Below are 59,857 nucleotides of genomic sequence, written 5' to 3'. Positions count from 1 at the left end.
CCGGAAAGCAGAGCGAAGCAGCCAGTTTCAGCGTGAAGGGGAGCGGATCCGATCCGCAGGCGTTGTCCTTCCCGCCCTCAGTGAGCTGAGGCCCGGGAAGCCAGGGAGGGAGCCCCGGTCCGACGTGCACAAAGACACGTAGGCGGCTGGCCAGGCGCTGGGTGAGCCGCGACTGATGCACGCACCGGTATCGGGGGGGGGGGGGGCCGGCTGGCCGGCCGGCCCCAGCTGGCCCCGGCTGGGGATGCTGAGCTGCACGTAGGGCGGGCGCGGTCCGGAGCAGGCGGAGTGGAAGGGACCTGGGCGGGTCTCGCCTCTGCATCCTCACCCTGGCTCAGAGCACCCGCGGCAGCGGAGGAAGCGCCAGCAGCTGAGCCCAGCACGGTGCCTGGACCTGCCTCCTGCGTGGGGGCTGTTTGCAATCGCCTCGGAGCAGGTACTGGGGGGCCCGCCAGCGCCCCGCTCCCCTCAGACCCAGGTAAGATTCACCCCCAGGCAGGCTGACTTGCTGGCAAGAGCAGCCGAGAGCTGGTACCTTGGAAAGCTCTTAAAGGCACAGAAAGTGTGTCCCGAGTCAATCCAGCACTAGTGCATTGGGTGCTGCACAGCCTGGCTGGTCAGGCATCAGCCCCGCGAGGGTGTCAGTCATTAGCTCTGCATTTTCAGTGGGGTCGTTTTCATTAGCCGCCATGGGACGCGGGGAGAATGACCCTTATGCTGAACCTCTCACAGATGCCAGGAATTGAAACGGCCCCTCAGCAATTTCCTTGGCAGCATCGTTCACACGAATTCATCAGGATCCGGGGATGTTTTTCACACCGTTGGGGGAAAGCGAGGTAGGTGGTACATCATTCAGCACCCAAGGGTCATTGCCATTAAGAAGTGTCAAAAGGCGGATTAAACCCACAGAGACAAAGAAATGGAGAGTGAAGACAAACGCTTTGGGATTAGATAGCCAGTTTGATTTGCTGGGTGGGTTGAGATTTGTGTTCCGCAAAGCAATGAAAGTCAGAACGTAGATTGTGGACCTTAAATCTGAATTCCCCTGGGTTTGCTTCATGAAATTGGGATGTTACCATTCTTCCAGCGTGGGAAGGAGAGTTGCAGATTTCTTAGGTGGGACAGGGGTTAGGTATGAGTGGAAGAGTCATAATAGAAGAAGAGAGATGGAAAGAAAAATTATAGTTAGTTGTCCCTATAGACCATAATGTTACAGTAAATGGTAATTTTAAGTACCTGGACTTTCAAAAATGTAATTTTAAAAACACTATTGTTCTTGGATCAATTCAAGTCAGTTGTTTTCTGAAATAATCATGCTGTATGCAACATAATTTTTAAACCATAATTATTTGGTCATTTTGTTATTTTCCAAAACAGTAATTAATATGAAACATCAACTAATATCTTTCAAACATAATGTTATTTTAAAAAGCTGTTTTGAATTAATTACCAAGTGTTAAAAGGTATTTGATGCAATAATTTTTGGATACAAAAATAAACTTAAAAAATATTGTGTAAATAAAAACTTTGTAGTAGACTTTGATCCTTTAAATGAGTTATTTAAAAACTATGGAAATGGTGACCATTTAAGAAGATTAGTGATTATTTTAAAGACTCATTTACTGCACCTTTCATTGGTACAGGAAAAGGAGCAGTAGCAAAGTTGTATAAATAATGTACATTTCAGTGTCTGCCTGCTGAGAGCAACATGTGCTGTTTTTTCCCAAGAGCATCATAGATTTTAGAATCTAACATGAACGCAGGAATTGTCACTTGGGACAACTATATAATCAGGTGTCTTTTCTCCAACAGATTGCGTTAACTGTGAAACAGAAATAGAATATCACAATAATTGAGAAACCATCCTAAGTATAAAGAACAGGAGTACTTGTGGCACCTTAGAGACTAAAATTTATTTCAGCATGAGCTTTCGTGAGCTACAGCTCACTTCTTCTACTCTGAAACATCCTAAGTATGTTTTCTTACTCCTTTTTCCACCCCAATGGGCTTAATTATTTGAGGGAGGACAAATTAGCTAATGAATCCCAACCTATGTGATTGTTGGTCCCGATGCTTCCACAGTCAAAAACCTACGCTAATCAACCAGATTCCTCCTTTCATAACTATTAAATTAGGCAAGGCCCACTGAAGTCCCTAGAAGTTTTGCCATTGATGTCAATGGGAATGAGATGCAGCCCTTACTAATCGCTGACTGAGTGCTTGGTGCTGTTAAGACATGGAGTGGGATGAAGTGCTTGTCCCCCAGGAAGCTGACAGTCAAAGGGACAGATAGAGCCTTTGTTGGTGCTTGTCATTGGCAAAACTTTTGTCTTTCGTTGGGTGTGTATGTGTTTTTAACACCTCTGAACCATGAAAGTTGTCTCTCTCTTGCCAGTGTAGACAAAGCCTAGTTGTAAGCAGGATTTGGTTCTAGAGTAAGTAGTACATACTTTATAGATCTGTATATAAATGTTTGTATAGTCTGCGTTTGATTTAAGCATGCAGTGTGTGTCAGGATTTTGTGGAAAGAGGAGCTAGCTAGGGATATAGGACAAAACTCTAACAGTGATAGGTGACAGGAGGGCCTCATTCTGTGAAGGGAAGGTGCAAGTTACACTTAATGGTCTGCAGGAAACCTTTGAAGAGGAGGAAGCCAGCAGCTTCATTTCTCAGTATTCCAGACCCTTTGCTCTTTCTGGATGACATTTTAGATTCCAATACAGTGTCTTTTACTGTGATGTGAAGAGGAAAAACAACGCAATCTATTTGCAGAGTTATGACTCAGCTTTCACCATTTTTATTTCATAGCGTATAGGGCAAGGGTCAGCAACCTTTCAGAAGCAGTGTGCTGAGTCTTCATTTATTCACTCTAATTTAAGGTTTTGCGTGCTGGTAATACATTTTAACATTTTTAGAAGGTCTCTCTCTCTAAGTCTATAATATATAACTAAACTACTGTTGTATGTAAAGTAAACAAGGTTTTTAAAATGTTTAAGAAGCGTAATTTAAAATTAAAGAAAAATGCAGATCTTATCAGTTTAGTGCAGTAATTCTTAACCTGGAGCGCATACACACCCTGGGGGTGCAAGACGTGAAAAATTTTTAGAAGGTAAATCATCAGAAACACAAATTAAGCACAGGCACACAAGTACAACTACTTTGTTTTATCAAACCTATATATTTATTAACATTATACATGTTTTAACTATTACTGTAATATACAAAGTTTTAAAGTTTTTAAGTTAATTGTAGTGTAATTTTTTATAAGGGCTGCAGAGCACTGTGACCAGGCCAGGAGCAAAGCCCTGAGCTGGCTGCTGGTACCCCAGGTTGGCAGGAAGGCTGAGCAGGGCCAGAGGCCCAGACCCTGGCTGGCAGGGGGACGGGCGACCGGAACTCCAGACTGTCAGCAGGCTGAGTGGGGCTGGCGGACAGAACCCCAGACTGGCAGCAGGCTGAGCGGCTCATCCCGCTGCCGGTCTGGGGTTCCATCTGCTGGCTTCTGCCAGTCGGGGCCCTGGCCACCGGCCCCGCTCAGCCGCTGCTGCCTGGGGGTTCCGTTCAGTCAGGCCAGCAGCGTGCTGAGCGGGGCCGGTGGCCGAGACCCCAGCTGGCAAGGGACTGGCAGCCGGAACTCCAGACCGTCAGCGGGCTGTGTGGGGCTGGTGGCCAGGACCCTGGCTGGCAAGGGGCCAGCGGCCGGAACTCCAAACCATCAGCGGGCTGAGTGGGGCCGGTGGCCAGGACCCTGGCTGGCAAGGGGCCAGCAGCTAGAACTCCAGACCGTCAGCAGGTTGAGTGGCGCCGGTAGCCAGGACCCCGGCTCGTAGCAGTGTGCCAGTAAAAATCAGCTCACGTGCCGCCTTTGGTACGTATGCCACAGGTTGCGAACCCCTGGTATAGGGTTAATTCAGTGTTGCCAACAGTCCACTCATTTATTTCGATTAAAGAAAAGAGTGTTTTTTTTCATCTGAAGCTCTTTCAGATTTTTGCATCTCGTAAACAGTAATTGCTGAGTGCTGATTGCTGAGTAGTTTCTGACAAAAAATGGCTAGGTAACATTGATTTGCAAGGGCTGTTCTGTATGCCTGAGATCACTTATATAAAAAAAGTAATTTCTTGATATTCTTATTTTGGTTCAGGCCAACATTCAACACAAAAGTATTAAATAATATGCAATTTATTGATATTTCTGACATATAAATTAAGGGACTGAAAAACAGCAAGAGTTGCTCCCATTGCATTCAGTGTCAGCAAACGCCTTTTTATTTTGTTCTGAAAAACATAATGTAAATGTATTAAAATACCTATCCAATATGAAAACCTGTGAGTGGCTAAGAATTTTGATATGGTTTTGAAAAATAGTATTTTGTTGAATGATAGGTTTGTGGGAATTTTGTTAATAGAATTATTTTGTAGATTTGTAGCTTATACAAACTTCCAAATGTACAAACCTGTCATGAAGAACCATCTCACTAACCCAAAACCTTGTTCAGTCATACTCTAACAAAGAGCAAGACTTGGCCAATGCCAGTACTATATATGCCATCTACCTTCACTCTGCTTCCCGAACAATACCAGACCGTTGACATTTTATCTGACACATTTTCATCAGTGCTCTACTAAGTGGTATAGATATAACAAGACAATGAGAGTCCAGAGTTACTGGCAAGTCATTTGCTTGTATTGAGAGCAATAGAAATGGGCTTGGCATGATTCCTGTGGGAATTATGGGGCTTTTCAGTCTTTCTTCAAATTTTCCTAGCAAAGAGCTGTTACAAAGGAGTCTCTGACGTCAGATCTTTTTGTGTGTCAAGGCCTCTGAGCTAACAAGTTCATTATGCCTCTGATTTCAACTACAATATTTTGATTTTTTGCATATTTGTCTTGAAATTAACACATTTGTCATACAGATATGAATTCATAAAACATTTTGGTGTTGCTGAATCTGCATTTTTTGGTTGAACTCAAATTTTTGATTGAAAAATTTCACCCGACTCTGTACATAATATTGTTAGCCCCTGAAACAGTCATGCTTATATAGAATATAAGGGCTTTTATCATGTGCAGGTTGCAGCCATTATATGGTGACATAACACATCTGTGCAGCCCCCATGTTCCATTCATTAGTAGGTACTAGTAAGAGGAGTAAGACACTTAGTGGCAGACTTGCACATGTGGCATAGAATCATACAAATATAGGGTTGGAAGGGACCTTGAGAGTCGTCTAGTCCATCTGCCCGCACTGAAGCAAGACCAACTAAACCTAGCCCCATGCCAATAGATGTTTATCTTACCTGTTCTTGAAAACTTCCAGTGATGGGGATTCCACAACCTCACTTGGTAACCTATGCCATGAACTAGCTTTTTAGTTATAAACTTTTCCTAATATCCAACCTAAATCTCCCTTGCTGCATATTAAATTGATTGTTTCTTGTCCAATCTAGGGTGGACATGGCAAACAATTGTTCACCGTGCTCTTTGTAACAGCCCTTAACATATATGAAACCTATCAGGTCTCCCTCCCTCCGTCCCCAGGGCTTCTTTTCTCAAAACTAAACATGCCCAGTTTTTTGAACCTTTCCTCATCAGTCTGATTTTTAAATCTTTTAATCGTTTTTGTTGCTCTGCTCTTTACTCCCTTGTCCACATCATGCTAGTCCAGGGGTCAGCAACCTTTCAGCAGTGGTGTGCCGAGACTTCATTTATTCACTCTAATTTAAGGTTTCGCGTGCCGGCAATACATTTTCACGTTTTTAGAAGCTCTCTTTCTAAAAGTCTATAATATATAACTAAACTATTGTTATATGTAAAGTAAATAGGGTTTTAAAAATGTTTAAGCAGCTTCATTTAAAATTAAATTAAAATACAGAGCCCCCCCGACCGGCAGCCAGGGCCCAGGCAGCATGAGTACCACTGAAAATCAGCTCATGTCTCGCCTTCGGCACGCATGCCCTAGCTTGCCTACCACAGTATTAGTCTATAGGCGCTGGGTCATGTATTCAATGCCCCCATGACTCCTGGATTCCAGAGCACTATTTGTGAAGGAGAATGTTACAGTACTGTATGAATCAATGCAACAACCCTGCTGGCAAAGTTGCTATTTTAATAGCCTGCATGCTTGTATAATGTAGCTATAAGCAGTTAAGCATTAGTGTAAATATTAAAAAAATAGAAATATTCCTAGTATATAAATACATCGGAGGAATAAACCCCATGGAAGAAAAAGAACAATTTAAGCTGAAGGACAATGTGAGCACAAGCAAAAACAGGTTTAATCTGTCTGTGAATAAGTTTAAACTGGATATGAGGTTTCTAACCCTGAGGTGTGAGGTTCTGGAGCAGCCGCCTATTAGTAGTGGGGGCAACTATTTTTAGGATGGAGCTTGATAAATTTATGATCAGGGTTACGCTGCAATTACCTGTGCTAGTGGGGGCCTGGACTCGGTGACCCGGGTAGTCCCTCCTTGTCCTAATATGCCAGAAGTAAACATATACAAAGGAGGATTTCCCCAAAAGCACCGTAAATTCACCTTTAGACACCATCATTTCCAAACTAAGGACTGGTCTACAGAAAGTTGCATTTTATTTCACACCTTTTGTTATTTCAGCCCCCATCTGTGTGGGGACACTCATATTTTGGATTAACAGGGGCCAATTTTGCTTTCGTGAAATTCTAGGGCCTGCGTTAGGCAGGAAGTCAAATTAGACGATAATGGTCCCTTCTGGCCTTTCAAACAAACAAACAATAAAACCAACACTATGAATGCGTTGGTTGCTTTTAATTACTTGGGGTGGGGGAGTCACACTATGATTACCTAGACAGGCTATTACAGTTTCACATACTGCAGAAGATAGTAGTATCTCTGCACATCCCTAGCCTAAAGTACAGTACCCATGAGAGGGGAGACCAGGCAATTGTGTGAATGCAAAGAGTATCATTCATGCCATGCTGTCCCCTGGGGCTACTCCATGCATCTCAGCACAGGACATTTAAATTGCAAATTACCCACCTTTTTCAGTTTTCACAGGATAGCTGTTATCAGAGGCTTGAATTTGACAGTCCCAGAGCTGTGTTTATAATGAATTGCTTTACCTCTTGTTGCTGTGATGTATTAGATACGGTCAGTCTGAGAAATCATATTTGATATGGATCAGGCAAGGGGAAATTACAGAAGCAAATCATCATGTGCTAGTACTCCTTTAACAGCAAACGTCTTTATTCTGACCAAAGCGTATCCAGAGAAAAGGGAGTTAGAGGCAACTGGATTGAGACTGTTAACATGGCTGGGAACTTGATTAAAAAGACAAACACACACACAACCCCCACACTACAATTCTGGGGGTGAGGAGGATTCAGTAAATGGTGTGTAGTTGTCTAATTTGTGGCCTCCTTTCCCATTACCCTATTCACATCACAAAGTAGTATACACTTGCACAGAACTTATTGTCAAGATGCAGATACCAAGGTCATATGACAACAATCAGGTTGACACACAGACGACACAGAAGTCCAGAGGCATAACAGAAGGCCTCCAAAACAGCAGGTAGTGATATGAGGTTGGCCTGAGACACAGCTGTCAGAGAAGGGGTGTGAAATTTCAGCATTCTGAAGAACTGACAGAATTCTGAAATGCAATAATCTTTGCTGATGTATCTGCACTGATAACTCAAGTTTGTAGGTTTGAGTGGTAGCCGTGTTAGTCTGTATCAGTACAAAGATTGAGGCGTAATTGTGGCACCATAGAGACTAACATTTATTTGAGCATAAGCTTTCGTGGGCTAAAACCTACTTCATTGGATTCATGCAGTGGAAAATACAGTTGGAAGAAGTATACACACAGAGAACATGAAAAAATGGGTGTTGCCCTACCAACTATAACAAGAGTAATTAATTAAGGTGAGCTACTAGCAGCCGGAGGGGAAAGGAAAAAAAACTTCTGTAGTGATAATGAGGATGGCCCATTTCCAACAGTTGACAAGAAGGTGTGAGTAACAGTAGGGGAAAAATAGCATGGGGAAACAGACTGGGAGTGGATGGGTCATTAGCATGGGGAAACAGTTTTTACTTTGTATAATTTTTTTTTGTTTCCCCATGCTAATGAACCATCCACTTCCAGTCTGTTTCCTGATTATCACTGCAAAAGTTTTTTTTCTCCTGCTGCTAATAGCTCATCTTAATTAATTACTCTCATTACAGTTGGTAGGGCAACACCATTTTTTCATGTTCTGTGTGTATATATATATATATATATATATATATATATATATCTTCCGACTGTATTTTCCACTACATGCATCCAGTGAAGTGGGCTGTAGCCCACGGAAGCTTATGCTCAAATAAATTTGTTAGGCTCTAAGGTGCCACAAGTACTCCACGTTCAAGTTTATAGGACAGTGATCTCCACTTTGCCTGTGTACTGAGGTATGCAAAACTGAACACAGTATTTCCAGTTTCACCAGCACTGTAAAATACCTACCTTCTGTGACATAATGCCTCTAGTCTTGAATCATGTCATTTTGTTGATATTAAAATTCATCTAGCTTGTCTTTCAGAAGTATTGCTTTCATAGTCCATCCCTCTAAAAATGCCTTTTAGCTTATTTCCTTTCTTCTGCCACCACCACATATCCTATGTGTAGCCATTGCATGCATCTTTCCAAATTCCAAGCAAAAAAAATTGATTCAACCATATTTTATATATAAAGAGCAAAATAACGTCTTTAGTTTTTCAAATGCTAAAGATACTTTGGGTTATTTTACACAAGACTGGCGTTTAGTGAAATTTGTTTAGCCACTAACTAGGCCTGCAGTTGTATTATTTTCAAACTCTCTTCCATTTATGAGGCACAAGGAACTATTTTATCTTTCCAGTGAGTGGAACGGTTTACCATGCTGTATCCTGTTTCCACAGGGATCTGGTAAATCATCTCAAGAAAGAAGTCAGACTGAGAAGATCTTGAGCTGATGATTCTATTCTGGGGGAAAATCCCCAAAATAACTCAGTTGCAAGCTTTTACAATTTTGCTACAGTTGAAGGAAAAGTTGATTTGTAGTCTGCATTTCCCCAGAAAGATTAAATTCAATGAGTCTATGGCAGTACATACCAGTAACATCTACTTCAGCATTTCAACTGGTACATTATCTAAACTCTCCAAGGGCTTGTTGGTGTATGACAATGACATTTCAACACTACAACTAATACTCTTCCCAACTGTCTGCTTTCTAATGTCCTCCTGGGTTGCTAGGGCATCTCTCAGTAAGAGCAGGGACACTTCCCATCTCTAGTTAACTAATAGCCAAGGGTTGCATTGAGTCTACTTTCCCCTCTACCTCTAATTCTTGTAGTATGATTTTCTCCCTCAGATAAATCATCATCTTCCACAGATAAGGGCTGATTAGTAAGGTAGTGACTGGTCATCAAGGGAGGTACCTCTAAAATAAGCTCCACAGAGTGCTATGGCAAGATGAAGCAGAACGGTAGAAGACAGATTTAGAAAAAAAAAAGTTTCAGCTGGGAAAAGTCAAGTCTATTGGGAGAGTTGTTGAAAGACACACAGTGAATATTTTACTGGATCAACTTCTATTGGTGGAAGGGACAAAGATTTGTGGAGTTGTAGGCTTCGGCTTGAGACCCGAGAAGTGTCTTTGCGAATGCCTGATAGGTCTAGAAGTCTGATTCTCCAGTATCTCTAGCTGGCCTATGAATGGGAAGGGAGAACTTGGAGCTTCTTAAACAATTTTCTCACTGCTCCTCAAGATAGCAGCTGCCTTGTCAAGCCATGAAGAATTCAGCACATTCCTTTTGCTGCAACTGTCTCAGAGGCAGATGAAGGACTATGGGATGGCATGAAGAGGGACCAACAGGTCATCAGAACAGTGAGTGAATAGCAACTCTTCTTTCCCTTGGACTTATTGACAAACTGTACAGTTTTGGTCACATATTTAGAGGCTATCTTTATAAGTTTGGACTCAAAGTGTGCCCAGTGTTAAAGGTTACTTTAGAATTTTCATATTATACAAAGCATGTATGTGTCATATACTCTTTTGCAATTTAACTTTACAACCAAGATTATCAAGAACCAGTGCTTAGCTAGGCTCCTAATCAAGTTTATTTGAGCTGCTGAGTGTTCAGCATTTTTGAACATTTTGCCCAAATATGGATGTAAGAGGCCTTATGGACCAGAGATTTCAAGAACAGGAATCTAAAATCTTGGCCTAGTGTCTGTAAAAGTCTATAAACGAGACAAAATTCTAGTTCTGTAGCTAGGCACACAGTATTTTCTGTTTTTTTCCCCCAACACACGCAACCCAGAGGGTAGACTTTTGGCAGTATCCTGTCACTGACTTTGAAGCTCCTTACATTAAAGTAAATCTTTCTCAGAAGTAAATGCCAATACATTCCCAATTTAATTGTAAAAATATTGGCTTCTCAGTTTGAGAATTTTGCATCTTATCCAGCTAATAGTTTTAGAAATGGATGAATGTTTTTAGCCATCACTTTTAGTAAGTTAACGATTTGTAAAAGACAGGCACTCGAGCATTTTACCCTTCAAGATCCATTGACTTTCAATGAGAAGTCCCGTTTTTCAAAGTGACGCAGTTATATGGGAGCCAAGGCCCTTAAGTCATTTAGGTGTTTTTGAAAAATGTACAATACTTGTGTAAATGCTACAGAAAGCATGGATTCCAGGAAGAGGTTAAATTGTCTCAAGTATAAAAAGATTGTCTAGAGCAGAGGTGGGCAAACTACAGCCTGCAGGCCACATCTAGCCTGCAGGACCGTCCTGCCCAGCCCCCGACCTCCTGGCCCAGGAGGCTGACCCCCCAGCTCCTCCCCCGCTGTTCCTCCTCCTCCGCAGCCTCAGCTACCTCGGTCTGCTGCCTGCGCAATGCTCTGGGCGGCGGGGCTGTGAGCTCCTGGGGCAGTGCAGTTGCAGAGCCCGGTCTGACCCAGTCTGTGCTCCACGGTGGCAGCTGCAGGACCTGGCTCCAGCTGGGTGGCGTGGCTGTAGTGCCGCCAGCTACCAGTGCTCCAGGCAGCATGGTAAGGGCAGGGATTGTTGGATAGAGGGCAAGGGAGTTTGGGATGGTGGTTGGGGGCGTGGATAGGGGTTGAATGGGGCAGGGGTCCCAGAGGGCTGTCAGGAATGAGAGGAGGGGTTGGATGGGGCGGTGGAGGTCCGGGGGTGGTCAGGGAACAGGGGTTTGTGGATGGGGCAGGGGTCCAGGGAGCGAGCTAGGAGGTGGGGGCCGGGTCACGACCCCCTCCCCTAACCGGCCCTCCTTACAATTTAGGAAACTCGATGTGGCCCTCAGGCCAAAAAGTATGCCCGCCCCGGCTTAGAGCATGGATATTGTAAAAAGTTGCTGTGACATTGCCTTAAAGTTTAGACCGAAGCTACACTGTCACTCCACGTGTATGCGACAGGCTGGTTCTAGTGACACCACATTCTAATGCAGCAAAATGAAGAAACTGTTACCTTGACACCAAAACTAAAGCCGAGCAGATGGTACAATCACATTCAGAGTACAGCAAGTTTCATATCTTTAAATCAAGTGCCAGGTGCATTTTAAAGTTTAGACCGAAGCTACACTGTCACTCCACGTGTATGCGACAGGCTGGTTCTAGTGACACCACATTCTAATGCAGCAAAATGAAGAAACTGTTACCTTGACACCAAAACTAAAGCCGAGCAGATGGTACAATCACATTCAGAGTACAGCAAGTTTCATATCTTTAAATCAAGTGCCAGGTGCATTTTCCATCTCATCTATATGCCAAGAGTCCAAATTTAACTGATTTCTCTGACAAATTTTACGTGCTTTGTCTTTGATAGTTAGCCTGACAGCTGGTAGCTGGGCGGGTATGGAAAGATTTGCCATTGTTATCACAAAAACTATATTTTCCATCCCACTTTCATTCCACATTTAATAACTGATGGTATGCTTGATAAAAAAGGAAAATTAAATTACTTAAAAATCTATTGCCAATGACTGCACAAGTCTTTGTCCTGAAAATTTATTTAGTACTGAATAGGCTCAGATAAATGATTGACTTGATAGGTTTTGAGGTCCAAATCAGGAAATTCCTTTTTAACTTCTTAGAGAGGATTTTACTGAAATTAGTGAACACTGGTTAGCAGTAACCACATAAACATAAATGACAAAAATCAAGATGTCACTGTTCTCAATAGATGCCACACTTCCCAAGGGGGCCTGGTCCACATATAGTTTATTGATGTAATAAAACAATACAGTTAGTGTTAGATCCAACCACATAGAGAAAGAATGAGTGAATGAAATATTTGTACAGTACATATAGGAAATAAGATGTTTGTGAGACAACTACTTATTTCAAAATAAAAAGGTTTCTAAAATATATTGAGTTATTGAAATCTACATGAATACATGGATGTTAAGAACAATAAGGTGCATAAAACCAAAATATCAAATATCGAGCAACTCAACGATGTACTAGGCAACTTTGCTAACAATGCATGATGTCTTACGATTTGCTTGAAATATCATCTATACCACACAGGGCAAGCAAAAAAACATTTAGATTTAATCTCAAATACACATTAGCATGAAGTTCCACAACTACAGGGAGGGATTTTTTTGAGCTGGCGAAGTGACTACTTTAGGAACATCAAACCCTCTCTGTAAATTAAGAGAATGTGTCCAAATAAAAAGCTGTTGTCGTCCTTTCCAGATAAAAACCCTTCCCTTTTACTTAATACTCATTTCAGTCATAAGCATAATACAGCATTTAGGAACACAGTTTCTATTACAACATGACTAAAACAATGACAGCCTCAAGAATTAAACATGATTTCACAGGCAACAACAGAAAAAACAATCCTCAAAGATTCTTCTCCTTAAAAACTAGTTTTATAAATGTAGACTATATTGCATGAGGAATTGCTGGTATTTTTTTTTTTTAAGAAAATATATTGTGCGATTGTGGCTACAACGCACTGCTGAAAAGCATTGTTGTTTCGTATAAAAAAACATTAAAAAAAATTTGTTTTAAAATAACTGACAACATATGTATTCCAACTACTTAGGAAGAGCAGGCGGGAAAGACTGACTGTTTTACTGTGTGACATTTTATTGGTAGGAGTCTGCCAATGAAACTCTCAAGCCAAAAAAATAAAATAAAAAATAAATATGTTTTTAAAAACAGGTGCATTTCAAAGCTGCTATTGCAAGGATGTTTTAAATGTAATGGACTTTAAGTGTATGTACCAAAGAATTATGAAAATGCACTATAATCTGAGTTGTTACATAAAGAATATATGAAAAAAATCTGTCAAAGTAAGTAAAGTAGAAAGGGGATCGCAACGGAACTAACTGAATTAGTGCAGTATTGTAGCCAGGCTTCTAAAATCAGATATAGAAAATATAAATAGACTGCTTTAGGTGGTGATTCTCCAGTGTCCAAAAAAACCAGAACAAGTATTGTGAAAACTCAGTTAACTTGATCCAGAGCTCTGAGCAATTCTTCACCCTGTAGCAGGTTTCTGCTGCCTTGTATGGGAGCATTTACTTCGCAATCGTAACTGGTAAGTTGGGGTAGTCCAGTCTCATCCATTGACTGCCCTAGGAGCTTACTTGCTATATCTAGAAAGGAAGAGGATAAAGATAAGGGCACATTACTTACTGTATTTTTACATTTCCCAAATTAGTATATAGGGGGAGGCAAGTCCCATTAGCCAATACAGCTTTACATTATAATACTTCATTTCCCCCCTCCCTCCCTCCCACACACGAACACTAACCAGTTGATAACAAGATGATTGTCTTCTGTCCCACTCCATTCTGGCCATTAGATTTGCATCCTTTTACACGTTTCCAACACAGTGATGCATTCGCGCCGCAATCTTCTGACTGCTGGAATAAAGATTCCTAAAAAAACCAAACAAACAAACAAAAAAAACCCCCTTATTTCTGCAGATCACGTATGCAAAAATTTCAAGAGGAAAATCACTAGTTCTTGTCACTATAGTTACTAACATGCTGCTACTATTTAAAACTGAATTCATTCAGTATCTGAGAGAAAGTTTAAGAGCAAATTAGCGTAGACTGATGTTTACAAGTAAAAGGGAGTCTTGCTTTAAAAAAAAAAAAAAAAAAGGTACACACATAAAACCAAGGTTATCTCCTTCTTAACTAAAACCAACCACCATCCTCAACATTAGTGTGCACTATATGTATACATACACCCCGGCCACCTCTTACTGCTTTTGCTGGTCACTGCCATTGCCTGAGCAGGCCGCAAAGTTCACTGAAGTGAATGGAAACAAACATAGGAGAAGAGAGAACTACTATGGCATTACTACTGTTCCCAATCCCCACATGCACAAAAATGTACATGATTTTTATATCTAGTTATGTAAATTTTGCTCCCACACGCCAATTCTCTCGCCTCCCAGCTCAGCTGCTCCCTTTCTTTTGTTCTCATTGCCAATGTGTAGGGCCCTACCAATCTCACGGACATGAAAAACGTCACAGATCATGAAATAAGCCCTTCCCTGCGACATCTGATCCGTCCCAGCCAAAGGCTCCTAGCTGGGAGTCCTGGCTGGGCTGGGGAGGGACAGGATTTCTTCCTCACTTGCAGGGCCGCTCTCAGAGGAGATCAGACCTACCTCCGGGTACCTTTTGGGTTGGGGCCCCCACGGTTACAACACCGTGACATTTCAGATATAAACATCTGAAAAATGTGAAATTGACCAATTTTAAAACCCCCTCTTGCCATGAAATTGATCAAAATAGACCCTGAATTTGGTAGGGCCGTACAAATGTGGAATCCTGACTCGTCCAATCACAGCTGTGGCTCTAGAATCACTTGGGACAGCAGCAGACAAGAGATTCTGGGGTATAGGAGAGAGCAGAAGGCTGTGTGTGTCTTCCTAGGAAAGTTATTGCTTTCTGGAATAGGTAAGAAAACAGGTCTGCTAAACCAGGAAGCAAGACAAAGGAAAAGCCAACCATCTACAGGAATGCTTAGAAACTGGGCAACAGCTGGCAAGAGTGCTAATACTGGTGCCCGGATTTGGAAGTTCTGTCCTTTCTCTGATAGATGGCTGTTGAACACAGAGGGCTGAAGACGGTGGAATACTGTGAAAATCCTAGAGACTTAAATATTCAGGTATGTTGCTTTTCACTTTGAATCACTTCACTTTTTCGCTAAGAATTTTCTGCAGATGTGAAATCTATATAAACAAGGAAAACTGCTGTTTGTGTAAAAAGGTTCAAATGAATGATTCAGTAGTCAGAAGATTTAAATATTACATTTTCACAGGAAGGTTAACATAGCTAGTATATTTGTGTGTGCAACAGAGCAGTTCACATTACATTTCCCAACTTCCGATTCATTCGTTTTGCAGTCTTATGACACCAATGTCTTTCTTTTGAACTAGAATACATCTACACAGCAAAAGAATCTCAGAGCCTAGTGTACCCGGGGGGGGGGGGGGGGGGGAAGGGAAGCACAGGAGCAGGAGCTATAGTGCTAAAATAGCTATGTAGATGTTGGGGTTCAGGGGAGGGCTTCAGAGTTCAATCTCCAGCCTGTGAATGTCTACACAGCTATTTTTAGTGCTGTAGTGCAAGCCCCCTGAGCCCAAGTCTGTTGATCCAAGCTCCGAGGCTTGCTGCGTAGATGTACCCCAAATGTCCTTGTTTTAAAAAAATAATACACCGAACAAATAATAGATGGCAATATTCCAGTTTCTTTTCATACACAGAGCTATGGAACGCCACACTGACAGGAGCATAAAATTTTATCTGTAGTTCTATGAAACCAGGATCTATATTTCCATAATCCTAAAATATAAGATCGTATAAACCTAAACTTAGTGCCAGTTTTCTTTTAAAAATGTGCAAAACAAATGTCAAATGCTTCCAGCTCCACTTGGGGCAGGCTGTACAAGCTGGTTTAGAACTAGTTCTCAGTAAAACCTAGATCCGAGTGGTCAAATTTACTGACCCTCAATTGTCAGAAGTTGGAGAGTCATGTGCCTGCTGGGGTTTGGGGCTCCAGCCCTATGGGGAGGGGGGTTTTCAGAGTTCTGCCCTGTGAGAGGCATCTGTTCAGACTTTTGGCCCTGAAAAGCAGGGTGTGGGGGTGTCTCTCTCAGAGCTTTAGCCCCAAGGGAGGCACCTGCCCAGAGTCGGCCTCAGCCCTGCTCCTACTGAAGCCCTGGCACACATGCCCCACAGAGTTGAAGCCCCGAAACCCCCCTCTCTGCTGGAAACCAGAGGCGATGGGTGAGGGGGACACATGGAAATCTTTGATGCACCCTAAGATTTTTGCCAGGGTATTTTCAAATACATGGACAGAAAGACGTTGCCTTTAAGCAGAGACAAAATCAGTAATCGAAATTTTAGCTAAAAGGAGAAATTAAGAAAATGATGAACGTGAGAAAGGGGATGAGAGGCACTCTATAAATGGAAGCCTTAACAGAACCTTAATTTTAGCAGCTGGCTTACAGTGCAATACACGAAGCCAGCACAGATCATTTGCTATTTTATCAGTGGTGACATCTGTTGAAATGGCCTAAATGGGAAAAATATGGCAGCCATAGCAACAATATGCAAGACAAAGGCAGCAAGAATCATTAGAACATTGATGGAGAACAATGAATTCCTAAAAGGCTATCAGGAAAAAACAAACATGCATGCGAATGCAAAGAGTAAAGAGAATGAAAATACAATGTTAGAATGTTTTATTTAAAAAAAATAAAACAAGATTATTCTCCTTAGCGTCTCTTAAAGACAAGAGTTCCTTTAAATGACATAAAAATCTGCAGGAGCTTTACAGAAGAACTGGATGTACAACAAAGTTTTCTCCAGCCTTCCAGGAGACAAGTGGTCAGACAGTCAGTAGACAAAATGTAAGCAGTCATTCCAAAGCCAGGAGATGATGTAGGGATAATTCGCTATTTGGAAGAAAACACTCTAGAGCATGCTAGCCTACATCTACAAAGCAAAACAGAAAACAAAACCAATAAACCCTGGCAGCAAGTCTTATAGCCCACATCAACTGACTCAGGCTTGCAGGGCTTGTGCGGTGGGGCTAAAAACGAAAGCGCAGGCATTTGGGCTCAGGCTCTGAAACCCAGCCAGCCAGGGAGAGGACCTTGGAGCCCAGGCACCAATCAGAGCCCAAATGTCTATACTGCTCTTTTTAGTCCTGCAATACAAGCCCAAGTCAGTTGACCTATGCTTTAAGACTTGCTGCCATGGGGTTTTTTTTTTTTTGGCTACGTAGACATATTCTAAGAGCACACTTACATTACAGAACATCGAAGAATCAGAAAAAGTCTCGAGACGCATACCATTGTAGAAAATTAACTTGTGTGAATTTTTTTTTTAAAATCGGATTTTATTTGACAAGTGACATAGGCAATAAGAGCTCTCTGAAGTTCTCAAGATACATCAAGGGCAGAGAAATGTATCTGTACAAATGTCAAATCCCAGGATTTCAGAATACTAACTGTGTAAAAAAACCCAAAACAAACCCCAAACCAAAATTCCCCAGATGGAATTTAGCTAAAATAATTTTATGAGAGATGATAAAGTTGTGGAACACCTGGTAAGTGAAACAATACAAACTACACAGCTGTTTAAAAGGAATTTTTCAGGTGCTTTAAGGACAAGCGATGGGTTATTCACCAGTACAATCACTAACTACAGGTAGACGGTGCCCTCAACCCTCTTTTTAGTCCATAATGTTCCCATTCTAACATTCTGCTTTTGTCTATTCAAGGCACATGTATAAAAAGTATAAACCTATTTATATTTGTAGGCTTTATACATCCTTCCAAATCCGTGCTGCTCCTGTTCCAGCTCTTTGCACTGTCTCTGATTTTGAGGGACATGGAGGTAAAGTTTGAAATAGCAATGACACACGTTGTTAGCAGGTGAACATTGATTTTTAAGTCTCGTTCTTACAATGCCTTATTTTCTACTTAAACAAATCCCCATCTGTTTCACAAATGAAAAGTTTATCTTCTATCTAAGACATTTGTCTGGATGCAGCAGGTAGTTTAAAACTATTTTGACAGTAGGAAAGAATTGAAATCAGGGGTTTTGCTTCAGGAAGACATAGGATGTTATTAACTTAAATGATTACTTTGGTCATAGGATTTTGCTATATGCCACTAGCTAAAGTCAAGAGTCTGTATCAATGGTTAATTCTGGAAACAGTAAGATTACAACTAATTTTAAAAGAAAAATATCACCAAAACTTACAATTCCCACTGCTTGAAAAAGTGAGCCATCATATTCCATCTTTCGCTTTCTCTGAGAGTTATGCAAAGCTAGCATCTTGGGATTCAGTTCTTCATCCACGGCAGCAGATCTAAGAAAAATGGATTCAGTCTGTTAAAGTTCCTACTGTCCTCAAGCCAGTCTTTTATAAACACTTTGTAAAATAAATATTTCACAGTGACAGTCAGTCAGTTATTTATGTGTCCTAATTTTCTCTGTGAGTGATTCACTGTTTCAATGTATGATTAGAAAGAATTCTAGCTTTAAATCTTACTAAGTCAACTACTTCTGATCTTAACATGGAAAACTGGCTGCCCTTTAAAAAGTTCCTCTCTACAGAAAAACAGAGAAAGCTTAAGTACGTGTCATTCTACTGCCCCTCTTTTGAGAGCAGGCCTGGGGAGAGCAGTTAAAATATCCATTTTGCATGTCCGTGCACAGACAAAAGCTACTTGGTTTTATCAAATGGATTTAAATTCTGATTTGGTGACACCATGTCATGATAAAAATCTGTTATGGATGCCCATAATCCATATTGCTGAAGTATGACTTATTTTAAGCATAACATATAAGAATAAGGCATAACTACAGTCTCCGCATCACATCAGAAACTGGGCAAGAAATTACTTATATGTACCCTCTTTCAGATGGCCTACTGGACTGTTTTGTTTGCACAACTCAGGTATGAAGGGGAGCAGAACAAAAAATATGAACAAGAATGGTTCAATTGCTTGTTTTCTATACAAAGGCTTGATGTAAATACAAATGCAAAAAAGGTTCTGGAAAATCAACTCCAGTCTGCTGTGAAGTGCATTAAACCTAAAATCTTCTTTTAAAGCACAAATTAAGGTATATAGCTTGTTCAAAAAAAAAGGGATCAAAGAAGACAGCAGACAAAGATCTACTGTACAGCCTAGAGAACTATATTACAGGTCTAATTTCTTCAAGATTAATGGGTAACAGGATTTCAGCTTTGTTTTTAAAATACCTTTTACTCAAAGTGACTGTTAACAAATTGGGTGTTCCTGGATAAGATTTCTCCGTCTGGTCCAATGTTCCTTTTCCAGCCCTGATTGGAGATGCAGTTCGGCTTCGATTTCCACCATATGGTGATGCTGGGGCGCTGTTGGTTTCATTGATTATGAGGACAGGAGACTGAGAAACAATTAGAGTCTTAATGTCATCCATGCATTCTGTTTTCACTGGTGTTATTTCCTCGGCGGCAGCAGACAGTGTGTGAGTTTGCTGAAATATGGTACTGGTGGCCACACTCTGAGAACTGGCGCAACCACTGTCCAGTGAAGGCGGCTGATCAAAGGATCGTAACTGGAAGTCGTCATCCATTGGGATGTAAGGAGCTAACATCTCCAAGTCTAAATCAGTTTCCTGAAAGAACAAATGGGTAAATAAAGTTTCTTGCGAATCTGTGCAATACCAAGAATGCCTTAATGATCTGTAAATAGTCTGCCACTTCCTCTCTCCCCAAACCTCTGGAATAGTGCTTTGTGAGCACCATTTTTTTATATCTCAAAACTATTGAGAAACCAGTTACCAACTCATTTTTTTTTCAGAAATACTGCTCCTGTATTTAACACATTAATTTTAACATTCGATAAAATAAGCATACAAATACTGTGCTCTAGGATAGGCTTAAGATGACACACAAGTTTAACAATGTACATACCTGAGTAGTGAATGGATTTTTTGCTTCTGTGTCTATTGCAAAGAGTTTTTCCACTAATTCCAGCTTAAACTCATTAGCCATATCATTATCCACGTCAAAGCAATAGTCATTGGGACTACAGGGCTGTTAAGACAATTCAATTCAGTTTTAAGTACACATTTTCAATTGGTTTAGCATTGTGTTATTTTGGGCTTAAATTGCAGCAAGGGAGGTTTAGATTGGACATTAGGAAAAACTTCCTGACTGTCAGGATGGTGACGTACTGGAATAAATTGCCTAGGGAGGTTGTGGAATCTCCATCACTGGAGATTTTTAAGAGCAGGTTAGATAAACACCTGTCAGGAATGGCCTAGCTAATACTTAGTCCTGCCCTGAGTGCAGGGGACTGGACTAGACGACCTCTTGAGGTCTCTTCCAGTCCTGTGATTCTATAGCTTCACTTTAAAAAAAATACACAACATGCAACCAAACTATAATTGCAAAAAATTAATGAAAATAGAATGGGACTGGATAGTATTCACATTCATCTAAATATGCCCAGAGTTTTCACTATCATCAGTTTTAATAGACTGCCACAGTTTGCGGACAGTGGGACAGGTATAAATGTGTTAGAAGCTTATACACCGATTTGCTGTAACTCATTAATTGCAATAAGCATCTCTCTGAATCCTAAGTTCCTTAAAAGACCTACTCAAAGCAGCTACACACTTCATATGCACTTTTAATCTCTAATTTAAAAAAAAAAACCAAAAACTAAAAATATAGCTTTCAAACGGAAAGGTAAAGTAATCTTTTATTGACAGGTTGTAATGTTAAATTATATTTACAGCATATGGCCACAATTTAGAAATACAATCAGAATAATATGCAAATACTCTAAAGACTCTGTTCACACCACATTGTCTAGAGATATTTACTCAAAAGCCTACTTCACATTTATTTTGATGACTGTCTTTCCAAACTGTATGACTGACCTCAGGTGAGCTTTGGCTAGTGCTTGCATCAGAAGGGCTGGCTGGCTGTTCTTGCCTACGGCGACTGGAAAACGCAAGTTCTAGTGGCTCTGTGTTTGGCTCCAGTTTTGATACAACTTCTCTATTGAGTGCAGGGTCAGCATTGCTACGAAGTGGCTTTGTAATTTCAGAGGCAGGAAGTGGGGACATTGCCAAATTTATATTCTTCAGTTTCTCACTGGATGAGGGGAGCATTACATCATTATACAAAGGAACTTCATCATATTGTTGCTCATCAGACTCTACAAAAATTAAAAAAAACCATCAACCTAAGTAAAAGCGCTGAGCGTGTCTATGGACCTCATTAAATAACAGCAGCTGAAATATTTTTTTTTTGGTTAGGCAAGTGATATTGGCAAGTTATTTTCTAATGTTTATTTTAACATACACGAATATTATTAATCAATAGGGTCTCGGACTTAAACACAAACCCACCATTACTGCTGAAATCTAAAGAGATAATTGTGTCTCCAGGAGCTGGTGCGAGCAAAGTTAAAGCATCTGGTTCCTTTTTAAGTTTTTCAAAGAGGCTGTTAGTATCTTCTAGGTCAGCCTTGCTAAATATTTTCATATCAGGAGACTCCACTGGTTTCAGCACGCACTCAGTTTGTGCAAGGGAAAGAAATAATTCCTTCTGTACAATTTCACTGTCAAAAACAAAAAGAAAGATTATTCTTTAAAGAGCAGCTGGCAGCTCATGGGAAGTTTAGAAACAATTCTGACAATTCTATTTTATCTCTCTTTGCTCATGTTATATGCATTTTCATTAACATGGGAGTTTTTAAAATTCTGCTATTGCCCATTCATCCCTTAAATTCAATCTTCTCAGCAACTGTGATAGTATAAAAGGATAACGTCACGTAAGTAATTAGGAAAGCTGTGCTTTATGAAAATGTCAGTAATAAACAGATTTAAAAAAAAAATACCAAACACAGAGATGGAAATCTTTTAACAATTTTTTTTTTACAACACTTATATGTTGTCTTAATGGTTATTACAAATTCATTCACAATTTCGAAGAAGTTCAGAAGATTTCCAAAAACAGCAAACTGTAGTCAATATCAGCAATGCAGTTATTTTACTGGTGAAAAGTTAAAAAAAAAGTTTTGAGTAAACAAAAAGTCACACTGATGAAGAAACGGTAGAAAAGATTATATTTTAACTACTAATGCTTTGTGACAGAGTTAACACCCCACTGAAAAACTGCAGACAAAAAGGCATATTGAACTGCAGACAAAGGTCCAGATCTCCAATTTACATCTATCTAGCCTAGGGGAGGGCAAACTATGGCCTGCAGGCCGGATCCAGCCTATGAGGGCTTTTAATCTGGCCTGCGGGGTTGCCAGCCCCATGGCACAGCAGGGCTAAGGCAGGCTCCCCTGCCTGTCCTGGCCTTGCACCACTCCCAGAAGCAGCCAGCACCATGTCCCTGCCTTAGCCCCACTGCCACCCTGGAGCTGCTCGAGATAATGGCGCCAGGCCAGAGCCTGCATCCCACACCCCTACCCTGAGCCACCTCGTGTACTCCGCAGCCCTCCTGCAAAGTCCATCCTCATTCTACATTCAGATTTCCCCATTGACATCAGTGGGAGTTTAGGTATACATTAAACAGTAACTCTACTTTCCAGTTTATTGCTCCCTTAACCCTGTAACTGGCAATTTTCTACGCAATTGCAAAGCATTGTTTATAAAGGAGATAGCAAGTGCCAGCACCTGTCTAAACTTGAGGTCAGATCCTTTGGGCTTTGGCTCAATCTATAATAAAGAAACCTGCAAAAAGTGTTTAACTGCTCACAGCTTACCTTAAGACGTAATTTACGCACACTATGCACTGTGGTTGGGAGTTCTTAGTGCTGTATATAACAGTTGCTTGAGTTTCAACCCAGACATATCCACCATGTTTAGCAAGCATTCGGTACTGTCCTGTAGTCACTTGCCCTTTAGTGAACACTAAAGCAGAAAGGTCAACTTCAGAATAATGAAGTGGCTTTTTATGGCTAAAGTGAAAATATACATTAATCACTTCAGATCCACACTTGCTATTAAAAACTTTCAAGTAATTCCTTCCCTGTCTTATCTAAATTACAGAGAGTTATAGGTCTGTCTTTCTACTTACTATCATGATGAGTTTTGGTCAGATGATCAGAGTCCAGAGCATGATAGTATTCATAGATGGAGTGACCCAAGAGTTCTTCTGGCTCATATCCCATCAGCTCTGTAATTCTTTAAATTGAAACGAAAAAAGGTTAGGTGAAAGCAGAAATAGAGACATAAATATGAACATAAGAATGGCCCTACTGGGTCAGACCAATGGTATATTTAAGCCCAGTATCCCATCTTCCAACAGCGGCCAGTACCAGGTGCTTCAGAGAGAATGAAGAGAACAAGGTAATTGAGTGACCCATACAGTCGACCAGTCTCAGCTTATGGCTGTCAGAGGTGTAGGGTCACCAAGAGCATGGTTCTGCATCCCTGACCACGTGGCTAATGATCATTTATTTTTATGATTAGATGAATAAATGTAATGTACATGTTAATGGCTCTAAAGATGCAATCTCTTCCAAACCAGAAACTCCCAGATGAATACACTGCCAGCAACAGTGGTGCATTTAAAATGACAGTTTTCCTTTCAAGCAGGGTTAAACAGAGGAAATTTGTCTCTTCTTATGTTTGCCTATCTCAAAGATCTTAGTCCTATTCCACTAGTATTTCTAGGCAGTTTTACTATCAGCTGGAATGTTCATAACCCTCCACTTCTGGTTATTCAAATCTAATCTCAGGTCTTTATATATCAATTTTCTTCTTAGTAAATACAGGACAATGGTTTACAGGATGTAGTATGCAATTTGTGCTAATACTATATTCACCCACCTTGTCTCTCTAATACTATATTCAGAAGTTAAATCAAATATAGATAAGACATTATACCTGCTTCAGCACTATTTTATTCTGTAATTGTTTTAATTCTGTAATTGTTTAAGAAGAATGCGAATCTGAAATTTCAGCAATCCTAACTTTTACAAGTGAAAGTCTTTTTGGATTTAAATCAAATCATATTCCCTTTAATCACTAGATGGCAGCGTTGTACACAGAAGAAAAAAGAGCACTCAGTTTAACTGCCTTCCTCAAAAGAAACCAGAGAAAAAGAACACACGGAAATGGCACTGATCTCACTCAATTGGCTGAATCGGTGCAATTTCTGCATGCAAATAAGTTCTGAGAAAACACTTGCACTAACATGCAATATTTGCTTGTATCGAACAGCAATCTGATGAAGCGACAGTTTAAGTCAGAAGACGCAATCTACGACCACTGCTTATTCTATCAGTAAGAAGCAAATAGCATGCACTGCTATTGACTTGAGTTTAAAATAAAACATAAGGGTTCTTATTCCATATTCTGAACTTGACAAGCTAAATTTTCAATATGAGCCTGTTAGATAAATGCATTTTGCTCAGAAGTAGTCAACTATACACATGCAAGAAAGGTTTATAAAGAACTATAAAACACTGAAATTAGCAGCATCCCAGAGGTGGCTGCACTTCACTGATGGGTAAAAGGGTATCTAGTTTTTAAAGTGCCTTTGGATCCTTCAGGATGAAAGGTGCTACTTCACCAATTCAAATTGTTCCATAAGTGATGATTCCATACAGGAATTATTTCCTTAATGTGGTAAACTTTTCAGGTTTAAAAAACAAAAACAAAAAAAAAACCTTGGCTTTTTACATAAAATATATTGACCAATTAAAAAAATGACAAGCTAGTAAAACCTGAAGTATCACATATTAACTCAGTTTTATAGATGGGTAAAAGTTAAGAAATAAAACTACCCACAAATATAAAAACTACAATAATGCATTGAATATTTGTCAGTGCTTATATTTGGCTTTACCTTTCATCACAATACGAAAATTTCATATCCAGGCTGTGGCGACTGAGGAATGTCTTGCTGTCCAAAGGGACTTCAATGTTTGATGGATGAGGGATAGGTACACAAATCAACACCAAGCATGTCATGGGAGGCTTTTTATAGCCACAGAGAGTCTGATTATTGCAGGTATCATACACACGAACATGCCCTGTACAATGAAGTACCTATAGAATTAAAAAAAAAAAAATTTAAAAACCAAGTTCTGTATTGGAAAAGGAGACTATGTAATTATAACTGTTGTAATGTCAAAGTGGGCAGTGGCCTTCCTCTCTCCCTAGGTGAACTATTGGTGTCAGTAATCAAAATGCAACAGCAGCATTCACGCAATATATGAGACATCTGCTACAGTCACGTAAAAAAAAAAATTCTTCCACACTTAACACTATGCACATTAAAAATGTTCAGTTGGCTACCAACTTTTTTCCCTTTTTGGTGCTCACTGAATTTATACTAAAGTTAATTGATTCATCTTTGAAAATTGCCTCTACAGCCAACAGATGAGTGCAATCACTCATCAGTGGCATTGTGCATTAGCAGATGGCGTTTGATTGCTTATGTTTCAAATTGAAACACGGACAGAAGAAACATCTTATATTTCTGTCTGAAACAGGGATAGAAGACGAAGCTGTATTTTGCATTCTTTGTGGGGATGAAGGTGGGAGGAGAGAGTTCCATCATACTCCAAATATTCCTAAAATACAAAAGGCTGGCAATCACTTTCTGCCTCCCTAGGAGTCTGAAGTCAGAACTGTTTGTATAACTGGGGATTTGATCATGAATATGTGACAAATGAAAGCCATGGAAAAACCTTTCTGAACAGAGTGCAGTCATTGGATATATAAAAGTGACCATATTTTATCTGGAAAGAAGATGGATCCATTTTAAGAGACTCAAATTAGTTATATTTTATTCCAGTTATGGTGTGGGGGAGAACCAGCAAAAGAGGAATAATAATGCTAGGCTCCTTCACAAAGTTACCTTGACTGTGCTAACCACTTTAAAGCCAATCAGAATCAGTCATCATCATGATGTAATCCTAGTTAATTTTATGCAACAGCAGGAAGCGTCACACAAATATTTCAATTATTAGTGACTCCTGACTTAAGTTGAAAGGTCAGTATTAAAAATGTTCTCATTTTGAAAATGAATTTTCAGTTACATCCTAGATGTATTCTAAGTTGCAGTGCAGCATATTTAAGAATTTACAGTCACAAGAGTGCACTGTAGGTTTTACCAAATCAGCAAGAAACTGGATAATGCCAAATTGCACTGCTGCAAACAAAGTATAAAATAATTAGCTCCAAATGTGAATACTTGCACCTGATGAGATCTGAAAAGCAAAGGTTCTAGTCATATCAATATTCATGTATACCCCATGGCTGGTTACCTTCCAGGTTGCAGACTTAATATTCACTGTCCTTCCCCTGCTGGTCAGTGTACATTTCATTCTGAGGAAAAAGCTACGCTCTGTATTCTGTTCTTTGCCCTTTTTCATAGGACCTAATAAAAAATATTAAGTGAAATGTGAGTATTTGATCACCTTCACAAGCTTCAAATAAGTGCAGCAAAACTAGCTTTGTGACTAGAATAAAGAACACAAAAGAAGAGATGAAATGGTTTTTTTATGTGAATGATGCATGCTGGGAGGCCTGACATTTTGGATATGAGGAGTTTTCAGGTAAGTTTTTACTCTGAGATGGGCAAAAGAAATTGCAATGCTGATCTTGAAAAAACAGCAAGGATAGGTTCAAGGTCCCATTTATAGTATCCCTCTGATTTCAAGGTGGGGGCAGATGGGGGGGGGGAAGAGAGAGAGAGAGAGAGAGAGAGAGAGAGAATTAGTGTATTGTTTTTCCCCATCTCTATTTTAAACACACAGGAAATTAGTCTGAACCCTCTTCACACCCAATAACTCATGGGGGTGGGAGGGGAAAGAGGGCTAGATATATTGTACCAATTTTGGCCTATCTTTAGTTTTTCTGTATTTAAAAAAAAAAAAAGATTAAATTCAGGATTAATAATCTACATGATTTACTGAGAGTAACATGCTGCTGCTGCAGGTCTCCAAGCTAGGACTGATGCTGATGCCTAGCCACTAAGGGGGGGATTGCTGTTGAAGCAGCATCACAACTCCTTAATAATAGGTACCTTGCTCTGTTGTAACCCTAAGCAGCCTTTATTAATAAACATTTCTATAATATCTGGAATGCTACAAGGGATTTTATAGAAATTAGGGAACCATGGCCCCTTGCTTCAAAGAGTTTATAGTGTAAAGTAGAGAAACACAGAACATGAAGATAGGCAAAGGATTGAGGGGAGGAAAAATATGGTGAGAGAACTGTTGAAAGATGAACAGCTCTATTACACATCCCACCCCCAAAATTATTTCATTATAGCACCATGGTCATGACAGCAGGAGTTAAGATGGGGGTCAAGTCCCTGTTACAGATACAGGAATGTGTCTAAATATGAACTTAGAATTGTATAAGTTTTGAAACACACCTTCAACTCCCTTGAAGTCAATGGAGAAATCTTAGTGCAATCTAATATTAATGGATGCCATTTTATGTTACTGTACAAATCATCTAATTGTAGTGCACCTGAATTCATTAACAACAAACCTCTGAAGACCAATCTTTTTTTTTAAAAAGCGTGTGTTAAAAATGAGAAGTTGGAATTTCAGAGACGACTATTTCAACAGGAACAAACTGCTCAGACTGGGCAGAGAAGGTCCAGACTAGGGGGTGACCAGATGTCCCGATTGATAGGGGCAGTCCTGATATTTGGGGCTTTGTCTTATATAGGCACTTATTACCCCCCACCCTGTCCCAATTTTCACGCTTGCTGTCTGGTCACCCTAGTGCAAACTGACCTCATCGACACAAGCATAAACAGCTTAGTGCGTTTGTAAGTGGAAACACAGATGGACAGATAAGGTTTGGGGATGGTGGTGGAGGGTTAGTTTGCAGGAATGCATTCATAATGAGTTTGCGCCACCAATTCCACCTGGTACAATTTGGAAGCTTACAGAATACAGGCTCATTCTAGCATATGTTACAGGTATGCAATAGTTTGTTCATACTCTAAAGACACCACAGTTACTATGATATTCACAGGAAGAAAAATGGATAGAATGCACATGTTCAGAGGATCACAGAAACAACATATCAACTCAAAGTTTTTAAACAACGCAGTTTCTGGGTGCATGAACTAGGCAAAGCATATTCAGAAATCTACAATTTACGATATCACAATACAGACGCTCCCCAATTTCCATCACGGAACGCCTTGTGTAAATCGGGGACGTATACTCAACAATTACGCCAAACAAAAACAAAACTCAACCACTTACGGAATTTTTTCCGTAAGTACGGGTTTGCATAAGTCAGGTTTGTGTAACCCAGGGAGCATCTGTATTACCTTCGTTATTACTTTCTGAATAATCTGTCTAAACATCTTAATGTGTGGTTCAATTCCGAGAAGCAGCTGTATAAAGATGGCACATTTACTCGTTCTTGGTGACTTAGATCTGTGCAAGCTGTCAATTTAAAGACACCAGTTCCGAAAACATGAACTGGGATCTGAAACTAAAGTGTGTTGTGATTGTACAGCATTATTAATAAATGTTTCTGCTAGCCAAATGTTAGCTTCAGTTACACCTGTACAATCACACACAGCAATATTTAACACCAAAACTGTAAATGGGTTAATAATTCTGTTATATGCGAGCCAGAACATAACCTAGGTTATTCAAAGCCATGGTAGCCTTGTAGGGATAACAAATCAAGACATACTTTTGTTATTGAAGTCAGGAAGTAGAACTCAATTATATACAGAAAAGAGATCTTTTGAGTGAGAGGATAAGGAAGCCATGTTGAAAACTGACTAATTTAGACATGTCAGAACGGGTCTACATTATATTTACTTATTATGAAACTGTAGTCTTTAAAAATAATTTATCTTTGCAACAGATCCATTTATATCCTGCTGTATTGAATATGGCACCTGTTCAATATGCTTAATTGCTTCAAATACAAAGATCCAGTTCAGCACTGGATGCATGGACCAGTGATGATGGCAGGAAGATTTAGAAAATTCAGTATTAATATTAAAAGGGCCTGTTTTTCCTTTTACACTGGCTTTGAACTACTCTTACCCACTGATTTCACAGTCACTCCTGATTTACCCAGGTGTGAGAAAACAGAATCAAGTCCTACACATTTTGATGACGTGTAGGAATTTATAATCATCCTCTGTTTAATCATTCCAGGGACTCAGGGTAGGTCTACAATGCAGCTGGATGTATAATATCCAACTCAGGTAGATGTATCTGATCAAACCAGCACATTAAAAATAGCAGTGCAGCCACAGCACTGCAGGTGGCAGTCAAGGTTAGCCACCTGCGTACAATCCTGTCCAAGACCCTAGGTAAGTATTCGGATAGCCTGCCCTCACTGTCACAGTTATGCTGCTCTTTTTAGCGTGCTAGCTCGATCAAAGTTAGCACAGGTATGTCTATCCAAATTGGAAATTACACCTCATCTGCAACGTAAACCTACCCTCTGTGACCTTCTCCCGGGAAATAAGCACAGTGGTTTTGCTTGGCTGCCACACACTCAATATCTGAACTTTTTCCTCCTCTATTTGCTGCAGTGGAAATACAGTAGCTCAATCACATAGAATACACTGAGCCTGCAAATGGCTGATGAGTAACAGGATTGTGGAAGTTTTAATTTTCGCTAGTGCAGTTAGAGAAAATGGGATTAGTTCCATTCTAGTACAGAGGAAAAAAAAATTAAATATTTTCTGTCAAAAAGACAGTAGCTTCAGAATAGAGAACTACAGTGAAGCAACAGCATAGTCAGAAACCAGTATCAGCTGAAGATTCGATTTAATTTAAATATTTTTGGTTATTCCAAAATTCATGCCAAAGCAAGAGGCAAGATCTAAATCTGCAATTTATAAAGCTACTGCATGTTCTTTTCTATACCTTTTATAAAGCTACTGCATGTTCTTTTCTATACCTTTTCTGAGAACTGCAACCTAAATATAACTTCTTCCAGCATCCTGTGGAAAGATTTGCCCTGCACATACACTCCAAGATCAATACAGAAAAATACAGATTTATTATCTTCAAATTCTTCTACATCAACCAATTAAGATGTTCTTTACACTCACCCTACCTCTAAATGTTTTTATCTTATAAGCATTTTCATTCCTTCCATCTTCAATAATTTTATTTGAGACAATTTTTAAGCGCTGCTGAGTAACTTGTCTCTCTCAGAACATCCACGCCCCAAAGTAACGTGACCTATCGGGAAAATGTCAGCTGTTTCTGACACCTCTTACTACAGTGTCCCAACTAGATTTGTTTCAAGCTCCGAGAAGTGAAGGGTAGCAAGTAATTCTCTCTATTGACTCCTTTCCCCCCCTTCATGGTTATTTTATTCTTTAAATACCTTTGGAGCCTGTTCTAAAGAAGCCATAGAAGTCTCAGTAAACAGATAACTGTGGATTCAGGCTTTTTCCTGTTCAAGTAAATGAGGTAAACAATATCAAAACAGATGATATCAGCATCTGATTATACAACATTGATAGGAACCATCTGTCATTAAATAAAAGAGTCGCCTCTTCTTACCATTTCTGTGCGTAAGCATTTCTCTCAGCTCTTCATGATCACATGGGTGGGTAAAATCAAACACACTGTGCCCAGTCAGCTCAAACTGCAGAAGTAAAAGAGTGTGAGTCTGGCTCTGAGAAGTCAAGAATGTACAGTAGGCACAACACTGTAACTGCATTAAAAGATGTGTCAATATTTCACCTGAGTGAGCCCCATACACTTGTTCACATTTTCAGACATGTAAATCATGTCACCATCCTCGGAAAGAACCATGACAAATCCATCGAGGGCTTTTAAGTAAAAGCAATTCATCTCCTTCTCCATTTTGGCTTCTGTCTCCAGGTCACCTAGAAGAACCCATATTTTTACTGTTTTTTAGATGAAATCTCACATACTACGTTCAAAAATACCAAACTAAAAGCAACAGTTGCTGCATTTTACCATCGTCTGATCTTTTTTCTTTTAAACTTTAACAACTTCTGCATGAAATGACAAAAGTTTATGTCATTTGTATTTAACATCTTGGTAAATGCCACTTATTTACCTGTGTCCTCCATTACGCAGAGTTTAAACTAGTATTCTCTCACTTATGCAGCAGTCACTCCCCATCACTACCACTAGGTTAGTGCAGTTTCCTGGAACATGTATTACTGAGGCATATCTTAAGTGGAGCACAACGTATAATGGTTTTCAGTGGTTTCATTTAAACAGGGATATTCAAATTTAGCAAACCTAATCTTGGATCTACCAACTATATATCGAGTCCAGTTAGCTATCTTGGGTATGATCTACCTCCCTTCTCGCAAGAGAAGTAGGCAGAGTGGAGATAGTGTCAAATTTTATGCCCAGAAACTCAAGACCCTGATTTTTGTGGTGGGGGAGTCACAGCTGAGATTCAAAATAATTAATACTACTAATACTGGTGCTGGTCTTTTTAGGGATCCAAGAGATCAAGAATAAGTATGAAAAAAATGGAGTGTACATTACAGTTTAGCCCCCCTGCCCCCAGCCTGGCTATATTTATTTACTCTCTCAAGGCCCCACAGTAAAAGGTAAAGTTCTAGTTTTTCCAATGTCTTCACTGATAGCCTCCCTCCATTGGGATATTTTTAACCAATGTAAAAGATGGGGCGAGTTCAGATCACTCAGACCCTTTTCCTGGCCTCTGTTGGTAAGCCACAATAAGTTTATTCACTTACTTGCATCTAACAGCTTTCTCATGCGTAAGTAGCTGATAGTCAGCCTCATAATGGAGGCCTTGTCAAGGTGTGCGCTGACAGTATGAGGAAGAGGCAGCTGATGAGCAAGTTCATAGAAGACCTCAGATTCCTTGCTTCTTCGGCATCTGGCTGCATCTCTAGACTTCTCCTTTCTACGATCTGAACTAATCCTGTATGAATAAAATTTTAGATGATACATTGGAGGCAACGTTATCATAGTGAGACAAACGCATTCCTTCCCCCTTTATATCTAAGCTACTTGGTAGCTGGTGCATTTGTTATGACATATCTGAGTCTTTGTAGAAAGATTTAAGATATTCCATGTAAGGACAGATACTATTTCGTATCTGCACATGCATCTCTGACTTCTGGCACAGAAAATCCTCACAGACAAGATTAAACAAAAAACTGATTATTAAAACCAAAATCCAGTTTAGACAATATGGACTGACAATACACACTGCAGCTTCAATGGAAAGATTCTGGGCATTTCTGCATGTGATAGTTGCAAGATTAAACTGGCAAATGCAAAAAAAATTATAAACAAAGTTTGTTTAAAAAATAGCTTATCTAGAAGTAGTATGCACCATTCTTCTGAGAATATCGAATTACTGTGCTAGTGAAGTTTCACTACATTGAATCATCAGCTTAATTTTAAAATAGCAAAAAAGAGCTCCTGTTCTTCCACCTAAAGCACTCCCCCTCCCTGTCTTCTCTATCATTATGGACAACACTGCTGCCCTACCCGTCAGAGTTTATAATCTTGGCTTTATAGTTGACTCAGCTTTTTTGCCCACCTCTCCAGACCTTGTCTAAATCTTGCAGCTTCTTCCTCAACATATGCAAGACATGACCATTTCTACTCACACTGCTTAACTCCTGTCCAAGCCCTGATCATCTCATGCCTCGATTATTGTCAACTTCTCTTCTCTGGCCTCAGTGCCTTCAAACTTGCCCTAGCCTTCAAGTTCAGTCAGAATACAGCTGCTAAAGTTATTTTCGGTTTGGTGCTCTGACTACATAACACACACACTCTCTCTTTAATCCCCTCCATTAGTCCCTCATCTTCTAATGCATCGGACACAAACTTCCTGTCCCTACTTACAAAGCACTTCACAATTTAGCCCATCCCTTCCTATTTGACCTATTATCACAAGGTGGGCTCTGCCAAAGATGCTAGCCTCATTGCCTAATCCTTCGTCTCCTCCATCAAACACATCTATACTCTCTCCTAGGCTGGTCTTTACAGCTTGGATAAGCTCCCAGTTACAATCTGTAAAGCTACCACCCTCAAGTCCTTCCTCAAAACTCACCTCTGCTAGAACGCACACAGTAAGTTACTAATCAGATAATGACTGGGCAGGTGGCAAGCTGAGTCTGTGACAGATGGACAATATTCTGAACAAACCTTATGGAATCAGGGTTAATACCTTTGGGGTACATTGTATTAAAATGCAATTATATATGTATGTGTTATTGTGGCAGTATGTACCTTCCCTAGGAGGGAAGAGGGGGGAAGACTAATGCACTTCCTCCATTATCAACCATTTAAATCCACCCCTGGAGAAATAAGCATATACTAGTTCAAGTGTATTCTCCAGGGACTAGCAGAAAAAGAAAGGATTTTTGAATAAATAACCTGATTTTAAACTGGCCAAGGCCGCCTTCCCGATTCAGCGAACAGACAGGACCCCCGTCCTTAGGGTAGGGTTGGAAAGACTGGGCCTACTGGGTACATGTTCTGAACTGCAGCGGTGATGAACTCGTAACCACGAGGAATCAGCTTGGGTGGGGAGTAGGAGGATTGTTCCTGCCAGAACGTATGTTAGAGTGAACTCTGTTAAGCTTATTAGTATGTATGTAAATTCTTTCTGATTTTAGTATGTTTTCTCTGTAATAAAGTAGGCCTGCATAAGAAGTGCTGTGTGGTGCCTTATTACTGTAGCAATTAAAAACATGTTAACTGTCTCTGAACAGAAAGCAAGCAGGTGTCCTTGGACAACTTATCTGTGCCGGGAATAAACACAGTAAAGGCAGGAAACTGTGCAGTCTGGAAATACCCGAGGCAGAAAGGTCTCTATACAAGAGGCAATAGCTGAGGAGCTAGAAGGCTGAGAGTTCCCTTGCTACACACTGAATGGAAATATAGATACAGTTGCCTTGAACTGCTATATATGGAGGCAGCAGGTCTGGGATCTGTAACAATGTGAATTGCTAAGTGCCAAAAGCAGTAAAAGTGCAGTAGAAGAAAAAACACAGAGAAAAAAGCACTGATAGTCTCTTTGGGAAAAGGAATAGTGAAAAAAGACCAGGGAAAATGAACTGTGAACAGCTAAAGAGTTATGAAGAGAAAGGGAGATTAGCCCTGAAGAAAGAAATCACAGTTGATTTGCTGTGTTCTAATGAGCAGTGGAGACATGATGATCTGTGTTGCTGCTGATAGAGGGACCAGCAGAATGGGAGGAATCTTGGCGCCAACACCCTAGAGAAGAGCAGGGAAGAGTCCAACTTTTTTAGAGTGCTTACTGGTATCCTCAGGCACCTCCTTAGGAAGGTGCTCTTGTCCTGTCTTTTAGTTGTGGGCCTCTGTGTCTATCAATACTCCAAGATGTACTAGGCAGTGAGACAGTTGAAGAGGACTTCAAAATTTACTATGAAACTATCTGTTGTGACATTTGGACCCAAGGAAAGGCTCTGAACAGAACGTTGTCTAGGAAAAGGTACACCTGTACACTCTTCATCCTGAGAACAGTCACCAAGACAAGGACTTCTGTGAACACTCAAGGAGTGGATGATAATCCAAAAACCAGCATGCTATATTGAAAATGATCATTCCCATGAGTTAATTGCAAAAATCAGTTGTCCATTGGTGAACCAGCATATTAAGGTAGGCATGCTTCAAAATAACTGATGGAAGATAATCCCCCTAGCACAGGGGTAGGCAACCTATGGCAAGTGTGCCGAAGGCGGCACGCAAGCTGATTTTCAGTGGCATTCACACTGCCTGGGTCCTGGCCACTGGTCCGAGGGGCTCTGCATTTTAATTTAAAATGTTTAAGAAGTTTCATTTAAAATTAAAAACCTTATTTACTTTACATACAAACAGTTTAGTTATATATTATAGAAAGAGACCTTCTAAAAACGTTAAAATGTATTATTGGCATGCGAAACCTTAAATTAGAGTGAATAAATGAAGACTCGGCACATCACTTCTGAAAGGTTGCCGACCCCTTCCCTAGCAGATCACCACCACTATTGACTTCTATGTCTCCATCTTGAATCTAGTCCTCTTCGTGAACTTGTTCAAGCATTTTATGTCCAGCATCACTCAGTCCTTCCTGGATATCTTAGACCAGAAACAAAAGTGAGCTATGGCCGGAGAAACATCTCGACCTTGAGAACTCTTATCACGCCAATTCACAAAAGATGATCTATAGCCTTCTACATAGTTCATCTCTTCTCCGCTATCTTCAACTCCCCAGAAGGGAAAAAAGGACAAACTTAAATCTTTGAAAATTCTTTGATGTACCTCTGTTGAACCACATCCAGGACCCATCTGTCAGATGTTGAGAGAAGCCGAGTGCAATCGGAGAGCATTTCTAGTGCTGGAATTTGCACTGAGGGAAGATTGGCTTCTCCTCTTTCCAGACTTAGACATGTTTCACCTATTTCTGCTGTAGTCTCACCTTCATTACTTAGCCAGAGTAGCCATAAAAAGGATACTCAGGCCTGTAATAAGACCAGCTTTTCCTTTCCCAGGTTTGGAACCAGGATGGTTCTGTAAGAACTTTTTTGATTTATCTGAGGACTGTCACCACTTCGTCCAATGGCTCCCCAAATAACCAACTTACTGAAAACGTCAAAGCTGCTAACATGGTTTTGGCCATCACTATATCCTGAACTGAACCGGGCAAAGCTACGTAACGGCTGCATGGACACGTCCTTTTGTTTCTAACTGGATCATGGGATGAAAAAGGCAGGCTTCCATAAGGCTGACTCACACCTTGTTTATCATTCTGTTTGTTTTAACAAGTGGAGGACCAAGAGGCCTCTTACCACTTGCTTATTCCTCTATATCTGAGCTGATCCTCTCAGCCCTTCAGGGCTGGGTGTATGGGGCATGGTCAACCCAAAACAAGCAAGATTTCATTAGTCCAGCAAATGTGGCATGGCTAACCTGCAGCATGAGCAGGGTCCTGTTAGTCTGGCAGTTGTGGCATGACTGACTACAGCGTAAGTAGGGTCCAATTAGACCATGCATTTTGGTGCCTTTTCTGCCAGCTTTTCTATTCCTCTGGTTAATTATGAGGTGCCAACAAAAAACAAAAAAAAACCAATCATGATTTCAGGTACTATAGTCATTCTATGAAATATCTTAAATCGTTTCCTGTAGTCATGTGTCCATTTCGCCATTCTCAGACAAAATCACAACTGCCCTATTAACTACTGGCTTGGATATATTGGTTCAGAACAGCCAAACTTGAATGTGTTTCAGCTCAAGAAGCTAGGCACGTTGAACTTCCCTCCTCTAATTTCTGTTTCAGAATTTTCCAATTGAAGTTAGATTCCTTCCGACTAGAGAGAAGAAAGAAACTACTTCTCCTTTCATGTATTTATTGAGGAAGGCACACCATTCTTTGTGTTCTTTTCTGCAATACATTTTCCTCCAATAGCTTTCCTTGTGAAAGTCAGGATGGCAATATGGTCTGCTGTTTAAGAGAACATCTTCCTTCTATGGTAATTACATCAGGTTCCATTCTGAGGCACAATTTTTCTTTTTTTGTTGCCATCTTCAAATATGGCCTGAGGAGTCCAAGTTAATACTAGTGCTTTTCTGTTTCAGAACAGCACAAGACATTAATTTTTTTCTTAAGAGCTCCTAAGTCCTATGGTCATAAAAAGGAAAAATTAGAAATTGTGTCTTCAGCTACAAATTCACCACTGTGTAAGCTTATTTGCTTACTGAAATAAACTGTGGAGAGAACAACAGATGAAGGATTGGTTACCTTTATGGGTCAAGTAAGCTCAAACATTGCACCTGTTCAGGCCAGAGGAAAAGTAATGTGCATTCTTGAGTAATGTTTCCTTCACGTTCATAGAGCAACAAGCATTCATTTCGGTTTTGTATTTCTGCTGATAGAATGCAGAAGCAAACAGAAACCTAAAGCTGGATGTGTATCATAACTCACAGAAGTAGTGATTTTAATGGATGTCTTAAATTAATAATTTAACACGGAGATATGCATGTATGATATCTGAGTAAAATGTCAACTGAGTTCCAAACGTAAACTATGAGCTACACACACTTTACAGAGTTGACCACTGCAACTGAACGCTGGACTAACAGATATTAATTACACAGGTTCCCACTGCCTCAAAATAAGACTTTTTTTTTTAAAAAATCGGAGACCTGGGTTTAAATAAGGTAACCACTGTAGCGACAACTCATGTTTTCAAACTAGTATTTATCCCAGCATGTGCACTGTTCTTCCATTTTGTAGTGGTAAATAAAAAGTTATACATATCCTGTTAAACTTAGGACATAGCAGAATATTCTATTTGTTTTGCTCATTTGCCATGTAGTTTCATGCATCTACTTTTATAAAGTAGGCAACACCTTGTTTTTCTATTCCATCTCAATTGAATGTCTTTACCTAAACACACACAAACACACACTGTACCTTACTTGTACTTTACACCCTTTGCCATAGACAGTAGGCTAGCTGTGTACTGCTTCTTTTTGCTCTGGATAAGTTTTTTTTCTGGTTGAAGTACTGCTGCTGTCCCATCTCCTATCTTACCCACAGGAAAAAAAAGGAGCCAGAAAAGATCACCTTTTATCTTAGCCTTTTCCACAATGCTTCTAGCAGCTACAGACTTGTTTCACCAGCCCATGAGGAATTTGGCTGTCCCCATCTCTGGGAGCTCCTAACTCATGCGAAAACTGGGTAACAATTATTTTTCTCATTCTCAATGTTTATTCTTGACTACTTAGTTTGGGGAGTGATACTGTATAATGCTGCAGAAATTGGGACTAAAGTCACAGTGCTTGTGCAAGGAGACTTCCCTGTTTCCACATCAGGAGGATATCATCAGTCTGGTGATCAACTAGCCAACAGAGTCATAGATCTCAATGCCAAAAAAGGACCATTCTGTTCATATCATCTGATCTCTGTCATAATACAATCCACAGAATTTTCATCCAGTAATTCCTACACCAAACTTCTGCTTGAAGTACACTCAGTGTTTTTCTAAAAGACAGGCTGTATCTCAGAGATAAAAATTTCAAGTGATGGAGAATCCACTACATCCATAATTAAATTAACCAGCCTTTACATAAAGCTACGTGCAAAAGGAAACTGGATAGGCCCTTGCCCACACACAGAAGTGGCACTGGTTTAACAAAACTGTTTCAAATTATTTACTTAAAACAGTGCAAAGTCTGCATAAGTAGACTTAAATCTGGCTTATATTTAACTTCAATCAGTTCCTTACAGACTTAAGCTAAACCAATAAACCAGGTGCAAACCGATTTTAGTCAAACCTGTGCAACTAGACATGGCCTAGAATTGCCAAGGCCAAGTCCACCTGCCACAAAAGCCCACTGTGGAGGGCTTGACTCAAATTCCCCTCCTGCCCCTTGACTCAGACACCGCACACCCACATAACCTGCACCTATATTTTTAAAAGGTATTACCAAAACAGTAACCCGCAGGACTACTATCCAGTAAAAACAATTTGTTTATTCTTACCTAATCTAAAGGATCTGGGTGTAGGAAGAAAAATTTACCACAAAACATTTAGAAATGTAATGGAACAATTCTCTCCCACTTAGTTGCATATATATATCTCCTTGTGACATTTAATTTCCTGCCCTACCTGAAAATCCGAGGGGGAACGGGAAAGACCATTACTATTAATGTAACATCTCAAGTGGCTAGATATACTAATTATTTTGGACTTTTAAGCAAAAGGACACATTATAACCTTTGTATCACTGCATGCCATTTTGTCATTCCTCAATAACTAGGTTTAACCTCAACCACCTCACAGGAAGTTTTCAGTACAATTAGGTTTCCAAGAATCCATAGACTGCCCTCAGATTCTAGTTCTAAACCACCAATACACGCCATGATCTCTAACTGAAGAAATAAAATAATCCAGGCAACAATAAAACCTGATATTTAATAACTAGGGCTGTCGATCACAGTTAACTCACGCGATTAACTTAAAAAAAATTAATCACACTGTTAAACAATAAAATACCAATTGAAAATTAAATATTTTTGGATGTTTTTCTACATTTTCAAATATATTGATTTCAATTACAATACAAATATGAAGTGTACAGTGCACACTTTATATTATTTTTTATTACAACTATTTTCACTGTAAAAATGATAATAGTATTTTTCAATTCACCTCATTCAAGTACTGTAGGAAATCTCTTTATCGTGAAAGTGTAACTTACAAATGTAGATTTTGTTTGTTACATAACTGCACTCAAAAACAAAACAATGTAAAACTTTAGAGCCAACAAGTCCACTCAGTCCTACTTGTTGTTCAGCCAATCACTAAGACAAACAAGTTTGTTTACATTTACAGGAGATAATGCTGCCTGCTTCTTATTAAGAATGTCACCTGAAAGTGAGAACAGACTTTGCATGGCTCTTTTGTAGCCAGCGTTGCAAGGTATTTACGTGCTAGGTATGCTAAACATTCGTATGCCCCTTCATCCTTTGGCCACTATTCCAGAGGACATGCTTCCATGCTGATGAGGCTTGTTTTAAAAAAAAAAAAAAAAGAAAAAACCACAACAACATGTTAATTAAATTTGTGACTGGAGTCCTTGGGGGAGAATTGTATGTCTCCTGTTCTGTTTTACCTTCATTCTGCCATATATTTCATGTTATATGAGTCCTGAACATGTGCTGGGTCATCATCATTTTAAGAACACTTTCACAGCAGATTTGACAAAATGCAAATAAGGTACTAATGTGAAATTTCTAAAAATAGCTACAGCACTTGACTCAAGGTGTAAGAATCTGAAGTGCCATCCAAAATCTAAGAGGGACAAGGTGTAGAACATGCTGTCAGAAGTTTTAAAAGAGCAACACTCAGATGAGGAAACTACAGAACCCGAACCAGCAAAAAAGAAAGTCAACCTTCTGCTGATGGCATTTGTCTCATGATGAAAATGAAGATGCGTTGTTCCACACTGTTTGAATTGTTACCAAGCAGAACGCATCATCAGCATGGACGCATGTCCTCCGGAATGGTGGTTGAACATGAAGGAGCATATGAATCTTTAGCGCATCTGGCACGTAAATACCTTGCAATGCCAACTACAATAGTGCCATGCAAATGCCTGTTCTCACTTTCAGGCAACACTGGCTAAACAAGAAGCGGGCAGCATTATCTCCTGCAAATGGCATCCAGACTTATTTGAGCAATTTACTGAACAAGAAATAGGACTGAGTGGACTTGTAGGCTCTAAAGTTTTACACTGTTTTGTTTTAGAGTGCAGGTTTTTTGGTTTTTTTTTTAAATTCTACATTTGAAAGTTCAACTTTCATGATAAAGAGATTGCACTACAGTACTAGTACTAAGTGAATTTTTTTTTTTACAGTGCAAGTATTTGTAATGAAAAATAAATACAAAGTGAGCATTGTACACTTCGTATTCTGTGTTGTAACTGAAATCAATATACACCTCTACCCCGATATAATGCCATTGTGGGGAGCCAAAAATCCCTACCACGTTATAGGTGAAAAGCCATTATATTTGGGTAGCGGTGGCAGGGCTGAAGTGATTTAAAGAGCCCAGGGCTCCGGCTGCTGCAGGGAGTCCCAGACCCTTTAAATCACCAGCAGAGCCCCGCTGCCGCAGCCCCAGGGTAGCAACAGCAGGGCTCCAGCGGTGATTTAAAGGGCCCTGGGCTCTCAGCAGCAGCCGGAGCCCCAGATCCTTTAAAGCACTGCTGGAGTCCCGCTGTTACCACGCTATATGGGAACCCATGTTATATCGGGTCGCATTATAGCAGGGTAGAGGTGTATTTGAAAATGTAGAAGACATCCAAAAATATTAAATGAATAGTATTCTATTATTGTTTAACAGCGCCATTAATTGCAAGTAGTTTTTTTTAATCACTTGACAGCCCTACTTATAACGTCAAGAGTTATGCTGGCAGTAAATTGTTTGAGGAAACATTTAAAAGATCTCAGTTCAATATAAATCTGATCTTAAGAAACTGAGCTGAAGTTTTCTGGATTTTGTGAAGAGCATATCAAGTGTCTCTCTCACTTCATTGAAAATCTTTGTTTAATCTGTAAGAACTACACTTACAGACAAGTACTTTGCTCACCAAATAATTATTTCTAGTAACTGAAAATAAGTATGATTAAGTAAATAAATTTTCCTACTTTTCATGGGCACTTTTTCTGCAAAGGCAGTGACTAAGTGGGGGAAAAACACACCTAGTTACTGAAGAATAAAACGTTTTCATTAAAAAACTAAGGCCATGATCACCACATTTGGGCGATTAATTTTAGGCACTGAAGTCTGAAACTCTGCCACCCCCTACACCACTAAGTTTCTACAATATAAGAAATCTAACCCAAACTTCTATTCCTTATGATTTTGAAGACAATCTTCCAGATGAAAGCCAACATAGTTGTCTTCTTGAATGTGCAAGTAGAGAGAACTGCCTCTATTCACATAGATGGGTGGGGTTAATGACCATAGATGGTGAAGATTTTGATCACGATTTGCTGCAGCATAGTTAAGAAATTCAAGAGACAGGCATATAGTTAAGGAATTCAAGAGAGGTGGGTACTGACAAAACAACATGGCTCTTCAGACAGTGAGAGTTGCATTGGAAAAAGTGAAGTGCGAGGAGATGGACATTAACTTGATATCTCTTATTATGTATGCTTCTGGACCAAAGACCTTGAGCATGATGCAGAGTTGTTCCCAGTTTAAGCAGACTGTAGCAGATCTGATCAGGATGACAGTAGCACCTTGCCAAAAAGCCAAGAAGGATGCTGAAGTCAGCAAGAATGACTATGGCACATTATCCTGGTTGGTGGCATGAGCAGAATGCCTAAGGGACAGCAGACTATGCAGGATCTGCTTGATGGTGCTCCTAGCAAAGCAGTTAATCCCAATAAAACTGATGCTGTTGGTGCTGCAATTCAAGGCTGGTGATGTCACCGACATCCTATTGGTGGAAGTGACTCCCCTGTTCCTGGGAATCAAGATGGTGGAAGGTGTCTTCGCTCAGCTCATCAACAGGAACACAATGGTTCCAACCCAAGAAAAGCCAGGTGTTTTTCTACAGTAGCCTGCTGACAACAAGCTTCTTGGGCAATTCACTCTGGTTGGAATTTCTACAGTTCCACAAGGAGTGCCCCAGACTCAAGTCACTTTTGACACCAATGATAACAGCACTGTTCACATTTCAGCAAAGGATAAAAGGGACAGGACGCGAACAGCAAATTGTGATCCAGTCTTGTGGTGACCTCAGCAATGATGGCACTCAGAACATGGTGAAGAATGCAGAGAAATATTCAGAGAAAGACAGACGAAGAAAGGAACGTGTCAAAGCTATGAAAATAGCAGAAGGCGTCATCCAAGATAGAGGAGTTTAAGGATCAGCTGCCAGCAGATGAGTGCAACAAACTGAGGGAAGAAACTGCAAAAACGAGAGGGCTGTTGGCTCATAAAGATGCTGAAACATCCACCTTACAGTAAGCTTCCCTCAAGCTTTTTGAAACAGCATACAAAAAGATGGATACAGAACAAGTCGGTTCTGGTGGAAGTTTTGGGGATCTGAAGGAAAAGAAACAGTAGAAGAATATCACTGCTATGCACAGACTGGAGCAGGAAAGAGGGTGAAAGTTCTGAAGCTCGAAAGCAAAGGGACCATCCTGAGCTGAAATGGGCAGAATTCAGTTTGGTCTTTGCAGTATTCTAAATATAATTTCTTTAGTGTATAAATAATGATTTGTCTACTAGATAAACTTTCATTTAATGAAAGTTAATTCATGAAAGAACGTTCTAAAGGTTCGGTCTTGTGGTATTTTCAATTGAGCAGTGAGGGGATTCACTCATCATCATTTACTCCCAACACTTGACACAACAGTGTACTAAATTAGGACAATGGTTTGAAACCATGTCACAAATTATGGTGCAGGGATGGAGTCCTGATAAAACCCGAAACAGAACAGCCCTATGGATCCTCTTTGTGGAGCTAAGAGCTTGTGATCTGATGTGTAGATCATCCTGGGTGCAGCAGTGGCTGGGTCAGCTACATTGCCAGACAACTTTAAATCTGCAGCTTAGTATTCTTGTACCAAAGGAGAATGTGTTATTTAATTTGGCTTTAACTTTATTCCTTATTTATAAGGGCACATTGAAGTTACATGCATTACTTGTCTAAGCTTTCTGCTCCATCCTAGTCTGCTTTCTGCTTATTGTAAAACAATTTCATCAGGGAAGTTGTTCTCACTGGAATCATAGACTTTAAGGTCAGAAGGGACCGTTATGATCGTTTAGTCTGACCTCCTGCACAACACAGGCCACAGAATCTCACCCACCCACTCTTGTATCAAATCCCTAACCTATGTCTGAACTACTGAAGTCCTCAAATCGTGGAAAAATCACTCAGTTCCTCCCAAATAAATTAATACACGCATCCACCCATTCTTCACCCCTGCGCTCTCAATACTATGCACTCACACACACATATATCCTCTGCCAGTGCAGTGTAAGTCTTCTGCCTAATTACCTACTGGATGATGGTAAAAGTTAAGCAGAGTTGAACAAACCCAAGAATATTTACTGTTATCATGAGCCTTTAATTAATTTGTTTCTCTTTGTTAACACAAGAAATCATATACAAATGCACTCTTACTGTGGTAAGCAGTACTCTAACAACTTGATTTATCTGTTGCTAGTTCTTGGTCTTGCAAAATTTCCTAAAATGACTTTGTATTTAGGAATGAAAACAACCTTAAAAGCTGCAACTGGTTCAGAACACAGTAGCCCACTCACTAAGGAGCCTAGACCACCAGAACCAGCTTAATCTCAGTGTTTCACTTTTCTCTGGCTCCCCAGTGACTATGGAGCCGTATTTTATTTCTGTAGTCCTATGCAAAGCCCTCCACAGGACTGGGCCAACTTAGCTGGAGACAGCAGCCTCACACTGCCTGACCACAACCTTCTTCAACAAATGTTTCACAGGAACAACAGATTGTGAAACTTCTGAGAGTAGAAAACAGAGCTTTCTTGGCAAATAGCCCATAAGTCTGGTATTCCCAAGAGACAGACGGACTACTTCAAAGTTCTGTGCCATCAGAATAAAACGCAAGGCTCTTTGGCCTAGCCTTTCCACAATAACACCCCCACAAAGCCCAGTTTTTTGGAGACTCGACGCAGGAGGAAATCAAAGGACACCATTATATCTGTGTTCATTTCATAAGTTCCTGATGCACACTGCTACCATAGTGAACCTAGATGGAAACAAGGAGGAAGGAATTCAAATCAGCAAAGATAACAGTCTAGTGAAAATACTGTTCTTTTAAAGTTCCATAAAAAGATGGAGATTCTGGACTCCTTTGACATTACATTCCCCTCCCATAACATTCACATCAATAAAAGCCCAATGTGATTGACTTTGTCCCCAAATGTTAAATAACAGTCCACTTTCCTCAAGGATATCAAAAAACAAAGAAAAATGTACTTCATAATTTGAATGCAAAGCTCTACTCAACCCAAGGATTTAAAAATCTTATGGTGTTCACAACTAAATATCCTCCCAGAGGTCATAGTTTTCCTTACACTGTGTCAGAACACTTATCTGATATGGGAAAAGGAAATTTCAGATTTTACTCTTGGTTATGAATTTTAATAAGGCTGGATTTTAAATAGTTCTATTAAAATTCAGTAAGTTCTTTTGGTGTCCTTTGTAGGGTTTTCCCATTAGCTGAAACACAGCTGCAGATCCCCAGCTATTACAGTTTCACCATGCTTTTCACTGAGTGGAGTAACCTCTGCTCCAAGAAATGGCGGTCTCCATTTCTAACCATGACTAACAACAATTTGTTTCTAGCATTCCAGTGCAATTAGTTAGAAATATTTTTCTTTCCTTCCTTAAATGTACTGACTGACCAACTTACTTTCTTGAAGGTCTGGTATACTCTCATACAGTTATCAGTATATGTGTGCCACCTCTTCAGCTTCAGGATATAGCTTTACTGGTCCTTGCTCAGACATGACATTTCTTCTGAGTTTACATCAGTGTCTCAGTCTTTTCCAAAATGGATGTCTTTTACTCACTGCTTCTGTGGTTTATGTCCTATGTAAATAGTTTTCTGAGCCGATATTATTACACCTCCAGCATAACAACTGCACTGGTTTCTAAGTTAGTTGACATCATCTTGCTCAGTCTGTGTTACTGGATCATGTTCTGAGTCTGACAGTGCACTTGACTCTTCTCTTCTCCTCTCTCCCCTTTTTTCCCTTCTATCAACTGCTAGTCTTCAGAATTCACTGTAGCATGATCTATAGCAGGGGTTCTCAAACTGGGGTCAAGACCCCTCAGGGGGTCACAAGGTTATTACATGTCAGCCTGCACCCCAAACCCTGCTTTGCCTCTAGAATTTATAATGGTGTTAAATATACAAAAAAGTGTTTTTAATTTAGAAGGGGGAGGGGTCACACTCTGAGGCTTGCTATGTGAAAGGCGTCACTAGTACAAAAAAGTTTGAGAACCACTGATCTATAGTTCTCTGCTACATTCTGATCTCAGTTTAAGCTCACTTCCACAATACAGAAACATATGCTAATCCAGTCTCCAAAATGATGAATACTGCTCTATATGAATTACCACTCAGACTGCTAGCACCAGCAGGAAGTTTAAAGAATTGTTACAAGCCATATATTTCACTTTGACCTTCAGGACTGGATTATTTAATAGAGGAGCCCAAGATCCAACCACAAAAATACAAAGATTTGAAGGCCATGCCACTGAATATTTAAGAGAACTATTAACCTCAGAATCCAGCATAAATTATATAGGTATGCAGATACCTATCCATTTGCAAATACAAATGCTGTAATTTTGTTATGACATTTTTTCACTTCAGATGGGCTCCAAAAACAGTATTTTTGCTTTCAAGTATAGAATTTTAGTTGAAAATCCCATTCTGGAAGGTTCACTTCACAGCAGTTCCACAGCAGCCTTTGCTGACTAGTCAAAAGGTTTCTCTTCCTACTATCTTCCTGACAGAAAGCTGTCTAGTCAACTCCATTTTCACTTTTTTTGGGAAGCCAAGAAAGCAACACCTTTTACAATTATCTACACAACACTTAGTTACCCGTTACAGAATTAAGGTCGTCCCTCCTACATTTTGAAGGTGAATTTGATCAGAAGTGACTTTCAGTTAAAAGTTTTAATGAATGGGTGAAATCTGTATATCCCAAGGTGACAGTGACCAAAAATAGGAAAGCTGGAAGTAACAGGGGAAGAATATTGCTAATTCAATTCGGGGGAGGGGGGTTGTAAGGGAAGAGGGAGGATTCTAAACTCACCATCATTCAGATGGTGTATATAATATTAAAAAAGTAAACAATGTCTCTGCTCTCCTAAATTATGAATCAGTTGCAGTGTCACAAAGTTCCCTGCATGGCCTTTGAATGCTGTTATTTATGACAGCAGCGTCTAGAAGCCCCAAAGATGAAGGCCCTACTGTGCCCACAGGCGCTGCCACCCGCAGCTCCCACTGGCCACGGTGCCAGGCCAATGGGAACTGCGGAGCCAGCACTCAGGGCAGGGGCATCATGCAGAGTCGCCTAGCCACACCTCTGCCTAGGACCAGCACGACATATTACCACTTGCAGGGAGACACCCAAGGTGAATGCCACCCAGATCTAGCACCCCGCACCCTCTCCCGCGCTGAACCCCCTGCCCCGAGTCCCCTCCCATACCTGAATTCCCTCCTAGACCCTGAACCCCACAACCCATCCTGCACTCTGAACCCCCTCATGCCTGTTCCTCCACCTAGGAGCAGCAGGGACACGTCACCGCTTACGGGGAGCCATGTGGAGCCAGGTAGGGAGCCTGTTGGTCCTGTGCCAATTGGACTATAAACCAGCATTTCTGATATTCACTGAAAGTCCGGTTTATAGAGCTTTCAGGTTGATAAAGTGCCAGATAACACAACTTTTACTGTAATTAGTCATTGCCTCTTGTTTTTCATATCTTAGAAAGGGGCTGCAGATGTAGGCTTTATAGATGAGAGGGTTTTTTTGTTTTTTAAAAAGGAGAAGTGAAGCCACATGTGGCTTGACAGTACAAGTCCATACATTCAAATGAGCATGAAAATTAAAATGCCAAACACAAAATATAAAGGCCTTTAAGAAATATTTTGCCTTTTCAGTTTACTAGTAAATTTATCCCAGGATGTGAGTTGCATAAAGAAATTTCTGAAGATGAGATGTCCTGGGTTCTTAAAAATTTTCTTTTCCCTCTTGAAATGTAAAAAGATTCCCATATAAAGAAAGCTAGTCTGATTTTAATTATGAGTACAATAAAACATGGATTCTAAAAAACAGAGGTCATCCTTGTTTGTTAGGTACTATGACAATCACATCAGTGTTGAAACTGTTGAAAAGGGTATGTTTAATAAGTTAATGACTTGTTAAAACCTCCCAGCATTGTAATACAAAACAGTTTTATTGTATTGTAAGCACGAAGTGTTGCAGCTTGCTCAGTTTCTCATTTGAGCTCCTTTTCAATGCAATGCAAGTTACAAAATTTACTTTACAGATTTTTCCTTAAAGGTTTAGTAAATATAGTCCTATACTACTATTTAAAATATTTTGCTCATTTCTATCTCTCTACTCCAAATGCTCCATGTTGTGTCCAAACTAAAATCTTGGACTGTCTCTGACATCTTTTCATGGATGTCTAGCCATCAATTCAAGCTCACCATGGCTAAAATAGAGCTCTTAAACTCTTCCTGCTATCTCTTTTCTCATGACCATGGAAAACACCATCAACTTGCCTGTCACTCAAGCCCATGACCTTGGAGTCATCCTTGAGTTGGAACCCTCACACATAGACCACCACATCAAGGCTATGTCCCAAGTCTTACAGATTCTTTCTGCATAATATCTCTAAGATATCCATTCACACAGCTGAAACTCTCATCCAGGCGCCCATCTAGTATCTCAGTTACTACAACATCCTTTTCTCTGGCCTTGACAAATGAAATCTTGCCCATCCATTCAGAATTCTGCCGCAGAGATCATTTCCCTGTCCCTTTACTTTGATCATCTCCCCCTGCTTTGCATCCATCCACTGGCTCCTCTTTCTCTAGACTCAGACTTTAAGTCAGAAGGGGCCCATTATGATCATCTAGTCTGAGCTCCTGCACAATGCAGGCCACAGAATCTCACCCATCCACTTCAATAACAAATCCCTAATCTATGTCTGAGTTACTGAAGTCCTCAAATTGTTGGTTGAAGACCTCCAGCTGCAGAGAATCCTCCAGCAAGTGACCTGTGCCCCATGCTGCAGAGGAAGGCGAAAAACTTCCAGGGCCTCTGCCAATCTGCCCTGGAGGAAAATTCCAAAATTGATTAGCTTATTAATCAACTCCCACTTTTGATCCACCCATGATGTCAGCCTCCAACATCCACTTGATAAATTTTCAATGCTAACCCTCAGACTTCAGAGGAGCTCTCCATAAATATCTGCAAAACTAACTCATTATCCTTCTTCAAACCCTGCTCTGCCATGATTCCTCCAAAAACTTAACAACAATTAGCCTGCGGTGGCTGAGACCGCAGCCTCTCACTGTTTTCTTGCACTCCTCCATCAGTCTGCCTTTGTATCCATCGGTTGTCTCTTGTCTGATACTTAGACTGTAAATTCTTTGGGGGGCAGAGATTATCTTTTTGCTCTGTTGCTACTTCGCCTAGCTAGCACAATGTGGTCCTGGACCATGACTGGGACTCCTAGAAGTAAGAATATGTACATAATAAATGAATATTAATAGCTATTATCTGTAGGATGAAAACAGGAAGCCATGCTTGGCCAAATGTTATAAATCTCCATGAGGACTGAAATAAATCTAGTCAGTTTGCAATATAAATCAAAGTTTAATAACTATCTTTACTCTCGTAAGAGCTACTCAGAGTGATATTCTTGAAAGGTCAAATTTCCAGTGCCAACAAGATAGTTTAAACTGTCTCATGTACAGCAATGTAAAGGTTGAAGATATAATGGCAGTGTCCTCCATTTTGATAAGTCTGAATATTATAGATTTCAACAACAGGAAACAAATACAAGTCAGATATTGTATAGGTATACATCTGATGAGGCATTCGTCTTTATCAGCTCACTTATTTTGAACAAAATACCTTGGGGCAGATCTTCAGATTGGTGTAAACTCACATAGCTTCAATGTAAATTGGCATAGCTCCATCAGCTGGAGGATCTGGCTCCACAAAGAACCCATGAGAATTTTGGGGTTTGTGATTTACGCAAGCAGTATTTAAAGACACACTTCTGGAATACATTCATATTAATATAATTCCTCCATTTCTAATGATTTTGAAATGCTACTCTTTCAAAACTGAAAAAAATCCTACCTATAACATTATAAATAGCATTTTTATGGTAGGCCAAATCATGCCAGTTCTTGAAAGATAAAATCTGTAATCTGGATTCTTCCCAGACTGTCGGACATCACTTGGATCACAAACACCACTCTACTATCCTTGTCTATCCTCGACTGCTCATTACATGTTCTGTGTGTCAAGTTCCAGAAGTTTTCCCTCCCCAAGTAGTATTTGGAGGGATTCTTTCAGTGGTCCTCCAGCTGCCCAAGAGCACATCTGCCATGGCAGACGTTCTGGCTTCATTCCTAACACACATGCCAAATAATTCCATCTTCTTTTCTGGATCACTTTAGAGATAATGAGCTGTTGAATGCTCTGATAAATCTTGGCATTTGTTATAAATTCATTTCATTTGACATCTGGTATTTTTCTAAGGCATTTAGACACTTGCCTGTACTTTTGGTAGATTTCCATGCATTAAGACAAATAATATTTGAGCTCAACATTTGTAGTCTGTTCTTTTAAGTTGTAGACTTTTGATGACCAAATCTTGTTTAAGCTGGAGACTTCAGCTGCCACCTTACCAATTTGTGACATTTCCTTATGGCAATAGCCACTGGCTGGCAAGCATGTTACTGCCAATGTATGTGAATTAACTCACTTCCTATTCTTCTGCCTTCAAAGTAATGCTTGAGTTGGAAGTTGCTGGGATTTTCATTTGATTTCCCCTCTCCTTCATAACTGATTGTTAACCCCATCATTTTTGCAAAGCTGGTCTTTATTTGCATGTTGGTTAAGCTGTCATTTAGATGAGCTATTTTAGCACAAAATAGATCTTCTATGCTGCTGTTAAACTGCATACCATAACACTTAAAGATGTTCCCAAATGAATTGCAATAAATGCATCATATGCTTTCTTGAAATATATGACTACTGGTTTTTGCCATCTGACACTCTTTGATTATTCTTCTTAGGGTGAAAATCTGGTTGACATGATTTTCTGGGTTTAAATCCAGCCTTCTAAAATGAGATTAGTTTAATACCACTACCACACATCTCCCTAAATACGCCCTTGTTAAGCAAGTACAAAGGGCATTCAAAAAAGTTAGTCCATTCTCTGTAATTATGATCAGAAAAGACTAAACAGAAGAAGTTTTCAAAGTCTCAAGGTCAAAAAAAACTAACACTTAGGTTCCTGACAGCCTCAAAAAGGATAACAGTTTCAAACAAGCAGTAAACAGTTAATGACAGTTGCTACTGATGAATAATACATACTCGCTTGGAAAAAATGAATGTTACCAACGGTCTCAACGTTCTAGAAAGACTTAACTTCTATACCTAATCCAACTAACTAAACACAGGAAACAAAAGGTCTAAGGTTCCCCTCAAATCATCCAAAGGAGGAAGCTGCAAGCACCAGTGAACAAGTGGATGCTGTTGCATCACTGACATCAATCCCATTCATACCAGTACCAAGGGTTCCCTCTTTCATCAACAGGCTGAGAAGAAAGTATGAGAATTTCTCAGGTCTTGTCTAGTCTGGCATAAAATGTGTCTTTTAAAAACACTTACTTTAGCTAAAGTGTTTTAAAAATACACTTTTACCCTAGCTGAGATAAGCTCTTACTGGACAGACTGCTCACCATTTCTCATAAAACAATGGGCAGTGCAATGAGGGAAGGGTATCATCTTTCACCTCACAAAGAGCCCTAGTATTGAGCCAAGAGCTAACTAACAGCCAAGAGCTAATTAATTCCCCCAAACCATGATAACAGTATCAGCTCCTTACCCACCCCACCCCAGCAGTGACTGGATGAATCCTGAAAAATGACAGAGAGGAGCCAGAAAAACGAGCAGCATGCTAAAGGAGGTTGCAGCAATCTTGGGTATACTTGAGATAACAGACTCTTACCACCGCACCCTGCTGCTGTATGCCTGTTGCATACCAGCTGACAACTTGGCTTATCAGGTCTTGTCTACACTAGATTTTTCCTTAAAGTTTCCCACCATTATTACAGCTCCACTGGTGATAGCAACAGCTGTCATCTAGTGCAGACCAGTTGCTGGTACTTCAACTGCATCAGAGCAGGTCCAGACAGCATGGAAATTAAAACACCTACTTTCACTCACACACTACCTATGCTAGCTCTCCCACTATCATCACTGATTGAACCGCACCAGAAAGTTTTAAGACAAGGCTTCAGTAGCTGCACATCTCTGACTTGCATTCTCTCAGTAGCAGGCAGATTCTGACCAACCAGCAGTCACAAAACTGTTCCCCACGCCTCTCCTTTTTGTTTGCAGACAAGTTGAGGGAGAAATATTCCTCTCAGACAAGGATCTAGAAATGTGTAAAGGCAGATTTTTCTTTAAAAAAAATGGAGGGGACAGGGAATGGCATTGTTCTTGCTCTGCCCTTTTTCCATCCTCAGAAGTAACAGGAATTTTAAGTCTGGTATTCCCCTGTTTTTTCAGGAAGACTTTTGGTGGATCAGGGCATATGAACCGGAGAGCTGACTCTCAGGGGACAGGGAAATTAACTGGAATAAAATATTTCACAATAGCTCCCTCTGCGAAGTCACTTATTCCAGCATATAAGTGTTCACATGGAGAGCAGTCCCAGAATATTTTTTTCAGAACAGGGCAAGGGTGCTGAATCTTTCATGAAATCCTTTATCCAGAATGCTCATTAGTCAAGTGAAATTAATTGTGTTAAATTGTAAACAATAAGTGACTACAAAAATCACTTCTCCTTCCATTTGTTCAGTTTTCTGTCTTTTTACTCTTAGGATATCAATTTCACTAGTTCTCCAGTCACCATGTAGCAGTCAAAAGAAAAGAAGGCTGGATATCTAATGTGTAAAAACCACACAAAATTTTGCAAATTGAACACTTTTCGTGCCTTCTTTATAGATTTTTTTAAAGAGAACATTTGCCTATTTTCCCTTTGAATGTTACAGGTGACAATTTAAAATTAGTTATTTTCTCATTTAGGATAAAAATTATATAGGAAACATCCCCACAAAGAGAACAATGTAAAAAAAATTAAGCAACGCTTGTTTTAATTAGATGTTCCCTATTCAGAAGCAGGGCTTGATATGTCAGCTGGACCCAGGCATGACAGAGGCTTACCCTAGCTAGCTAGCAACAGTACTTAGCTTAGATTCTGCAAATGTTGATTGTCTATCATTTACCAAAAAAAGTTTCTATCCCTTGCACTTCTGAAGATAATTTTACATTACCCTATTGTTTGAAAACTAGTCCTTTTCCAAATCTTAGATACAGATTGCTCCAGTGTGCCACTTCTGTTACTCATAACTTTGTTGAATATCAAAAAAAGTAAAACAATGAAGTCTGATAATTTTTATTGATGGTATTCAAAACCTCGTGCCTATCATGCTATGCATACTTAGTAAATCAGTGAGAAGCTGCAGAAAGACACACAAGCTAATTACTCTGACATGCCATACAAAGCATTGCTGATTAAAAAGGTAACACAATGGAGACCATTCCCCGCCCTTGCAGAAACAGGAAGTATCTATGGAAAAAGACAGAAAAGGCCCCTCCCCCCCCCCACAACACCTGGGGAAGTGCAACTTCAAATTTTTCAGACTTTTACTAATCAGCAATTGATATCCATGACATAGATTAGCCTTTCTGGCTGAGTTTCCCACCACTGCTCACCCTGGCAGAGCTGAATCACTGAAAACACTGAGAATTTAAAAAACAAACGAACAAACAAAAAACACCACACCCACAAAAAGTCAATGATGTACACAAGTCAGGGGAAACCACAAGCAGGTTCCAGAGACCATATGCTGGAATAGCCTCAGCAAAAAACTGTCCCATCCCCACCCAAATCTATGTACATGTTGACCTTGGAACTTGGCTTCTCATCAGGTTTTGCTGCTGGAGACCCCACCCTCCTTTCTCATACTGGAATGGAATAATGGATGTCTACTAAAGTTTTTAAGTCCCAACTAAGAATCAAACATGCAGACTATAACTGAAGTTTTAATGAAATCAGAAAACCAAATATGAGTGTTGCATTATAGACATATAAACTACTGGCATATGAGGCATACTGAACACTTGAGATTACCTCTTAAAATTCTCCTTTATGGTACCCTTAGATAATATTTAAAACAGAAACAACAATTTACTCCAAAAGTTATTGAATACTCGGGAAATGTGTGTTATAGTATCAAGAAAGAAGATGACAGTTCTTGTTAAGTTTCCTTTCCTAGTATGTGGAATCACAAGCAGCATGTCTTTAACAATATTAAGATACACTTAAGATGGCACAAGTGTCATGATGCTAATGGTGAGCATTCAGATCATGGCAACAGAGGAAAAACTGTTGGTAGCACCAAGCATTTGTACCCTGTTTATAAAACTTGGGGGGGTGGGGTGTCAGTCTTTACTTTAGCATACACTATCCTTTTAGGCTGGATTACTTTTGTTTTTGGCCAGATTCACACCAAAGAACTAAATAGTAGAGTAAGAGACCATATTTGGAAATAAAGTAAAAGCATATTGGTATTATCCTGTTTAACAAAAACCCAAAAGAATTACAACCGACAACAAAAACCCCTTTCAGAGACCCTGTTTCTCCCCATAAGGCACAAGGGGCAACAGGCCTCCATGAGCCTGTTCTGAAGATGGTTTAACTGCAAGGGAAGCGGTAAAACCCAAATAATTGTCAATAATATGTCAGTTTGTTAACCATACTGGGCTCAATGTCCATAAGGAATGAAACTAGAACTACAGAAGTTTTGAGCTACATAAAGCAGAATGGCTTTTAAGTGTCTGTCAAAGTTTTCCATGAGTCAGTAAGTCAGTCCATAAGCCACCAATTCACATTTCAAATTACTGTCATCACTGATCTATATTTACATACAGCTTCTCTTTTTCATATACCTGTTAACGACTCACCTCTATAATTAAGTTCAGGACATCACAGCACACAACAAGCCTCACTTTATATCAGATGTCGGCAACCGATGGCACGTGAACCAATTTTTAATGGCACGTTGGAGCCTGCCCAGACTCCAGCATGCCATTAAAAATCCTTCCCAGCCCGGCCTGCTCTCCTCTGCCCTCTGTTCCCCCCACAGGGGCAGGGAGCAGAAGCATAGCTGTGCGCACGGGGTGGGCAAATGGCCCCACTCTCCCGGCACGGCAAGCCGCTGGGTCCGCACTCAGGAGCCGGAGCGCCGGCCAAGCACAGCAAGTTGCTGGCCCCTCCCTTGCCTTCTCCCCTCCCCTGGAGCCCTGCCGCCACGCTCAGCGCTCTGAGAGGCGGGGCCGTGCGCTCCCGCAGGGCAGCGTGTCTGGCTCTGCGTGGAGCCTCAAGGTAAAGGGCCCAGGGCTGGGGGGGGGTTGGATAAGGAGTGGGGACAGTAAGCAGGGTGGGTTGGATGGGAAGGTGGGGTTGGGGTGGAGGGGGTTAGGGGCAGGGGTCTCTGGAGGGGGCAGTCAGGGAGCAGGGGTGGTTGGATGGGGCATGGGAGTCCTGGGGTTTGTGAGGGGGCAGGGGGTGGATAGGGGTCAGAGCAGTCAGGGGACCAGGAGCAAGAAGGGTTAGGGGGGCAGTTAGGGTTGGGGGGTCTCTGGAAGGGGTGGTCAGGGGACAAGGAGCTAGGTGGGCTGGATGAGTCAGAGGTTCTGGGGGTCTTTTCAGGGGGTAGGAAGTGGCTGGATGGGGCATGGGAGTCCTGGGGGTCTAGCTGGGGACAGGGGTGTGGATAGGGTCCAGTCTGAGGACAAGGAACAGGGAGGCTTAGATAGGGGGCTGGGGTCCCAGGATGGGGTAGTCAGGGGACAAAGAGCAGCAGGATTGGGAGTTCTTAGGGGGGCAGTCACCCAGCCCTCTCCCCTGAGCCCTGACCCCCCCACACACCCTCTATCCTGAGCCCTGTACCTCCCTCATATACATCCAGCCCTCTGCTTGACTCCTTCCTCCATCCCCTCCCATACCCCTAGCCCTAACACCAGCACCCCCGCCCATACCCAGCCCCACATCTCTCGACACCTACACCCCCCCCTCACATACCCAGCCCCCAGCCCTCTGCCTATAGCCCTCTGGATCCCGGCCCCAGCCTGCTGCTGGTCTTGGGTTCTGGCTGATGGACCCTTGCCAGCTGGAGTCCCAGCCGCAGGCCTTGCTCAGCCCGCTGCCAACCTAGGTGAACAGAACCCCAGACCAGCAGTGGGCTGAGCAGGCCGGCAGCGTAAGATCAACATTTTAATTTCATTTTAAATGAAGCTTCTTAAACATTTTGAAAACCTTGTTTATTTTACAATACAACACTAGTTTAGTTATATAATATATAGACTTATAGAGAGACCTTCTAAAAAACATTAAAATGTATTACCGGCACGCGAAACCATAAATTAGAGTGAATAAATCAAGACTCGGCACACCACTTCTGAAGGGTTACCAGCTCCTGCTTTATATCCTCTTGCAATACTCATGAATCAAATGTACCCAAGTGTTAAAGATTCCTTTATTTTTACATTAAATTGCAGAGTAAACTGTCAAGTAAGATTGTTTCCGAATCTTTGCTGCTCCTATATTTATAGTATTGCAACTTTTTTCTGTTCTGTGACAAATACCAACATTTATCCAAATTCTTACTTTGCTAAAAATTACAAAATTTAGTTCTGTTTTAAACATTTGGGGGGGGGGGGCCAGGAGATGGAAACCACCCCAGGATTTATGTTGTGTGTCCAAATCTGAGAGAAACTTTAACAAAACTAAAAATAAACATCAATGTTCATGTGGTGTAAAATAAGAGGGATTCAACTAAATGACTATATGAGAGTAGAAAATTAAACTGTAGTGAGTCTTCATCACTAAAGCTTTGGCTAAAATGGTGCATTTCTGAAGCTTCAAGCAAACATTACTGGAAAATGGAAAGAATTGGCTTCAAAGAATCCTTTAGTACACACAGTCAAACCTAAACCCACCTCAAACAATTTGCGACTGTTAAGCATCACTTGATGTTTGCAGTATTGTAGCCATGTTGGTCCCTGGATATTAGAGAGACAAGGTGGGTGAAGAAGCGCTCTGTGTAGCTTGAAAGCTTGCCTCTTCCACCAACAGAAGTTGGCACAATAAAATATATGACCTCACCCACCTTGCCTCTCAAGTAACACAGACTTTCAACAAGTTCTCTGCTCCAAGTTGCATGAATGTCAACTCATGTCCTTCCTTTTTTGCCTACCCACATCTTTGTTCTATGCATTTACAACATCAATTTTATACTGTTTCTTTTTCAAACAAAAAACATACTCCACAATACTTCAGAGTTAATACAATTTCACAGGAAGATTCAGAAGAGGTTCTTCCCACACTGAAGTAGGTCTTCAGGAAGCAGCAGCCAATAAATTCTCATTCTTGAGCTTCACCTTTAGAAGAGAGAGGATAAACTATGTACACTGATTCTTATATCCAAAAAAATAAAATGGCAGATCACATCCAGCAGCAGCAGGAAAACGAGAAAAAGTTGCCAAATAAAAGAGAATGGTTAGAAAAATAACAGTCACAGACACAGAATGGGGGGACTACAAAAACTGAATCCCCAAAACCTTTTCCAGGCTAGCCTTTAAACTGGGTCAAGCTCAGTAAAGAAAAGGTCATTTACTCATGGTGCAACATTTTCTATGAGGCTTCCTGAGAGTTATTAGCACTGAGTAGAACACATTGGTTTAGAATGAGCACCACCCATAGGTACCCTACTTGTATGCATTTTGCTACACAAAAGACTTTTTTTTTTTTAAAACCAACAAATTGCAATTGGTGCAAAGATAGCACTTCCCCACAAGTAAACTGCTTGGTATTTTCACACAATATTTGCAACCTCTAACTGCACAAAATCAATATCCACCAGAAAAAGCTAGTTCAGTCACAAACATTTTATTTTTCTATTTCCAGTATCATTTAAATAGCAAAGCATTTTATATCTATCTCATTTGACCTACTCAGATGATTTGCTGATACAAAAACCAAGATAACAAATCTCAAAAAAAGGTATCAACAATATAAACACACTCTGCCTTCTGCAGATTGAGATTAAATTAATCCCTCCACAAAGCGCATTGGTGAAGTTTGTCTAGTCTAAAAACCTGATTACCAAAATACTCCTCAGCAAACTCTACACCCTCTACATATAATAAGGTTTATTTCTTGAAGCTTTTGTTTCCCTTTTTGATTCTGAATAAAAAATCCTTAGAGGAGAAGAAAGTTGTTTACATTTTGGAACATATATTGTTTAGTAAACTCTCTTTTCTAGAGGATCAGCATCTTGAAGAGGAATTTTTTACTTATGGGTTCAACATTTTAAGAATCTCCACTCTTCCTCCCTCCCCAACAAAAAACAGTCAATTATGGAAACCAAAACTGCAGAAGATGCCTAAAAAAAGACGTCAGAGTTCATTGTTCACATATCCTTTCCAGTACAAACAGCACTCTGGAGTTGTTTTTAGTATCAGAACATCTAATCACACTTGTACTTTTAAAAAAGATACTGTGTTCTTTTCTAAGCATACACAGACATTCTCTCCCCTCCCAATCTGGCTTTAAAAATCCCTCAACTTTGGAAATAGCTACTATATAGCTGTGTATTTTCGTTTCTGCTGCCTTCAACTGTTCCTCCTTCATTAATCTGGTTTATATGTATTTTCTGACAGATTGTAAAGAGCTTTGAACAAGAGCAGTGTTCTCATTAACACAAGTCTACAGACTAAGCCACCCCCTCTTCTCATCCTAACACTATTACACTCACATATTAACAAACTACACACAGTAGAGTCACGAAATCAGGTGAACACACATCACATTTAATCAACTGCAAGTCAGGCCCTACGTATTCCAAGCCAAGAGCAGCACAAGGATGGGCTGTTTTTTTTAAGTTGTATCATCGTGCACCAGGAAAACAGCAACTCAGGACACTGAACTCCAAGGGGCCTGGGCATTAAGTGTCGCTGGTGTTAATAAATTATCTCGGAGACGAAGTTACGTTGAACAGACCAGGCACAAGCTCCCCGCGCAAATCCTGGGTATTAAATTTTCTGAGATCCAGGTTCTGCACTCCCCTCCCTCCCCCCCACAAAATGGCGACGTGGACCGTGGGGAGGAGGAGAAACGAGACTGCAGCGCTCTCCTGAGAGCCGGGGGGCAGGGAGGGGGGGGGTGAAGAGGGGTGACGGGGGGGGAGGAGGGAGTATAACCGGGAAGGGGCATGTGACAGGGACTGGAGGGATGGATCCCCGGGCCCAAGGGCAGGGCAGGCTTGTGGGGCGGGGGGTGGGAAGAGAGCGGCAGTACGAGGCGGCTGCCCCGGGAAGGAGGGATTAGTCCCCGGGGCCGCGGAGGACGGGAAGCCCCGCGGGGTGCTGATGAGGAAGAGGAAGGCCCGGGGCGGGGGAAGAGGAAGGGCCGGAGGTGGCGGATCGCGGCTGAGTGGAGAGCGGGCCGCGGTACCTTTTCTTCTCGCCGGTGAGCTCCATGGCGGCGGCTCCTGGCTAGCTCGGCGGCCCCTGTCGCAGTCCGGGCCGGCGGTTCAGCCCCCGCAGCGGGTGGCGCAAAGCTGGGGGGAAGCGCAGCCGAAGGCCGGGGCGCAGCGCGGGCTCAGCGCATGGGGCAGGCGGCGGGGCCTGCAGAGGGGACGGGGCTCGGCGTCGGCTCTGACCACGCAGGCTGCGGGCGGCTCGCTCCTCGCCGAGCGCTGGGAGGCGGAGGGCGGGCGAGGCGGGCGCTGCCAGGCGTCGCACCACTCAGAGGCCTCGCAGCCGCCCGGCCCCCCTCGCCGCCGGGTCAGCTGAGCAAACAGCTGGGAGGGGGCCGGAGTGTCACGTGCGGGGCTGTGTGCGGGGCGAGCTGGGGACGAGCCCTCCTGCGCCGACACAGCGGGGCCTGCAGAGCGCTCGGGGCGGGGCCAGGCTGCGGGGTCCCTGCGCCTGCACCGGCACCCCGGGTACCCAGCGGGGCGAGAGACCCCGCCACCCCGAGCCTGCACCGGCACCCCGTGTACCCAGCGAGACTAGAAACCCCCTACTCCGAGCCTGCCACCACCGACACCCCGGGTACCCAGCGGGACTAGAAACCCCCCTACCCCGAGCCTGCCACCACTGACACCCCGGGTACCCAGCGGGACTAGGAACCCCCTACACCGAGCCTGCCACCGGCACTCCGGGTACTCAGCGGGGCGAGAGACCCCGCCACCCCGAGCCTGCACCGGCACCCCGGGTACCCAGCGGGACTAGAAACCCCCTACCCCGAGCCTGCCACCGGCACTCCGGGTACTCAGCGGGGCGAGAGACCCCGCCACCCCGAGCCTGCCACCACCGACACCCCGTGTACCCAGCGGGACTACAAAACCCCCTACCCCGAGCCTGCCACCACCGGCACTCCGGGTACTCAGCGGGACTAGAAACCCCCCTACCCCGAGCCTGCCACCACCGACACGGGTACGC

At 41.1% G+C, this 59,857-nt stretch overlaps 1 protein-coding gene, 2 long non-coding RNA genes and 1 pseudogene across 3 annotated transcripts; 3 read left to right on the top strand and 1 right to left on the bottom strand.

The window, feature by feature from the left end:
• The first annotated feature begins 358 nt into the window (after positions 1-358).
• LOC115649699 lies at positions 359-16,712 on the top strand. The gene is made up of 3 exons (XR_003999890.1): positions 359-478; positions 8,915-9,879; positions 15,089-16,712. It is a non-coding gene; the product is annotated as an uncharacterized LOC115649699 (long non-coding RNA).
• LOC115649700 lies at positions 11,290-13,014 on the top strand. The gene is made up of 2 exons (XR_003999891.1): positions 11,290-11,566; positions 11,757-13,014. It is a non-coding gene; the product is annotated as an uncharacterized LOC115649700 (long non-coding RNA).
• HIF1A (hypoxia inducible factor 1 subunit alpha) lies at positions 12,219-59,021 on the bottom strand. Its single transcript, XM_030558529.1, has 15 exons — positions 58,866-59,021; positions 31,730-31,920; positions 30,732-30,877; positions 30,549-30,633; positions 26,298-26,410; positions 24,872-25,074; positions 23,096-23,202; positions 22,782-22,929; positions 21,415-21,626; positions 20,941-21,221; positions 19,967-20,089; positions 19,271-19,668; positions 18,265-18,373; positions 13,785-13,911; positions 12,219-13,626 (listed from the first exon to the last, which is right to left on the bottom strand). The coding sequence occupies exons 1-15, from the start codon at positions 58,889-58,891 to the stop codon at positions 13,475-13,477; spliced, it is 2,421 nt and encodes an 806-aa protein (XP_030414389.1). The 5' UTR covers positions 58,892-59,021; the 3' UTR covers positions 12,219-13,474.
• On the top strand, positions 40,901-43,100 carry LOC115649698 (annotated as a pseudogene).
• Positions 59,022-59,857: the final 836 nt, after the last annotated feature.

The sequence above is a fragment of the Gopherus evgoodei genome, chromosome 4 (genome assembly GCF_007399415.2).
Source record: "Gopherus evgoodei ecotype Sinaloan lineage chromosome 4, rGopEvg1_v1.p, whole genome shotgun sequence".
In the NCBI taxonomy this organism is placed as follows: Eukaryota; Metazoa; Chordata; order Testudines; family Testudinidae; genus Gopherus; species Gopherus evgoodei.
The sequence above is the reverse complement of the archived record's forward strand: the minus strand, read 5'-3'. Positions and strand labels throughout refer to the sequence as shown.

Excerpts from the sequence above, each read along its gene's own strand:
- HIF1A (XM_030558529.1), bottom strand. The coding sequence starts at position 58,891 with ATGGAGCTCACCGGCGAGAAGAAAAG. Across the intron at positions 30,634-30,731 it reads AGTGTATGGGGCTCACTCAG|TTTGAGCTGACTGGGCACAG; the intron begins GTGAAATATTGA and ends TTACTTCTGCAG. Across the intron at positions 21,627-22,781 it reads TGCGTAAATTACGTCTTAAG|TGAAATTGTACAGAAGGAAT; the intron begins GTAAGCTGTGAG and ends TGTTTTTGACAG.